The sequence below is a fragment of the Syngnathus floridae genome, chromosome 1, assembly GCF_059516105.1.
Source record: "Syngnathus floridae isolate MCC-2025c chromosome 1, RoL_Sflo_1.0, whole genome shotgun sequence".
Taxonomy (NCBI): domain Eukaryota; kingdom Metazoa; phylum Chordata; class Actinopteri; order Syngnathiformes; family Syngnathidae; genus Syngnathus; species Syngnathus floridae.
Window position 1 is genome coordinate 23547982 of NC_142413.1, and position 67048 is coordinate 23615029.

The 67048-nt window shown below is 40.8% G+C and overlaps 8 protein-coding genes and 1 long non-coding RNA gene across 17 annotated transcripts; 5 read left to right on the forward strand and 4 right to left on the reverse strand.

Annotated features, from left to right (window-relative positions):
• The first annotated feature begins 1405 nt into the window (after positions 1-1405).
• Positions 1406-12163, forward strand: plp1a (proteolipid protein 1a). 2 transcript variants are annotated; one of them, XM_088388935.1, is made up of 7 exons: positions 1406-1942; positions 3408-3594; positions 4165-4321; positions 4598-4766; positions 5444-5517; positions 5594-5659; positions 5992-11142. In XM_088388935.1, the coding sequence occupies exons 1-7, from the start codon at positions 1939-1941 to the stop codon at positions 6070-6072; spliced, it is 738 nt and encodes a 245-aa protein (XP_088245061.1). In that variant the 5' UTR covers positions 1406-1938; the 3' UTR covers positions 6073-11142. The 2 variants fall into 2 exon arrangements, with proteins under 2 accessions (XP_088245061.1, XP_088245052.1); XM_088388926.1 differs by lacking the exon at positions 5992-11142 and adding an exon at positions 11272-12163 and having other exon boundaries at positions 1408-1942.
• Positions 12164-12657: 494 nt separating this feature from the next.
• On the reverse strand, positions 12658-17572 carry rab9b (RAB9B, member RAS oncogene family). Of its 3 annotated transcripts, none has more exons than XM_088388948.1 (2): positions 17414-17572; positions 12658-15832 (listed from the first exon to the last, which is right to left on the reverse strand). In XM_088388948.1, exon 2 carries the CDS (start codon positions 15783-15785, stop codon positions 15174-15176), a length of 612 nt encoding a protein of 203 aa, XP_088245074.1. In that variant the 5' UTR covers positions 15786-15832; positions 17414-17572; the 3' UTR covers positions 12658-15173. The 3 variants fall into 3 exon arrangements, with proteins under 3 accessions (XP_088245074.1, XP_088245091.1, XP_088245082.1); XM_088388965.1 differs by lacking the exon at positions 17414-17572 and adding an exon at positions 16971-17402; XM_088388956.1 differs by lacking the exon at positions 17414-17572 and adding an exon at positions 16874-17402.
• On the forward strand, positions 17031-21777 carry pofut4 (protein O-fucosyltransferase 4). 2 transcript variants are annotated; one of them, XM_088388897.1, is made up of 5 exons: positions 17031-17166; positions 18355-18690; positions 18822-19202; positions 19562-20184; positions 20352-21777. In XM_088388897.1, exons 1-5 carry the CDS (start codon positions 17137-17139, stop codon positions 20500-20502), a joined length of 1521 nt encoding a protein of 506 aa, XP_088245023.1. In that variant the 5' UTR covers positions 17031-17136; the 3' UTR covers positions 20503-21777. The 2 variants fall into 2 exon arrangements, with proteins under 2 accessions (XP_088245023.1, XP_088245030.1); XM_088388904.1 differs by lacking the exon at positions 17031-17166 and adding an exon at positions 17975-18172.
• Positions 21192-41414, reverse strand: znf185 (zinc finger protein 185 with LIM domain). Of its 3 annotated transcripts, none has more exons than XM_088388874.1 (32): positions 41249-41414; positions 40484-40537; positions 39295-39415; positions 38874-38969; positions 38756-38782; positions 38593-38649; positions 35576-35617; positions 35420-35491; positions 35243-35323; positions 35097-35153; positions 34461-34544; positions 34101-34382; positions 33136-33201; positions 32828-32908; positions 32517-32591; positions 32109-32183; positions 31229-31303; positions 30971-31024; positions 30528-30578; positions 30388-30432; positions 29649-29690; positions 28395-28460; positions 28184-28255; positions 27997-28059; positions 27682-27774; positions 27457-27504; positions 26873-26911; positions 23489-23542; positions 23338-23412; positions 23222-23242; positions 22839-22941; positions 21192-22016 (listed from the first exon to the last, which is right to left on the reverse strand). In XM_088388874.1, the coding sequence occupies exons 2-32, from the start codon at positions 40491-40493 to the stop codon at positions 21915-21917; spliced, it is 2229 nt and encodes a 742-aa protein (XP_088245000.1). In that variant the 5' UTR covers positions 40494-40537; positions 41249-41414; the 3' UTR covers positions 21192-21914. The 3 variants fall into 3 exon arrangements, with proteins under 3 accessions (XP_088245000.1, XP_088244991.1, XP_088245009.1); XM_088388865.1 differs by having other exon boundaries at positions 22839-22944; XM_088388883.1 differs by lacking the exon at positions 29649-29690 and having other exon boundaries at positions 22839-22944.
• LOC148404674 (uncharacterized) lies at positions 36866-39582 on the forward strand. 3 transcript variants are annotated; one of them, XR_015861202.1, is made up of 3 exons: positions 36866-37178; positions 38443-38560; positions 38887-39582. It is a non-coding gene; the product is annotated as an uncharacterized LOC148404674 (long non-coding RNA). The 3 variants fall into 3 exon arrangements; XR_015861203.1 differs by lacking the exon at positions 36866-37178 and adding an exon at positions 37213-37717; XR_015861198.1 differs by lacking the exon at positions 36866-37178 and having other exon boundaries at positions 37726-38560.
• A 1382-nt stretch (positions 41415-42796) lies between the features above and the next one.
• On the reverse strand, positions 42797-47573 carry nsdhl (NAD(P) dependent 3-beta-hydroxysteroid dehydrogenase NSDHL). The gene is made up of 7 exons (XM_088388913.1): positions 47414-47573; positions 47163-47324; positions 46789-46935; positions 46574-46702; positions 45818-45960; positions 44558-44660; positions 42797-44032 (listed from the first exon to the last, which is right to left on the reverse strand). The coding sequence occupies exons 1-7, from the start codon at positions 47432-47434 to the stop codon at positions 43700-43702; spliced, it is 1038 nt and encodes a 345-aa protein (XP_088245039.1). The 5' UTR covers positions 47435-47573; the 3' UTR covers positions 42797-43699.
• Positions 47574-48086: 513 nt separating this feature from the next.
• On the forward strand, positions 48087-51408 carry cetn2 (centrin, EF-hand protein, 2). The gene is made up of 5 exons (XM_088389125.1): positions 48087-48376; positions 48454-48615; positions 48927-49055; positions 49407-49544; positions 50005-51408. Exons 1-5 carry the CDS (start codon positions 48374-48376, stop codon positions 50092-50094), a joined length of 522 nt encoding a protein of 173 aa, XP_088245251.1. The 5' UTR covers positions 48087-48373; the 3' UTR covers positions 50095-51408.
• A 255-nt stretch (positions 51409-51663) lies between these two features.
• On the reverse strand, positions 51664-57839 carry gcna (germ cell nuclear acidic peptidase). Its single transcript, XM_088389024.1, has 13 exons — positions 57699-57839; positions 57455-57552; positions 57212-57377; positions 57054-57126; positions 56940-56992; positions 56783-56843; positions 56616-56686; positions 56107-56529; positions 55816-55981; positions 55594-55738; positions 55358-55493; positions 52226-52430; positions 51664-52152 (listed from the first exon to the last, which is right to left on the reverse strand). The coding sequence occupies exons 2-13, from the start codon at positions 57542-57544 to the stop codon at positions 51906-51908; spliced, it is 1836 nt and encodes a 611-aa protein (XP_088245150.1). The 5' UTR covers positions 57545-57552; positions 57699-57839; the 3' UTR covers positions 51664-51905.
• Positions 57840-63544: 5705 nt separating this feature from the next.
• LOC148404678 (serine/threonine-protein phosphatase 2A catalytic subunit beta isoform-like) lies at positions 63545-66363 on the forward strand. Its single transcript, XM_088389102.1, has 7 exons — positions 63545-63752; positions 64365-64574; positions 64666-64839; positions 64925-65014; positions 65172-65333; positions 65420-65538; positions 65644-66363. The coding sequence occupies exons 1-7, from the start codon at positions 63609-63611 to the stop codon at positions 65714-65716; spliced, it is 972 nt and encodes a 323-aa protein (XP_088245228.1). The 5' UTR covers positions 63545-63608; the 3' UTR covers positions 65717-66363.
• The last annotated feature ends 685 nt before the right edge of the window (positions 66364-67048 follow it).

Below are 67048 nucleotides of genomic sequence, written 5' to 3' on the forward strand. Positions count from 1 at the left end.
ACTTTGGGGCTTCATTGCTTCAGCTGAAACTGGGGCACTCGACAAGATGGAGGGAAATGTGGACAGTTCAATCTCATTTGGGGTTAACCAGAACCACTTGAAATTGTGGCAGGTGTGTCCTTCTCATACCTAACATTTCAATACGAGTGTGTAGAAGTTTTATATCCACCGTATGCCACCTATGCATGCAGTTTCATGGTAATCATCAGTAAGGCAGTATTTGCGCAGTTGTGCTAACTAATTTTACTTTCAGGCAGCAGTAATAAATTCTCCCCCATGAGGGGGGAAAAAAGTGGGGGAGAAAATCCCAAATGAGAGGTAGTAAAACATGATGTAACAGAGCCTGGTTAGAGGAGAGCAAGCTTGTATAACATTGCTGTCTCTCTGAGGATTTTGCGGCTGCTAGCTCCAAAATAAATTATCTAATGGGGCTCTACTCTGAGAATAAGTAGATTAATTTGGTGAGGAAATAAAAAACTCCATGACAACATTACATATCCACCATTTGTAATATTATATATTCCATTAAATGTAATCATGTGGGGCATAAATTAAAACATGTTTAGAAACATAAATCTTGCGCTTGCTGATAATAGCTATCATTTTTCTAGACCGGATTATTGGATGTTAAAGAGATTTGGGAGAGGTTGCGGCAGAGGAAAGCTGCCATCTACTGGTTGTGATTCAGATATTTTCTTTTGTGTCTTCTTTTTCTTTTTTTGACCAGAGGGCTGAGCTGAATGAGAGCGAGCACACGTTCCACTCCTCTCCATGAGGCTCACCTGAGATCAATGATGCTGCATGCGCCCCTGATCCCAAAGTGCACACTCAAGAGGAGCACATCCATTCTTATTGAGTAGAACTTCTGATAGTAGCTTGGTTCTTACCTTAAAAACTCACAGGATTATTTCTGGCATAATATTATACAGCAATGAAAACTACCAACATTTTTTTTTTTTAACTGTTTTGTATTCAGAGAACTTTTCCGTGGCAATGCAAATGATTATCTCAAGAGGCATCAGATAGTAATTGCTGTGATATCACTCGAGTATTTGGATTATTTTAAGTGACACATTTTTTATTTTTTGAAAGTTTATGAAAACCTATCGAAGAAACAGCAAGGGAATGTAAGCAAAAAGCGTAGAAGTAGTAAAATAGAAGCTTGTCTTACAAGGAATTTACATGGCATCAACTTTTTTTTGTGGTGAACAATAGCAATTTGTGGTATGTGCAATACGTGAGGCCGTGTGTGTGTGTGCGCGTGTGTGTGTGCGCGCGCGCGCGTGCATGTGTGGGTAGGTGGGGTGGGGGGCGGGGCATTAAAGGCCTTCCTCCTTAAGCCCAGAAACGCCTCTCATGTTTCTTGGACCTGTTATATTTATCAATTTTGCAGTTAATTTTCATTCATTTCTGCCAATATGTATTGTACTGCAAATTCGTTTCCAATTTATAATTCCTGGAAATGGTTAAGATTTCGGCAAGGCTGAACAGAATTGCCTAAAGATTTACTCTTCAGGAAGCCGTTTAATCTGGAGCGTTTGAATAAATCGTCTCCGATTCTAATCCTGTTTCACAGTAAAAAGTGAATTTATGGTGACGGGAAGACTTGAAGATAAATTATATTAAAAGAAACAAAGTTTCCATTTGAGTGGGCTGCAATTAAGTCGCTCCTTTACGCGTAGACTCCGCGTCTTTGCATAAAAACAACGCAGTCTGTCACAAAATTGGCCTCTTCATTATTCCCCCCCCCCCCCCCCCTGCCTGTGGAGCTCATTGAAAGGCGACATTGTTGCTTTAAGATTGTTGTAGCAATCGCCGACGGCTCTGTCCATTGTTGGGGTGAGTTGGGTTTGATAACACGGGCGCATATGATCAGTGGAGCAGCTGCAGAGCACGACACAAGCCTTCACTTCACGTCCTCAACGCATCCTGGCAGACATGGGTGAGACTTCACGGTTTCTCTTAAAAATCAGTACAATTGCACCCTCGTAACTTATTAGTTTGTGTTTCGAGGACGGTATAGTCAACGTCAACTCGGTTGGGATCGGACTATTTTCTGCTTCACTCGATTCGGGTTTGTATCTTGTAACTTTGAAAATAAGTAAATTCACTGCGTCTAATATATAACTGTCTGGGATCAGGGTGCTTTTACTAGTCGTTCGCATGACGTCATTAATTGGTTAATTGCCACAAGGTCCTTAGGTTATCAACAGTGTTTGTACTTCGACAGGCCACAATATTACAAAGTGGCCTCCAATGGATGTGGGTGGGGAACAAGCGAGGTGTTTTTGCTGGGAAAAGGTGTGAAATAACTGTGAACGCTGTCTCTCTCTTTCATTGCCTGGCTGTGATTCGCTTTGCAACTTGTTGGGCTCTCACCCAATATAAGTTGAGATTGGCCCCTGGCCATGTCACATTGACATATAATGGATGGTAGGGTGTTATTTTCTCCCTGCTTCTCTGCAAGCCTAATAAAGAAAATTCAAGTGTGTGTTTTCCCTATAGAGTGTATGATTTGGAAAAGTGGGCCACTTTTGTGCAAAGCACGCACAAATACATACTTGGCCACAACAACAATGTCCTTGTGTAGAATACTCTATAAGCTTGGCACTGCTCTAATGGTACCAACCACAGTCATCCTGTGTACATGCTCGTATGCAGTTTTTCACTGGGATGTATTCACACTTTCTCCTCTGAAGGAAGTCAATGAATGTGTGTGTACGAGTCGCAAGCACAGAGGTGCCTCTGGCTTTTGTTTGTGGGACATTGGCACCCCTTGTGCCCCCACCGCGGCGTGGGACAAAGACTGTTGTCTTTGCAGTCACAAAAGCAGCATGTATCTTGGTCAACCTCCCCCTTTTTCTCACAGTCACCATGCTGCCTCATGAATTGAGTCAGGGTGTGAACTGGGGTCACATAAGATGCATGCCCTTGACCACTGCGTTCATTCACACATGACTATAGGAATGTTTGGCTTTTCCAAATGCAGGGAAGTTTGTGTGCGTGGCAGCAGATGGCTCTTAAGAGGGACCTTGGCATTTCAATGTCACATTCCAGTTGTTCCATGATACTACAAAGTAAAGTGTTACTTTACTGAAACTGGCTGCATCTTTCATAACTGGAATGTCCATTGCTACCTGCTGTGTAGTTGTATAGACTTCACTACTAATCAATCAAAACAACAGAATTGTCTTTTTCAGGCAGAATGTGCATTACAACTATTGACCGAAGTACACTTGCATCTCACAAAGCACCTTAAGTTGAAAAAGAATGTCATTCGTAGGTATTCTAATGGACTAAAATGTTGACAATGTCTTTAGGGACCGTTTGTATATTCTGTTCTGGTTACGTATTTTGTTTTGTGTTGCATGTGTGACTAATGTGTCTCAATTTGGCTGTGGTTGCAGGTTGCTATGAGTGCTGTATGCGTTGCCTGGGTGGGATACCATACTGCTCTCTGGTCGCCACACTGCTCTGCTTCTCCGGCATCGCCCTCTTCTGTGGATGTGGACACCAGGCGCTCACAGAGACCGAAAGGCTCATCGAGACCTACTTTGCTCGTAACCTGCAGGATTACATCACACTTGCTTACGTGTATGTGGTATATTTAATAATGCTAGGATGGACGTTGTATTATGTATTTGATAAGTGAAGAACACTTTGTTGGTATATAATTGGTATAGGATTTGAATAATCCTTTAAAGAACATTCTGAACGCCTCTTTGTCAGTGTTGCTGTCAAGGCGCTCAGGATTTTCTGAACTTTTGTTGGGGACCAAAATGAATCTGATTGTCGGACATAAATGATAATTTATGACTTATAGATGCCGAATTAGGGTGTTGATATTGAGCCAATACAGGCTTTATTGTAAGGTTTCTGGTACTCTTTGATTCTGTTGATACCAGCCGTCGATACTTGAAAAGAAAAATGATGGACATTATGCCCTCCTTGGTGAATAATTTTTCGTCATTGTGAAAAAATAAATTTCTGATAGGTTTCTCGGGCTGAAGTTTTGGGGATAGCTGATGTCATTTTATTTTTCTTTAGTCAAACATTTGTCAAGAATGAATTAGTCTGAACAAAAAAACAAAAGCCATATCCCAAATTCAATGTCTGCATTTTGAAAGGCTACATCTTACCCGTGGTTCTCCTCCTCCCTCATAGCATTCAGTATTTCCAGTACTTCATCTACGGTTTGGCCTCGTTTTTCTTCCTCTACTGCATCATGCTGCTGGCAGAAGGCTTCTACACCACCAGCGTCGCCAAGCAAACCTTCGGGGAGTTCCGAAGCACCAAGTGTGGCCGCTGCCTCAGCTCCACGGTGAGAGTAATGGGGATCGGCAAGATTGGATGTGGCTTAATGCACATCGGTCCCGCTGGGTGCCTGAGCTGAAAGTCTCGCGCCCTGTTAAAAGCCCTTTGGGAAAGATGAGGCTACAAAATGCACGGTTGAGTGATTGTGTCCAAGGAGGGGAGGGAGACATAAAGACATATTAAGTGATAATCGGAAAAGAGGTCGATGTGGTGACTAAATGAGGCGCGTGAAAACTCACTTGGAGTTGCTCACAGGCAAATGACATTCAGCTTTCTCATGTAGTTTATAGTGATGACGTACGTGCTGTCTCTACTGTGGCTATTGGTGTTCGCCTTGTCCACTCTGCCCGTCTACTTCTTCTACAACATGGGGGCCACCTGCGACACCATCGACGTCCTGACCGAGACCCCAGCGAGCATCAACCAGCTGTGTGTGGATGCGAGGCAATACGGTAATGTTGATTCGGAATATTTGTTCATTGTGTCTGCTGATATTTTTAAACCAATCGCGTAATCGGTTATCGGAATTGTATTCCCATATTGGAATCAGCATCTGCCTCAAAATGCCATATCGGCGGTCATGCCCTGGAAATGCAGATTGTATCCGTAGTTACAAATAATCTGTTTTGATTTGGGGTGGGTTCAAATTTAATTTTAATCTGATTCGATTTGTGTAATTGGTAGTTTTTTTGGTAGCTTTTAATACCTCAGCAATCCGGTTCTATTTGAAACAATACCACAATAAGAAAAGAAAATTGTGAAGGGACGTGAAAGTTTTGCTACTATTTGGTTATGATGTTTTTTGTTTCCTTTTACTCATTGATTTAGCTGGTGGGGGAAAAACACTGGGGGGTCTGCGTTCTCTTTGAAAAGTCACTTCTCCAGTACAGTGAAGCGGTTTTGCTAACTCCCCTGCTGGTGTGTAATAAACAGGAAGTAAAAATAGCCATGTTAATTTACTGTAGCTGCTGAAAAGCATTGCTTTTTTATGTAGACGTCAATAAGCTTTGGACCCAGGCCTGTGTTGTTTCTGGGTATTTTGTAGCGTGTGCAGGAATAGCCAGCCTGAAATCATAATGGCGCGTGCGATGAATGCATCCAATTGATTAGCGCAACTTGACGTCAACAGGGCTCCTGCCGTGGAACGCCGTACCCGGAAAAGCTTGTGGAATAACTCTGTCCACCGTTTGCAAGACAAGAGAGGTATCCGAGGCCAAAGATTGCCTTTGAAGCGCACGTGTTAGATCGACAGACACTCATGCAAATCTTCTCCTATCAGTACCGAATAACCTATGACCTCTACATTGCCGCCTTCGTTGGCGCGGGCATCACCCTCATGGCTCTGGTGAGTAATTATCCGTCCGTTGGGGGCATTTGGCCTTTGACGGTATTTACGACTCATGTGATGTGGCAAGCGGGGGCGACGAGGCATCCCGGGCTCGCATGACTGATGACTTTGAGGACTATCGCTCTCTGTTTCCCATTCTCAGCTGACATAAACATCGTCATAGTGCCGTAATGTCTACTGCTTTCCCAGCCAGGCGCATTATACTCCCATGCCCCATTACATAGCCTATTACACGGGTGGGATCAAATTAATGTCATTAGCACTTAATCATGTCTCTGTTTTTCCTCTCTTCTAATGACCCCCCCGTGTCTGCTGTTCTCTTCTTCCAGCTGACCTATACGGTGTCAACCACCTATAACTTTGCGGTGCTGAGCTATCTGGGGAGGAAAGGCATAGGTGCACGTTGTTAGGCTTGCCAGCAAGCTTCCTGTCTGACCACATTTTGAGGAACTGCAGCCATTTTTTTCCCTTTTCATCACTTGTGCCTGTGTGCACAACTTTTGGGTGTTTTCACGGTAACGGACTTTCAAAACCTTTTTTTCTTTTTTCCTATCTGACACTTTGTTTTACTTTTCTATGAAGGATGCTTCAGTTTTATTCCAATGCCACTTCACTAATCTATTTTTATGTTGATTTTAGAGGTTTTTCTTCTTTTTTTTTTAGTTCCTAGTGGTAACCTTCTAAAAACAATTGGGTAAAAAATAACCCAATAGGGATCAAAAAGGGGTAGACAGTTTTTGGGTTACTGCGGATCAGTGTATAATTGATGCGCAATGTTTTTCCTTTTTTTTTTTCTTAACCCCAAAATTTTTCAAAAATACTGATAAACTTTCAGTATGCCTTTTTCATGAAAAAATGGGTTGGGCGAGGGGGCAGAAAAAAATGTATGTATAAAATTATCCTCATTCTTTTAAAATGCTGACCTAAATTATATCTTGACAAAAATATTATTATTTTTTTTTTTTTTTTGCCTTAAAATCTTTCCAGGATGCTGGACAAAAAAAATCATTTTAAGAGGATAAGAATGCAGAATGTATTCATTTACAGTAACCCCAAAAGTTGGGTTAAAATGAATAACTTACAAAAAAAGCAATTTACAATATTTACCAAACCCAATTTACAAAAAATCCCCAAAATAATCCCCAAAATTGGGTCAAATGAATAACCCAAATAGTATGTTCGGCCCTTTCTTGACCCATATTGGGTTATTTCCAACCCAACTGTTTTTACTGCGCAATGTCGATTTTGCTTCCTACGATTCTCTAAACGATAAAAAAAAAAGCGTTAATAAATTAACATGTACTAAATAGCCAATTTGTAACATGTGCAGCAGACAATGGGGATTATGGGTAACCTACCATTCCCCACATCTGGTTGCCATGGTGGCAGGCAAACGCGTATTTGTCTATCTTGGGACTTTTCTCATGAGCAGCCCCAACAATGGGTTCGGTTCGTTTTGCAAATATGGCCAATGAGAAGTGGGTTCAGTGGCCAGCTGTCTCTACCGGGGGTCATGTGTCAAGGAGAAAGGGTGGCGTTTCTAAAGAGCCAATGGGAATTCTCTGAGACAGCAATCATGACCTCTCCACCTCCTGTTGAACAATGGAAATGATGGATAGAGTGTGAGCTGGCTAAAGGAATTTTAGATGATTTTGTTGTTCGCTTCTCACAACAAAAGACAGTCTTTTTAAGTTTGATCGAGTACGGTCTGAAATTGTTTCTCATACTTGTGAGATGGCAAAAGTGCTTACTTAGCAAATAACCTCACTGGACTAAAATCACTTTGGGGATGACTCAGTTTTAAAGCCGTCGTGCAAAACATACATTTCTTATCATTTATATAAACACAACCATTTAACAAACACAAGTAATGAATGAATTCGTATGACAATAGTATCAGATTTATTATTCATAAAGTTTTTGGTCTTATGGGTTAAGTTTATACTAAAATAAAGTAAAATAGAACAAATTATGAAAGTTTAGCTGACTTTGACTTTGACTTTTGACTTTGACTTCAATCAACTACTTTTAGACATTCACTAAGACAACTTCACAAAATTTTACCAAATCAGTATAAAATTGACTCGCATCAATACATCGTAAATCAGATCACAGCAATAATGCAAACAAATCTTCTCTTTAAATAATCAAGTCTCATAAAACAATTATGTAAACATGGACCGAGCGTACCTAGACATAAAATACCGTATTTTCCGGACTATAAGTCGCTCCGGAGTATAAGTCGCACCAGCCATAAAATGCCCCAAAAAGTGAAAAAAAAGATGTATAAGTCGCATTTTGGGGGCAATTTATTCGACAAAATCCCACACCAAAAACAGTCATGAACGAGCAACAACAGGCTAAACGATAGCAACAACAGGCTAAACGATAGGTATGCTAACGTGACAAACACAAACAAAGAGCTGAGAACGGGCCTGACGTAACATATAGAGTGATTAAGGACAACTATTACATAAATAACATGTTTATAAAACCATCAGTGTCACTCCAATTCATTAAATAGCAACAACAGGCTAAACGATAGGTATGCTAACGTGACAAACTCAAACAAAGAGCTGAGAACGGGCCTGACGTAACATATAGAGTGATTAAGGACAACTATTACATGAATAACATGTTTATAAAACCATCGGTGTCACTCCAATTCATTAAATAGCAACAACAGGCTAAACGATAGGTATGCTAACGTGACAAACTCAAACAAAGAGCTGAGAACGGGCCTGACGTAACATATAGAGTGATTAAGGACAACTATTACATGAATAACATGTTTATAAAACCATCGGTGTCACTCCAATTCATTAAATAGCAACAACAGGCTAAACGATAGGTGTGCTAACGTGACAAACACAAACAAAGAGCTGAGAACCGGCCTGACGTAACATATAGAGTGATTAAGGACAACTATTACATGAATAACATGTTTATAAAACCATCGGTGTCACTTCAATTCATTAAATCCATCGATCGTTCTTTGTCAACAATGGGTGCGCACGGCTGAGGACGCTTGCATTTCAAAATATTCCACATATTCCACAGGCTCATATAACGATAGATAAACTATATTTCAAATAACTATAATACAAGCCAATAATATTATCAAACCATCCGTGCATTTTAATTCCATTAAATCCATCGATCAAATTCCTCGTCCTTTGTCAACATCGCCGCGCGTGCGCCCTGACGTCAGCCTCGTCTTTATTCCACAGATCTACTATATAACTAACTATATTGTAGCGTTAACAAAGTACAAGGATAGACGTGGGTTTGGTAAACGGCTCTTTATTAAACAAAACAAACTTCCAAGCGTGTGGCGGCGTGGACTTCCAGACAGACCGGGCGTGCGTAATGGCCATGTCCGAGCCCCGCGCACCGTTCGCGGACAACCACTCGGCCGAGCGCCGGCCCCCGACTCAGAGTCGGACCGGGCGTGCGTAAAAGCCATAATAGTTTTTCAAACCTTCTATGTCACTCCAAATCCTTAATTTCTTCAAACTCTTTGTCCTCCGTGTCACTTAGAAATGATCACCGCTAATGATGTCCTTGTGTGGGCACGTTTGTATGTAAACAACCGCCGCGCCGCGCTACTGACGTCACTTGAAATAGTAATCCATTGGTACATCACGGTTCTCCAAACTTTCTTTCTGCTGCTCGATTACTGTTTTCAGCTGCATATTTTACAACTTGAAGTTTGGAACGTGCAAAATATGAGTTTCTTTTTGGTGCCATTTTTCTTAAGCCCACCCAGTTGATGAGTCACGGCCAACGGTGAAATTTAGAGCGCCCTCATCCAGTTTCGTCTGAAAATATAATTTTTTTTGGTTGTTTTATCAAAGTCAAAGTCTGCTTTATCGTTGATTTTTTATTTTTTTTTTATATACTAAGACACGCAAAGAGATTGAAATTACGTTTCCACTATCCCTTGGTGAGATAGTACACATGTGCATACAAGCAACACAAAAAAAACAAGAAGGCACAAACAATGAATAAATAAGAGTGTTGAATAAATGATAAATAAACAAATAATAATAAATAATAATAATAAATATAATAGGAGCAAAAATGGAGCAAGTGTACATACAGCAGACAGTGGACTTGGATATGGTGCTTTAAAGTGTTAATTGCTTTATTTGATGTTTTCTCTATTTTTTATGTTTTGAATATGTTCAAGATAAAGATATAAAAGCATGTGAAGTGATCAACTATACTAAAAATAACATGGGAAGTGGTCAACTATACTTGTAAGTGATGTCTTAATGATCAAGTAAAAATTTGTGAAAAAAAACATACCGTATTTGCCGGTGTATTGGTCGACCTTTTTCGATCCAAAATCGACCGAAAAAAATCGACCTCGACTTATACACCGAGTCATAAAATTTAACTTCGTATTCATCGCTTCAAATGTGATGGTAACCAAGGCCGTTTCTCATGCATCTCATTGTGCGTTACACTTAGAAAATTTGAACCGGGCGGCGTGCGCGAGTGCGCGGCCCGCTGGAAGTCGAATGAGGCGCCGCGACCACCTCCGCGGTGCTTATAAACAGCCGATCCGCTCGGCGGGGGCTATTTTCGGCCACTTGGCTCGTGCGCACGGCCTCCCGGATGTGCCGGGCGGGTGCGCGAGCTCGCCGGCCGCTGGAAGTCTAATGAGGCGCCGCGATCTCCTCCGCGGTGCTTATAAAGTGCCGATCCGCTCGGCTTGGAGCTATTTCCGGCCTCCCGTTGGTGCCGGGCGGCGTGCGCGAGCTCGCCGGCCGCGATCTCCTCCGCGGTGCTTATAAACAGCCGCATGCGCACGGCCTCCCGGAATTTGAACACATTTCGTCAATAAATTTCGCATATTGAATTTTGAAGTTTAATATAATGCAACAATTGAGCTCCACTTATACAAAGGATATATCATAAAATCGTAAATTTCCGTCGAATTTTAGGGGGTCGACTTATACACCGAGTCGACCTGTACACCGGCAAATACGGTATATAAGTCGCTCCTGAGTATAAGTCGCCCCCCCCACCCAAACTATGAAAAAAACGCGACTTATAGTCCGGAAATTACGGTAAATGAATATACATATACTGTTCATCAGGTTTTTTTCTTAATTTCCTAATTTCATCCTTCACAATTTGAAAGTTGAATTCTACTACATTGCAATGTTAATTTGAATTTGAAAAACAAATTATATTTTCTGCTTGTCTCCTATCAAGATATGAATGAGTCATTTTATTCTATGGGGTCTTTTCAATTTGCAGTCTCTCTCATTCTCAAGGAATTTTGTTGTAGTCATTGTATAACACATTCTTTTACTTATTGAGGTAGTATTAACTTTTAGACTGTTTTGTAAACAACATAGTTTTATTTTGGTAGTTGTTGAGCATTTCTCGAGTGGCTGATGGCTGTTTAATTCACTTTTTCTGTTGGTGATATTTGATAATAAAAGGAAGATTCCAGTTTTTGTGCAGAGTGCCTGAAAGATTTATTTACCTTACATAAACACTCCATCCTTGGCTTCCTGACATGTTGCGTGATGCCCATGTAGAGTTTGTGTTGGGCGTTTTGTATTTTGTATTCCTTCCTCTTTTGTCCTCAGGTGCACTCCTCCATTCAGTTGGCCATGAACCAGGACAATGCGAGGAGGATGCGGTGCAGAGCCAAGAAGGAAGGCCATGACCTGTATGGCCAGCTGCGCTCCCCCTACCCTGCAAATCTATCTGACGCATCCTGACAGCTTTTTCAATGTAATTAATTATAATCGCGACCTCGGATTCCCTTCAGTATCTTATGTTTTCATGGGAAATTGGCTATTTTGTGTTTGCATACCAAGCTTTGTGACCCTGATCGCTTGGTAAGTTTTGTTTGAACTGAGCTGTTACAGGTCAGTATCGTGCCAATTTACTGTTGTGTTCCCTAAACGTGCCTCAATTCCATTTTTTCACAGTATGACCTGTGTGGAATTTCAATGTGTGTGGAGAATCTGTGATGTGCTTTTTAGTGAAGGGAGGATAAAACTGCAATTATGCATTGCAAGGACACAATAATTGGGGCACCTAGTCATTCCTGTACAGGAAGGGGCAAAATATAGCCATCACCATATCTTTTGTTGACGCAGACAAAATTGCTTTTTTTCAACAGTAATATTGATGAGGAATGAAACGTTTTAATCTGAGTTTGTGTTGACAATGAATGCTTGGTAATAATTTTGGCAATTTTGTGGACCTAACCGTTGGTATCAATGGAGGCAAACAGAGATGCTCTTTCGTCTAGTTTGAAATGTAGATTTACACAAAAACAGATGCAACCATTATTTGACAATCATTATCAAATCATCAATAAAGATTTTGACAATGGATTGTTTAGAGATCTTGTTTAATTTAAAATTGACATCTGAATCAACCTCTGAACAGGCAACATTCACTTTCAGCAGTATTGAATGAAAGCAGACTTATTTTTGTGTTGGATCCAAATAAAACATTGCCAATCAATTGCTTTTACTTTGAAAAAAGACAGTGGGCATTTTGGCCTTTTTTCTGACATGTTATGACAAAACCAGTAAGATTTCTAGATTTATTTTTTTGCACTGATTCTGCCCTTGTTTTTTTTTCTTTAGCACATTACGTTTTCCTGATATAATTTGTAATATAGTAAAATATTTTGTAACATTCATGAATTAAGGGCCAGATTCAGCAATAGATGGAAAATCTTTTGAAGCGCCATGCCTATAAATTACTAGGCATGTTAAAATCTATTGTGCAAGCTCATTGTTGGCTAAACTTAAAGTAGCAAAGGTATTTCTAAGTTGTAGCAGAGGATGTAGAAAGCTGTCAGTCTATTTTGCTATGTTTCACTTATTACTCATATTGTCATAATGCATCATTCTGACAATGTGAGTAGTTGCTGTAAGTGCAAAGCTTTACAGGGAAATAAAGCACAAGGCAGAACAGAGGCATGCATTCGTGCACACACAAAGGACACAAAATGGGGTGATACATTTGGTTTTATTTCGTACGCAAGCAATGATAACCGGTCTTATCAAATGTAGTGCAAAAAATCTAGCAAGGGAAGAAATGTGATTGTTAAATAAAAGTTGGGCATTCCAACTTTCACACAGTTTATACCAAAAATCACTAGTTGGTCTGAACAAAACATGTTCAAGTGTCATTTGGGCAGTTTTGGTGAAGTACGTGCCCCTTTATCATGTGGTTTAGCCATTATTAGGGACAGCTCAAATTAGGGGTTACATTCATGAATATTATAGCAACATGTAAACACTGACATGAACCCACAATAAGTACTGTAGGTAATGTGATCTGCTTATGAATAACTGAATCTTTGGCTATGATAGTTTCCAGGTAAACATTGTTAGGCTACATCCCTAGAAGGTCAAGGAACAATAAACATTGAAATTATACCGGAAGGGCAAAAAGATTCTGTTTAAGTCAAAGAACAAAAAAAAAAGAAACTTACAATTCCCGGGTCAGTTCACAACACAAGTAAAAGGTATACTACCCACTAAATGTGGAAAACTTGATCATAGTCGTGTAGAAAAGCTATCAAACATCTGCTTGAAACTAAAACAGAACATCGGGGGCAGCACATGAACAACTTGGCTTTAGTTTCACAGTGATGTTAATCTACTTGCACAGGAAAAGTTAAGTCAACAATAATATGTTCTATGTGCCCCCACTAGTCTAAACACTGCATTCCGATTAATATTGCGTATAAGGAGCACAAATTAAACATGGAAATGTTTTACTCATCTCAGGGAGTGGCCATTTGGAAAACAGCTGAGCCATGATTGGTCTTTAGCTGAGCCCTTAGGCACTATGATATCATTTTCAGTCAGCAGCAAGTGGCAGTGCAAGGCAAAATGGCAGCCCTCTGAAATGGAGAAAACGAGACTTTTTTTTTTCTTTCACAAAGGCAATCTTAATCAGAAGACTGTGTTTAGACGAGTGGGGGTGTATTCAACACATTAGTGTAAAAAAACAACAACCTTGAAATCCCTTTTGAACAGTGAGGTCCAGAACGATTTGGACAATGACAGTGATGATTTTTAGATGCTCTTGAATTGAAACAGAAAGTCGACACTTGAATCATGTTCCAGTTTTAGATCCATTGTGGCGTATGAATGCAAAAATCATAAAAACCTCTGACCGGACTTCTCCAACTAAATGCTCGAACCCTTATACACTTTTGCTTTATGAAAATGAAATTTTAAGCAGTCGACACACAAGGCTGGAAGCATGAAAACATGGTGCTATAACCACACAGAAATAAATTAACTTATTAAAACAACTTGTGCAATACAATAATTTAAGCAGCAATCAATACTTTCCCAAAATTAAAAAAAACAACAACTCATTTTCTAAATGTATCTAAGATCAACACCAAGCTGGCAGGTGTTTATAATAAATTTAAAAAAACAACAACACATACCACATGTGAATCTGAAAAGACATTGCAATGAAATCTCGGTACCACTTAGCAGAAATTAAGTAAATGTAATACAGTTCTATTAATACTTGGATAACTGTTTCCTGTATGAATGGAGTTGAAAGGCTTTATCTTTACCGTCACATTCAACTGAGGTCTACATGTGTTATCACTTGGGAGGGAGCATAGCTTAAAAAAGGACTGGTTTGTTAAAGCTTGCCACATACTCAAGAAGGTAGCATTAAAAGAATGTCCTGATTAGGAAAATTGTTCAGTGCAATAATCATAACCTCCTTTCCACATCCGGGAAACAAACCCACCCGTCTCTGATCCAATATTAGACAGCGTATGTTGAACAAACAAAAAAGAAAACAGCACACAACAGAATGGAGGGGTGCCTCACGGAGAAATAAACAGCAGTTTGGGAACACAAGAAAAGGAAGAGCAAGTCATAAACACTGGTGCAAATGCAGCATGGAAAATGAAAGAACACCTGTAGCTTCGGTTTAGGGTGCACAATTCCCTTTATACTGATGAAAATAAAGACAATATTACATTTTAGAGCAGCTGCGATCACCGCTCGTACCGGAAATGATGTTTATGCCTGATTGCATTCCAGATGCTTTTTTTTTTCTTTTTGGTGAGTCAGCAATACGCTTTTGTACTCCTATGATAGTTGGAATTTTTGAAATGTTACGAGGTAAAATTTCCTCAACAACTCAGAAGTCAACTGGCATCGCAGAATGAATTGTGTTTGACTAATTGTTTTGGAAACATCACGAAAATAAATTTGCAAGTGCCAACTATGAGGTCAAGTGTGCAACATGACTGGAAGCAGACACAGTACAGGGTGAGCGTTTAAGCACGCCTGTACCTTGCCTGGGGCAATCATTCAGCCCTTTGGATAGTGGCTGTACCCTTGACACCGCTCTCCTCAGATTACATCTTATCAGCATCAATAAAGAACACGGCCTTCACTGTATCTTATCCAAAGAATCAGAGAGCAACCGGTACCTGCCCTACTTGTACCATAAACAACAACTCATGGGCTTTGACCCGTCAGCAGCAGGACCTACGAGATATTTTGCGGTTGCCGTGAAGATCTATCGTCCCGCTCAGTACCGAGTGGTCGATGTGATCCTCGGCGGCCAGCACCTCCCTGACAGCCACCTCGAACGCAGCCGTGACGTTCATGTCGTCCTTTGCGCTGGTCTCAAAGTAAGGGCAGCAGCCGTTCTCCTCGCACCAGGCCCGCGCTTCATCCTCCCCTACTTCTCGCTGCTCCATGTCCACCTTGTTGCCCAGAACCACAAACGGGAACCGCTCAGGATCTTTCACATCAGAATAATACATGAATTCCTTCTTCCAGCCGCCGAGGTTCTGGAAGCTCTGCAAGTCATTCACGGCGAATGTGAGCAGGCAGCAGTCGGCGCCTCGGTAGAAAGGCGTACGCAAGGACTTGAAGCGCTCCTGGCCGGCCGTGTCCCAGATTTGGAGGGTGACGAGGCGTCCATCCACTTCCAGGTCTCTGTTGAGGAACTCAACACCAATGGTGTGGAACGACTGCGAGTCAAAGCGGTCGGTGACGTAGCGGTTCATCAAGGAGGACTTTCCAACTCCTCCATCCCCGAGCAGGATCACCTTCAGCAGGAGGCTCTTCCCGCTCATCATGCTCAGCCCTCCTCGCTGGGTGGTGCACAAGACGAGCTCAATTCATCCTTAAAAACAGTTCAAAACTGTCATTTAATATGGTGAGCCCAGTTGTAAAATTGAAAACAGCAGTCCTGTAGCTGGTGGTGGTCCTGCCCATTACAAAGTGGTTGACAGCTGCCAAGCAACTGAACATCTGTTTGTATGATGGGCCTTTCCACAATGACAGTTATCCCCGATATGTCAGATTTAGCCATGGAGGTGTAAAGGTCTGAAAAAGTTGCAAAAACCTTCTAGCAAATTTCAGCTTTTGGAAATATCCCAAATTAAAAACTTTCCACGGGAGAGTAATTTAATTTCATATATGATATCACTCAATCATAAATGTTATACGTGTTTTGTAATATTACACTACCTTAGCACTCAAAGCAAAAAAAAAAACACGCTATTGTACTAAAAGACTAAAATTATATTTTTTAAAACCCGATTTTTTTCCCCATCAAGAGCCAAGCTTCAGTTTTGTAAGTTTGTGATTTTTGCTCACTTATTACTACCACATGTTTTTGGCATTAAATTATATTTTTCTAAAGACTTATAAATGCTCTGCTTTTCAAAGTCAAAAAGTCAAAGTCAGCTTTATTGTCAATTTTTTCACATGCCAAAGACACACAAAGAAACCGAAATTTCGTTCCCCGCTATCCCACGGTGACAAGACATGGCACACAATAGACAATTAAGTAAACAACAGCGTGCTGAATACATAATGAATAAATAACACAACAAATAAATAAGAGGAGCAAAAAGGAGCAAGTGAGCGTACAGCAGACATTCCAGAAAAATGGCGCTAAAGTGCAGCACGCTACGCAGAAGGGGGTAGTGAGTTCAGGGTCCTAACAACCTGGAGAATGAAGCGGTTGCTAGGCTGTTTAAATTACCTTCCTGTGACACCGATGTAATCTGAGTTTGTGCGTAAATCGGAAAACTAGTCACTGTGGATGTTTCGGGAAAGTTGTAAGTAATATTAATTTCAGCAACTATTCGTGGGAAGACTTCTAGGCAATAAAAAATAAAACAAGTAAAAACCAAGCAAACAAAGACACATTCCTTACTTTCATTTGTCGTGGTTGTTTTAAAAACCCCAAATACTACTTGACATTTTCTAATGCCGCTGTGCTAAATAGTTCGTTATAGGGATTTCGTAATCACCTTGCAAATGCGCTCGCTGTATTTTGACCATTCGCCCCAAAGTAAACAAGTGACTTTGGAGAACAGGACTGCACATGCGCAGATATGTACCAGCGTGTCAAACTGAGCTTGCGGCTAATTGCTATTTACTGTCTTATCTAGTCTATCTCACAAATAAGTGCTTTGCATGATCGCACGAAACAAAAGGGACGGAAGTGTGAGTATCACGTGTACTGTAAAACACGCAGTAAAATATCAGCAGACGTTTTCGGAAAACTGAAGTCTTTTCGAACTTAGTAAGCAAGCTAGCCGGGCTGCTGTGATCGGCTGGTGGACATTTCAGTTGATTAGCAACGGAACATGAACCCATCAAATCGTTTGAACACACTTAAAAAGATGAAGGCGAACATGTGGGTTGTACAGCTCTGCAGCTCGACCCGAAAGTGTTTAACACAGGTACTTACGCCGTCCTTGGTTGTTATTACTTGGCTGTTGCCCAGTCCCCGAATCGGGCTGAGCCTGAGGTTGATTGTAGTGACGTGTCAAGTTTGTGCGTCCCTATTGGGTAGCCGTAGGAAACTTGGAACGCAAAAACTGTAATCCCAGGGTCTCAAAGCTAGTTCAGTTATTTTCAGGGCAAAACCACCTACATTTTAATTTTTTTCCCCATGAGGCCAAAAATATGAATTTTATAAAATTCGTCTGCTTTTATTCGTTCGAAAGCAAACTATGCTTCATTTTTATCTCATTCTGTTTTCCTACCAACTCTTCCTGAACAACGAGGAGAAAGAAGCTGGACTTGCCCACTGCATTTGTTAATTGATTTACAGAAAATGATTAAACGTATCAGTAAAAAAATATATATATACATGTACATTTAACTGCAAATAACCAAATAGAAAAAGTTCTAGTAGAATAATAATTTCAACGCATACATTTAACCTGTAATTGTTAATTTTTAACGATTAGATTTTTTTACCGCCTTCCAACTGTAGATAGCGCTGTGCTGCTCTACTGCTTCCGAGGCGCCCGATGAAAAGACCCGACACACGCGTAGAAGAAGAATCCAGCGGAGTTTTTTTTTTCCTTCAGCTGCATCGTTCGATGTCACCAAGCAGCATCCCGTTACTGCGTCCCTACAATAACTTTAACCTAATATATTAAATCTCACATTTGGAGTATTAAGAGTACGGAATTTCTATGCGTTTCAAACGGTAACAAAGGTAAGAAGTGCATACTTGTTTTCCCAGGCCTGTAGCAGTGTGTGTTCTGTACTTATTTAGTTTTAGCGGTGGATATCAAAACCTCACATTTGTATAACCACATTCAGGAAGCCATGTGGCTCGAGAGTGCAGTATAAATAATGTTTGTCTCTCATTCGTATGTTGCTGTTTTGTTCTTTCAGATGGCAAGAAGAGGCAGGCTGGTGTCCTGTATATGTTTTGGTCTGTTTGGCGTCCTGTGCTGGGTGTGGGTGTCCTTCGCGTCCTTCCCAGATGAACATGTTATGGTGCCCTATGATGCAGTGGAGCAGGCACATTTTAAGGCCCAGAGTGCTCTTGCAGACATGGAGTTTGCCCAGGGGAGTTCGTACCGTGGACCTGGCAACCAAGACCATCGCAGCAACAAGGAGTTGCCCATTATCCTGTGGTGGAGTGGAGTCTTATTCCCACATTTTCCCGGAGATACTGAACGAATTGACTGTGCCACATCTTCCTGTCTGGCCACAAGTAACCACAAGGTATCAGTGATTCTCAAATGATGCCTATTAGTCATTATGCTTTCATCTATGTTTTACTTATGTATTCTTTAAAGTAATTTGTGTGTTCAACATTGTGTAAGCACTAAGCTTTTGAATTTTTCGACTGTAAGGTCAAGCTGTACAAAAGGACATCGTCCATCATTTTCTACGGGACGGACTTCAGGGCCTATGAAGCACCGCTCCCCCGCCTTCGCCACCAAACGTGGGCTCTGTTCCATGAGGAGTCCCCCATGAATAACTACCTCCTCTCGCATGGGCCGGGCATCAGAATGTTTAACTACACCGCCACGTTCCGCCGGGAGTCCGACTACCCTTTGACCCTGCAGTGGCTGCCGTCTCTGAGCTACCTGCTGGAGCCGACGTTGGTGTCCCTGAAGGAGAAGAACCAGCTGAGGCTGAAAGGCTTGGCCCCCGTACTCTATATGCAGTCTCACTGTGACGTACCCTCTGACAGAGACAGATATGTGCGAGAACTTATGAAGTACATTGAGGTAAGACACACAAGAGTACAAAATGACTGAATGATTTTAAAAATAACCCAATTTCCTTTCACCCTCGATATTGCAATTCCCACTATGTGATTATTTTTTTTCCAGGTCTTCTGTGTATTTTTTAACAAACAAGCCCTGAATTATCCTGTATCCTGTCTGAATGAAGCTCCTCAACTCACTTTAACATTTTTCCTTGGTACCCAAATGCCACAAGGTGGCGGCAAAGTAATGCAAATAACTGAATTTTCCGCAAATAACATAAAATGGGTTCCACAAAAGATCGAAGTGAACAAGTGTGGAAACTCTCGAAGGACAAAGTACTAGTCAAGGGTTCACTGTTTTCTGTTTTCCCTCCTCAGGTGGATTCCTATGGCAAATGTCTGAACAACAAAGCTCTGCCCGCACATCTCGAAGACACGTCTACAGCCACCAGTGAGGAGGCTTCCTTCATGAGATTTGTGGGCCGTTACAAGTTCCACTTGGCATTAGAGAATGGCCGCTGCACAGACTACATGACTGAGAAGCTATGGCGGCCCCTCCACCAAGGCTGCGTTCCCGTGTACCGGGGCTCTACCGCTGTGGCAGACTGGATGCCCAACAACCACTCGGTCATCGTCATCGATGACTTCCCCTCACCGAAAGCTCTCGCCAACTTCCTCAAGTTTCTAGATGAGAATGATGACGAATATGGCAAATATTTGGAGTTCAAAAACATCCAGAGCGTCACTAATGCTCGTTTGCTGAGGGCTTTGGAGACCCGCGAATGGGGGGTGAATGACATGACCAAACCCAACTACTTGAATGGATTTGAGTGCTACGTGTGTGACCAGGAAAACGCACGGCTGGCTGCAGAGCGAGCCCATAGAAAAGCCCCAAGGACAAACCCGTCTCCAAAACCAAAGATGGCTACCAACGCTCACATGGGATGCCCTTTGCCCAGCCCAGGCTACGGAGAAGTACAAGACCTGCCTGCAGATGATGGGTGAGTCACTTCAATTGATTTAATTGTTTTCCTAATTCAATACATATCAATATATTATCAATTTACTTTGCTACTAATTTATTGATCACCTAATGTCTTAATTTATTATGCCTGCATCTAATTTAAACATCATCTGCAAAGGTTCTAATTTAGACAAATCTGTGCAGATGGTTGCAAATGTGGCCTCAGGACTACTGGCAGAGTCTGGACCAAGCGGAGGGCCTAGAGTCTCTCATTAGAGCCAACGAATCGGATCCTGCGTTGTTGTGGAAGCACATCCAAAGAATCGCAGTGAGCCGAGCTAGAGGCAAACACTGACGTCGTCCTTAAACAGGCCAAGGAGGATGGAGGATATCCAGGAGTCCAGATGTGCTCCACAGACTTTTTTTTTTATAATGCGGGAACAAAGCATGGCCCGTATTTGCACCTGCACCCTAAACTGCTTTTTTTATATATTATTTGATTTTGGTATCTCATAAGCCAAATATTTTTAGTTCAATCATGCCACAGTGCTGAGTATTAACTTTAAACTGTGTGGCAAAATATGCTCTGTAGGGGTGTTATAATTCTCAGGGGCGGACATGTTTGCATTGGAGTGAAGCCAAGCTCAAATTCTGTGTGCCAAGTGTGTGTGTGTGTGTGTGTGTGTGTGTGTGTGTGTGTGTGTGTGTGTGTGTGTGTGTGTGTGTGTGTGTGTGTGTGTGTGTGTGTGTGTGTGTGTGTGTGTGTGTGTGTGTGTGTGTGTGTGTGTGTGTGTGTGTGTGTGTGTGTGTGTGTGTGTGTCTGAGGACAATCAGGATGGAAGCCACTGGACTTAATTAGCTTTTAGTCCTCTTTCTTAGTAGCCCGATGGTTTGCTATGCCAATGTTTTACGTGACAATGCAAAGAAAATGTGTTACTTGGCTGATATTTTACCAATTTGCTACCAATTGTATGACGTGGTGCAATATGTGCAATTGGTTTTAGCAGATTTTTTTTTTTCAGCACGCTAATGAGCACACTAAACTTGTTACATTTTTATACCAGGATAAATGTTTTATTTTGTATAGAAGCATCGGAAATATGAAACGTTTGGTTTTAAATCAGTGTGTTTAGAATGGTATTTTGTAAGAAGTCATATTTAAGCAAAGTAAATATAAATATATTGTACCCCATAGTGGCAGTGTTATTGAATTCAATTTGAGGTTAACCCCAAAATGATCCACACTGACCAAGTTTTAGACCATAAAATGTAATTAAATTTTTTTTCAACTTCAAGCACAATCCTAGAACAGTTTTATGAGCTATTATTTAAACATATCCTGTGCATCTACTGAAAAAGGATTTGAATTGGAATTGGACAAACAGTAATGGAAATGAGGAAATGGCAATTGCATTTTCTCTTAAGAGTTTTTTGCCAGTTGTGTTATTTCCAACTAAAAAGATACCCATTCAACAAATGGAAATTTTAGCACAAAAATTGGCCACGTACAAATAGATTTGGGCTCAATTGTGTTTGCTGTGGATACAAATCCTTAAGTTACACATTCACCAGTAGGAAGAAGTTCACAAACCTGTTTTGCCAATAAAAATCTTGCCTTGCGTGAAAAGAATCTAAAGTAATTATTTTTATTGCTCGTTACAGTCTCTTGGCTCACCCTAAACCTCCATCCTTCTTGTATTGAAGCCGTCCAAACTTGTTGGAAGAAGGCTGCTTCTCACTTTAAATGCAAATGAAGAGCCGCTGCGATCAATCGAAGGTTGCGGCGTAGCAGCTTTCACAGTGGACTTTGCCTCCATGCAGGAACATATTGTCGATGAGGTCTCCCATCGGCTTCCAGCATGAGGCACACTGAGAAATAGCCAGGGTGTCATTACAAAACGTCTTTGTAAAAATATTTTAATCACTAATTTCTTCGCCTCAAAACACTCCTGACGACATGAATAATAATAAGCAGGGATAGATCAAGGTGCAATTAGTCACACTCACATGCACGCCTATGGAAAATGTAGTCCCCTCAATTAACCTGAGGAACCTTATGTTAATTAATCTTACTAAACTGAACATGAACTGAACCACAAAACCAAGGTCCATACCGAACAACACATTTTTAAACTATCTTAAAATTTTTCCAATCATTTCAAATTCTCCTCAACCTAACTATGATTTTTGATGTATCATTACACCCCTACCAATGATAGTTTTGTATATCATTATAACCGGCCCCCCGAGGGGAACCATGACTCGTATGTGGCCCGCAATTTAAGTCCCTGCTAGGCAAGGGATGATTACCGTTTTTGTCGGTTTACAGTGATTTTGAAAAGTCAAGGTTTCAATATGAGCAGAGGTAATGAGCAGATGAGACGACTGAGTACAATATGATCGGCTGCTGGCAGAGTGGAGTAACTGAATTGTATCTTTGACGTTAAAAGGGGCCAGTTGTTCTATTTTTCCCAATGTCCTCCAAGTGGTTCAACGGAGTTTTATATTTGTATACCTCTGCATGTGCCACTTACTAGGAACCGGAATCTTACTGTGGTCGTAAGGTTGCCAAGCAACCAGCTGGGTTGCTAAGAAGTCACTATGATACGTCTTTTCCACCAAACATGTTTTTGAAATTAGGAAAGGCACATTCTTACAGTGTAAGACATCAAATAAATGATGCAAAAGTACCTTGAAACAATGCGGGTGGCAGTCAATGTTTAGGTGCTCGATGGTGATCTTGGCATCGTTGCCCACCAGTTGTCCACAGTACGTGCAGGGGGAGGAGACAGAGCTGCTGGGACACACACACGCACACAAAAAATTTGTTCTGTGACCATGCAGCAGAAAAAATGTAATAGTCATAGGAAGGATGGATAATAATTGGTTTTTTGTTGTTGTTGTTTTTTGTCCATTGACATTTTGTTGCTTCTTCTAGTGCATGTCTTGGCCACCGGGAGACAGTATACAACAAACACGGATAACAAGTTGAAGGCTCAGTACGTTACACTAATATTAGCTTGCAGAAAATACTGTGGGTCTGTGAGTAATATATTATTATTATCCTACATTACCTAGAGTAGGAAGAGGACCACCTGGAAGAGACATAGACAGAAGACATCAGGATGCAGGACAAAGTCATTCACCAACAGTATTTTTGATCAATAGCATAAGAGATACTGTACAGTACCTATTGAGTGAGCCCGTGGCATTATGGGAGGACATCTCGGTGGTATCGACATATTCCTTCACGTACACAAAGGGCCTTAAACATACGCGGGATAAAGATGAACTCAGACAACATGGATATTAAATATCACTTTGATTGAAAGCATTCTCACTTTTTGGTGTCGGGTTCTGGCGAGGGGGTTCGCGGGGCCTCCACTAGCACGGTCCTGGTGTCAAAGAGGGCATCGTCAGTCTCATCGCTCACCCAATGAGTGACAGCGATTATGCGCACATGCCACATGCAAACACTGCATTTGCTCAGTGCAGCTCGGGAAGATAATTATTTTCTGTCAATGCGTGTTAATGTCGTGCTGCTTGATGGTGAGATGTTTGACAAAGCGACACCTTTAATTTGCATCAGTAATCTGACATCTGCGGAATTGTAATTGTGTGGGAGAAACGAGAAAGAAATGCACTATAGTAGGGAGGCTGACGAAAATTGAACGAAATTTGATTACCGTATTTTCCGGACTATAAGTCGCTCCGGAGTATAAGTCGCACCAGCCATAAAATGCCCCAAAAAGTGAAAAAAAAGATATATAAGTCGCTCCGGAGTATAAGTCGCATTTTGGGGGCAATTTATTCGACAAAATCCCACACCAAAAACAGTCATGAACGAGCAACAACAGGCTAAACGATAGCAACAACAGGCTAAACGATAGGTATGCTAACGTGACAAACACAAACAAAGAGCTGAGAACGGGCCTGACGTAACATATAGAGTGATTAAGGACAACTATTACATAAATAACATGTTTATAAAAACATCAGCGTCACTCCAATTCATTAAATAGCAACAACAGGCTAAACGATAGGTATGCTAACGTGACAAACTCAAACAAAGAGCTGAGAACGGGCCTGACGAAACATATAGAGTGATTAAGGACAACTATTACATGAATAACATGTTTATAAAACCATCGGTGTCACTCCAATTCATTAAATAGCAACAACAGGCTAAACGATAGTTATGCTAACGTGACAAACTCAAACAAAGAGCTGAGAACGGGCCTGACGTAACATATAGAGTGATTAAGGACAACTATTACATGAATAACATGTTTATAAAACCATCGGTGTCACTCCAATTCATTAAATAGCAACAACAGGCTAAACGATAGGTGTGCTAACGTGACAAACACAAACAAAGAGCTGAGAACGGGCCTGACGTAACATATAGAGTGATTAAGGACAACTATTACATGAATAACATGTTTATAAAACCATCGGTGTCACTTCAATTCATTAAATCCATCGATCGTTCTTTGTCAACAATGGGTGCGCACGGCTGAGGACGCTTGCATTTCAAAATATTCCACATATTCCACAGGCTCATATAACGATAGATAAACTATATTTCAAATAACTATAATACAAGCCAATAATATTATCAAACCATCCGTGCATTTTAATTCCATTAAATCCATCGATCAAATTCCTCGTCCTTTGTCAACATCGCCGCGCGTGCGCCCTGACGTCAGCCTCGTCTTTATTCCACAGATCTACTATATAACTATATTGTAGCGTTAACAAAGAACAAGGATAGACGTGGGTTTGGTAAACGGCTCTTTATTAAACAAAACAAACTTCCAAGCGTGTGGCGGCGTGGACTTCCAGACAGACCGGGCGTGCGTAATGGCCATGTCCGAGCCCCGCGCACCGTTCGCGGACAACCACTCGGCCGAGCGCCGGCCCCCGACTCAGTAGAGTCGGACCGGGCGTGCGTAAAAGCCATAATAGTTTTTCAAACCTTCTATGTCACTCCAAATCCTTAATTCCTTCAAACTCTTTGTCCTCCGTGTCACTTAGAAATGATCACCGCTAATGATGTCCTTGTGTGGGCACGTTTGTATGTAAACAACCGCCGCGCCGCGCTACTGACGTCACTTGAAATAGTAATCCATTGGTACATCACGGTTCTCCAAACTTTCTTTCTGCTGCTCGATTACTGTTTTCAGCTGCATATTTTACAACTTGAAATTTGGAACGTGCAAAATATGAGTTTCTTTGTGGTGCCATTTTTCTTAAGCCCACCCAGTTGATGAGTCACGGCCAACGGTGAAATTTAGAGCGCCCTCATCCAGTTTCGTCTGAAAATATAATTTTTTTTGGTTGTTTTATCAAAGTCAAAGTCTGCTTTATCGTTGATTTTTTTTTTTTTTATATACTAAGACACGCAAAGAGATTGAAATTACGTTTCCACTATCCCTTGGTGAGATAGTACACATGTGCATACAAGCAACACAAAAAAAACAAGAAGGCACAAACAATGAATAAATAAGAGTGTTGAATAAATGATAAATAAACAAATAATAATAAATAATAATAATAAATATAATAGGAGCAAAAATGGAGCAAGTGTACATACAGCAGACAGTGGACTTGGATATGGTGCTTTAAAGTGTTAATTGCTTTATTTGATGTTTTCTCTATTTTTTATGTTTTGAATATGTTCAAGATAAAGATATAAAAGCATGTGAAGTGATCAACTATACTAAAAATAACATGGGAAGTGGTCAACTATACTTGTAAGTGATGTCTTAATGATCAAGTAAAAATTTGTGAAAAAAAACATATATAAGTCGCTCCTGAGTATAAGTCGCCCCCCCACCCAAACTACGAAAAAAACCGCGACTTATAGTCCGGAAATTACGGTAAATACTTGGTTTTTTTTGCACATAGAATATTAATAAATTTGACAATTTTGCAAATAGGCTACCTGTCACTTTTTTATATATACAATGATCCCTCGCTACGTTGCGCTTCACTTATCGCGGGTTTATAAGTGACGGGAAAACAGCGTTTAAATACACGCTGTTAGCACTGGGTGTTTCGCGTCACTGCGGACGTAACTGAGGAGGCGTAGAAGGTCAGCAGCCGGCCACACGTGAGGGAAGAAGTGTCAAGGAGTCAAGGTAAACCATACTTCTAATTAACTTACACCTATGCCCTCTAGCGGCCAACATGAACCACTACGTGTCAGAAATTTCAATACAATAGTGTTTAAATTTCTCAATAATACATATACCGTTTCTACGTTGCGGATTTTCGGAACGAATCTCCTGGGATAAACGAGGGGTGCCTGTTTTTTGTTTATATTTTGGGTAATGAAAAAGATCCATTTAAAAGCCTACCCCAGCTTTCTTAGGGCATATTCAGGGCTGGTTCGCAGCCAATCACAGGGCATTACAAATAATGATTTAAAAAGTTGTCCCAGCCCTGAAGTTTAGTGGGATTCCTTCACTTTATCCATTTGCAATGACCCAATACGTTTGTTCATTTTGTTTAGGAGAATTTGCTGATAGGAGAATTCTCAAAGTAAATTTGACTCTCATGTGCAAAAGTAAACGTGAAATGATCCTTAAGAGCAAACATTGTCATCCTACACAACACTGTTGTTCAGCCTCAGCAGACTGATAAAAGAGCTTTGACGGCAAGCGCGTTCCAGACGACCAGCAGAGCAAACAGACCAAACTTTCACAAGATCATGAACTCACCGATCCATCATTGACCCCTCCTGTTCACCGTAGGTCTCCCTGGAATATGAAAGCCAGCCGGATTAGACTTTTACTGTCGGCCGGAGCCGTCAATATGCTGGACACGTTCCAGTAAACAGGGACTTTGTTTTTGTTTTTCTAAGTCTTCTCTGCAGAGGCCAGGGATTTATTGACCATGTGGGTCATTTTCACAATTCTGTCACTTGATCATGAACTGAGAGTTTGTCTTGACCCAAAGATGGATTTTGTTTTTTTTCTGAAACGTAGCGATAAATTATAACATGGTAAAATCCGGATTGTGCAAACAAAATGATGGAACTATCTCAAAAACCTGATGTGCTACAAAAACAATAAAAACATTTTTGAAAGCAGCATCAAAAATATGTTTCAAGACACGTGAATGGTTAAATGATTCAAATTTGCTTTTGACCAGCGCAATCCCAAGGTTGAAAATCAAACCCAGCTGACACATGCAGGGTGTATTTGTTTGATTTTTGATTTCAGTGTATTTCCCTTCCCTGCCCACTGATTCCCATTAATTCCCCTGGAGAGTATCCAAGTTTGAAGACTCTTCTATTTCCTACCTGATGGTGGTGATGGTTGTGACTGTGTGCATCTGCGAGTCCTCTGAGCTACAAAACACATCAGCATTATGTAAGTTAAGTTTCCACTTAGGTTTAGCTTGTTTTCAATTAAATGCTTGACAGCCTCTTAATTTCCACACACTTATAAATCCTGCGAGAACGGCAAAAAGTGAAAAAATGGATTTAATTTGCAGCTAATGAGCTCCGCCAAGGGGAAATGACTACCTCTCCTCCTCCTCTTCTTCCTCCATAGAGCTAGTGATGGTATACATGGACGGGGACGTCCACTTGTCCCATGGCGAGTCATTTTCTTGGGACCTAAAGACACATGACGACAGGGATTCACATTTTATACTCCGGAGGAGGAAAAAGCCACATGTTGACCACGCTTGTGAGAAATACATAGCTGATATCCAACCTATTTTTATCAGCACGGCTGCACAATGTATTCTGGCTCAATGAGCAAAGGGGTCATGCCAAAAAAGCCTCAGTCAGTGGAAGAGTAAGATAGCCCCCAACCCTCCTTCAAAGGTGACTTACTTTCTCTCAAACATAACCAGAGTATGTTGTTCCTCCTGTTGGCCAACCCCCGGAGCCTCTTGTCTGAGTGACAACACATACATACATTGAAAGGCTTTTAGTGCACAATTGGCCAGGGGAGAACTGAACGGAACACGCCAGAGTACATGGAGTGGAGGAGTGAGAGTAAATCGAAGTGTGTCATCACCTCTCTTGTGTGGTGGTCTGCAGAGGCGTTGTGGTTTCCCACGTGCGCGCCCACGACCGGTGAGTGCTTAGGCTGAAGAGGAGGCGAGCCGTGGTGGAGGAGTCGCGGCACATGGAGCGGAAAGACAAAATAAGTGCATTGTTTAAGAAATGGATTTGCGCGAGTCCCAGCACTCACTCACGTATCCGTTACACATTCAGCGGGCGAATACCTTGTGGCGGTGGTGTCGATGGGGATGACTTCCTCCGCCAACGATTCCAGGATCCGGTTGGTCATACTTGTTAGCGAGCACACACACAAAAATACAGTTAATGGATAAAACGAGACGTGTTGACGGGGGTAGGAAGCATGTCATCGGCGGGTCTGTCTCACTGTCATATGTTCTGGGTTTGAATTTCACTTCAGACCTCAGGGATTTGCAACTGGTGGGTCGAAACTCAACATGTGAGCCGAGGAGCCATTTGGGTGGAATGGTAAAGGTTATATTTTTCTCAAAAGGGACTGATCAATATGGGTTTTTGAGGCTGATGTCAATTCCGATATTTAGCAGAATACAATTCAATACTGGATTAGTCAGACAATAAACTATAAATAAATGTAACGCTTCGGTGAAGAATGGATTGGTCATCCATTTAAAGTGCTTAGTCAGCTTATTGTCTTACTGCATCACTCACAGTGTGACTATGGAAAAACAGTTTAGGCAGATGATGTCACCCGTTCTTTGCTTTTGTGAAGGGGCATGACTGGCATTGGTGACATAATGACAGTGCCATAAATTCCCAACATTTTTAGCTAATGAAACATGCTTTTGGATTGTATGAAAGAAGTCCTAGATTGTGTGTTTGTTTTCCCATGACCTCAAAACTAGTTCTCCATACATTTATAATACTGGTAAAATTGACAACAATTACAAGAAAGGGCAATTATCAAATGTATTTATGTAACCATTAACTATGGTGGGTAACACAGCAAGCTAGCAGTGATTAATGTGTCTGTCTCACAGTTCTGCGGTTTGAGGTTAGAATCTCGTGGGTGTGAATCGTTGTTAGTCATGTGGCTTGTGACTGTCCGATGGGTGCCATATCGCTACAGAAAATAGATGGACAGATGGAATATAGAGAGGAGATCTTTATTTGTGTTATATCCTAGCCCTTATTTACTTCAATAACATCTTCAAATCACCTTAGAGGACAACAATTTAACTTGGCTTCTAGCACTGGTACACTAGGATGATTAATTATTTTAGCCATCAAAAAATATTGAATCAACTCTAACGGCCTGAAGTTATTTTGGTCATTAATCATTTCAAATTAATTTACTAATTTATGTCACCACATTGTAAAAAGATGTGATAGTTCAAAGAAATATGCATTTAATAATGAAAGTTATTGGATTAATTATAATAAATGAAGGCATACTTTAAGAGCTTGCTGGGTGTTGGCTCACTGTAGATTTAAAAACTTACATGATCTCTGGCTCTTTCCTCTCCATGACAGTGTGTGATGAACTGAAGGCGATAACATTTGAAATGAAATTATAAGCACGATTGATTAAATTCTTACCCGGCAGAGTAAATATAAGTCTCACGAGAATTAATTGGATTTTCTACAATACGATTTTATACACGGATTTGTTAGCCGAAAACTGTTCATGAGCTAGTTTTGAAAATCGAAATAAAATATACTGTGAAACCTCAAAAGTTTAACACTCCAAAAGTTTGTAGATCTCATTAAACTACATTTTCTTCTATGCAACACGTTTTAAAAAATAATGAACAAAACTTTGTTTTGTTGTATTTTTATGATGTCACCACAGAAAGTACTAGGGATGGTAAAGTAAAATTACGAGCAGTAAAATTATGCAGAAATGATACGATTTTTAAAACCTCAACAATAACACAGTGGTTAGCTTGTGATAAATAATGTTTGTCCAGCTAATAAAGGTTTTATGTGACATTGGAAATAATTGATTCATTTTACATTATTATGAGTGAACCAACATCACTGAATGCTTTGTGTTAAACTTTGAGGGTTTTCTCTGTAAATATAGTCAATTTAATTGTAATTATTTGATTAATTCCGATTACAATCCAATCGACAATGAAACCGCTGTATCGCAATCATGACATGTTTGTCTGCTCACAATAGCAGCACAAACAGCAATCCCAATAGAGAACGGCGGAATTTGTGTGATCCTTTCTGTACCTGTCAATGGAAATATCTGCGAGGGGCTGTAGCAGGTCAGAAGAGCTGCAGGAGAGAAAGGGGACTCGTAATCACATTGCGCTGCATAATGCATGACGAGAGCTGCAAAACTGTCACAGCTCCCAAAGCAATATGATTACCTGTTTGGGGATGTGCTCCCTATCGGGTACGGATCAAATGGATCAGTCGAGCTGAAACACAATTTCACACTGATTTCACTCTCAATTGTTAGCACGATGCGTCTAGTGTCACACTGACTCTTAATGGAAAGATGTAATGCGGTATGAATTGTAAACAGAAACAGAAATGAACTAAGGGGTAGGGCTTGCCCGATAATGACTTGGATTGATTTTGAAATCACGATTAAAAAACACGATTACTCTGTGATTTCATAACTTTGTTTGACATATACTATTTTTAGCTCGAATTAAGATGATCCAACTGCCGTTGATTCCAAATGCGACCAAAATCCTCAATATTACATTTCATCTTCGCCACCGTACTATAAATAAACACAAAGAAAGATCACAGAGCTTTTCACCATATCAAATCAAACAAGCCCAGTAAAGGCAAGTCAAGCTACCTGAACTCCGTTACTGTGGTAGTCACATGTGAGGTCAAGATGTCCCGCTCCTCACTGCACGGTGATGGCAAGATGGAGAGGAAAGGAGCGAGGAAGTGCATCCATGACGTGATGAGCGGAGAAAAGAGGGCAGGCAAAGGTTACTGTGGTTCTTCTCATGCACTATTTACATTGAAAGCACTGACAGACTTGCAAGCATTTGACTAGCCTGCAAACCAGGGCAGAAAAGATTTTGTGTATGTGTGTATTTGCCAATACCTCTTCTCAGGAACGGTTACAGTCTGGGTGGTTACAGTGACAGACTCTGTGGTTATAGTGACAGACTCTGTGTTGCTGATGGGCAGAGAGACACATCTGAGTCAGTAGTCGTTATTGCACAAGTCATCAGATCAAAACACATTTCCTACCAGGTAGCCCTGTGATTACATCTAACTGGATTGTTTTCAGTCTAACTCATGGGTACATCTGAGGCCAACGGAGGCAAACAAAGCAGCGATACTCCATCAGAACAGAACACTCGCTTCTATTTTCAGTGGCGCAGGTAAAATGTTTTCTTTTTGTAAGTGTCGGCTTCAAGAAACTTTAATTTCTGAATTTATATTTCATGCTCAGAGATGGCATGAAATACAAGACCAATGGGCTTCAACAAAATTTAATGGCTGTAATGCATTTTCAACAAGTATAATTTCATTTTCACTTTTCTACCTGTATAGTTCCACCATGTTGCTATTCACCATCACATCAACATAGCCTCTCTTTAACCTATTCCTTATTGCTTGCAGTCCATGCAGAAGGAGGAAGGTTAGTTGTTTGAGCACTGTAATTTACTTCATGACACAAAACGTAATGACCTTTTTTAAGAATTGCACTCCAACTATAGTGAAAAATCCAACGCTATTGTAACCCTGATGCAGACACAGATGGAGACCAAAGGCTTTTGCAACAATTTCTCTCACTCCATGTTTCTTTTGAGATTGCATTCATTTGAGCTACCACTGGTTTTTGCCGGATGTGAAATACAGAGCAGTGCAAAGCTTTGCATTCGACTTGCACAATATGGAAATACACTGCCACTGACAAAGAGGGCACTGATTTGGAACATAGTAAAAATTGATTTTCTTTTTTTTTTCTTTTGAACCTTTCAAATTTCGAGTGTAGATCCTGACTCCAATGTACAGGGCTGGGGGGAACAAGCTCTTCGAGGTCTTCTTGACTGTGGAGGCGGAAAGATAACAGTAAAAATAACAGCAAAAATAAATAGAAATCACTATGGTATGGAGTGTGTGTTTGTGTGTTTTTGTACTGATCCCGGCAAGTGAGATTGAATAAGACAAGTTACCATACATACCAGAATGTGGAGGAGTAATGTTATGTAATGTTGTGTTGTGCAGCATTAATGCAGTAAGTAAACAGATCATAGATTTCAGAGCAGAGTGACGGAACGCAATAGTAGAAGTATAAGAAGCTCAACAGTGCCACCTTGTGATTCATCTTCTAAAACAACCTTGATGCCTTTCATTTTACTGACAGTGTGTTTTTAACAAACCCAGAACTGAGATTCAAGAGATCCTCTGTCCTTGCTTCATGGCTGCGGAGTTCTGGAATTGGATCCTGTTCTTTTCTATTGACATTAAGGAAAATGATTAGTGAACCTACTTTGACACACGCACGCATGCATATTTATATCTCTTGAGTCATGACTCGTGTCTAATTTGGAACTGACTCTTGACAGGTATTTTTAGTTAGCTGTAAAAGAGATTTGACTCCTTTGAAGTGAACACAGTGGCCAAGTGCCAACAGGTGTCTTCTTGCCAACGCGGCTATGAAATGAATAAGAAAGTAGCTTTAGTTGTGTACCCTTCCTCTGAGTGAGTGTCCGCTGAGTCTTCCTCTTCCTCTTCCTCTTCCTCTGCCAGCACTGGCTCATCATCCTTCAGGCTGACGGGGAAACGAAGAAAAGAGATCTCATCAGATGGCATGTGAAGCTTGAACATAACATGTTAGAGGCAAAGGAAAGTTTTTATTTTTTGTTTGTTGCTTCCAACTATAAACAGGTGACAAGTTTAGAAGAAGCAACATTATTATTTTTTTCTTTGAAGCCACTCAAACAAAGACTGCAAAAATATTTGCACATTACGTATTGAGGAAAGTATTGCCGCCCATACCTGGTTGAATTGAAGTCGGCTGGAATAAGGTTTTCATACATGGCAGTAAGTGTTTCAACTTTGGAGCTGTGAAGATAAGATAAGGCATGGAATTCCACGTGAAAGTCTCCTTGACATGTTTGTTGAGGTGGAATGCAAGCATGCCACTGAAATGCCATTGAAATACTGCACAGAAATTCCAATTTTACCCAATAAAGCCTTTGCAGCACAATACAAGAAAGTATACTGTCTAGTTTCTCACTCTGAGCCCTGACACTTGGCAGCACAGTTCTGATTAGCATAACTACCACTTTATTTCAATTTAAACTGATCTGTGCTCCAATTCTTTCAATAATATTGAATAAATTATTTTAAAATTGGGGTGTTGAAGAACATCACAAGTAGCAAGGCCTTCTAAAATAACTGAAAAATACAATGCAATAATAATGCTCTGCATTATTACGCTATTCACAATAAGTGAGGCATATTCAGCTTTTGGGTGAATTTTCAAGATGAACCTAAATTGCACCTTGACCTTTAACCATTCAGTGCTATTGACGGCTATAGACGTCAAAGATGAATATTTACTACTATTGACATATAGGGTATGTCAATCGAAAGTCAATTTTAACTGGGCTAATAGTGAATGAGTAGTTACACAGCAAACTGAATTAGAGCTCCTCTTAAGTTTTGAAGGCACATGTCTAGCTGCTAACATCTTGCTGCAAATACAATATAACATTGTATCTTATGACTATGTAACTACTTCTGATGTGCATAATATTGGAAACTGCTTTCAAGGCATTTTGACACCTATACAAAAATTACAACTACAGTAATAAAAACATTGTGAAATTAATCCTCAAGGGTTCTTATACTTATTTGCTTGTGAAGGTGAGACTACGAATGTAACATTTGAAGGCTACTTCAAAGATGTTTTTACAAGTGACCTGTAGCTAGAATCTTAACTAATTTAGATTTCTGACCTTGAGTCATCCAAAAGTTCTGGCTCTTCAGTGATTGTGACGAGATGAGTGTCGGTAACCCCCGAATCATCGTGTTCTGAACAGGCGGAAACGTGAAGATAATCGGCGATGAGTTCAGGGAGGGGAGCGGCCACATTATCCATTTTCATGTCTTCAGACAGGTTCTTGTTCACAGCCAAAACCGGAGGGGGGTCTTGTTTGATGGGTTCAGGGGGGGCCAACTCCACCTTTGGAGGTTCATTAACAGTGACGACGGCTGTCTTTTCACTCGAAGTGGTGATGCTGTTAAAAAGACAGTAAATCAGACAACTTGACAGCAAGGGAAGACCGCTTAATCTAGACGCTTGGCCGAGTATTTACATGTTTTGTGTCTTGGGTGGTTCTGGCATAGACGTGACAGATGTGATGGGAGGGACAGGGGGGTACACATCTGCAAACTCCACCCTGAATATGTGAACCACACACATGGATATACATATAAGCATTTGAGGCAGTGATTGCATCTCTGTAATGTGATTTCTGTGAGACATATTCATACTTCATACTCATGCTATTACTTTTTTTAAACTTGGGACCTCCAAAGTTGAAAAGCATAATGATAGTATATCATTCTGGGGTGAAACATTTTTTGTTTGGAACCTTTATGAAAAATACATTTGCTGTTTTTATGCTCAGGCTAAGGCATCACTTTGGTTCCATTTTTGTGACAAGGGACTATGTGAGTTGAACAGTTTAATTTTGACAAAAGTAGTGCTTTGCTGCTATCTTGTGGCACCTAGGCAATTTCAAACTTGGCGGCTAAACATTTTCTCAAACGTCAATCAAAACTTGGTGTTCAAACGGTTGTCATCAGGCGTGACATGACATTAATATAATATCGCTCTGAACAAAGTAACAAAGTTCACTTTGCATTATGGGGAAATGTACGTGGACAATTCTTCTGAAGAAAAAATCTTAAATGGATCGCATTGTACTTTTTAAATAGTTGCTATTTACCTTTTTGCCACATATGGTGGTGATTCTTTAGTCACTGAATTTTCAGCTGCTTGAGACCTGTGTGTTATGGGGTGAATACATAGAGACTTATGAGAGCAGAACATGCAAGCACTCCTTTCTCTAAGCTGCAGAAAGTCGGGACGTACTCAAATTTCTTAGCGGCAGAGAGCACATAAGACCTTTCTCTGGCTGCGGATTTGTTCAGAACTTTGCTGGCTGCTGCCGTGCTGAAAAAAAAGGAGCCAATGTGGCGTTAATGCAATCTCTCAGCAGGTAAGGTTTAAATTGAACAGCGTGTGCATGTGTGCGCGTGCATGTCCTACCGTTTCAACTGCTCCTCGCTGCTAATCTTGCTGTCCACGTTCTGGGTTGAGGGCTTCACCGTGTGGAGAGTGCTACGGACCACACACACACACACGCATCTCACGATAACATATTCATACTTGTTTACAGTCAATACAACATCTTAGTGAGCTTACTTGTTGCCTTCGTAATGTCTATTGGTGACTTTCGATATCCCACTGCCAAAACACAACACACCAACGAAAAGCTATCATCACAAGATCCTTTACTGAGTACGTAGGAGTAGCAGTGGAGCTGTAAACAATTTTGCTGGCAAAAAGGAAGGTGCTTTTTTTTTTTTTCAGTACACTTGAAAATGTATTAATAATTTTATGACCTTCCAGGTGGATTGTGGCCCCTCTAGTATGTACAGACTCTCAAGCTGGTCCGAAATGTTGGAATTAATTTCCCCTACGCCGCGTTTACTATACACAACGGATTTGGAGAGGATGGGTACCTTTTACATTGTTGAATCAAAATGTTGACCCAATGTAGTGGGTCAAATCCTCAACCCAATGCGCTTGTTTTGGTTCAATCTCTTTGGAATCAGCACTGGGTTAGCTAATTCAGAGGATTTGCTGACTCTATGACGGAATATCCATATCAGGAAATGGAGGGAAAAAGTGCCCAGCTTCTGTTTTCTAACAACTGAAAATACTGTAAGACTAGCAAACATAAGCCGAGTGATGGAAGGAAGATTGAGAAGTGACTTGGAATTAGCACCATTTGCAGTCAACAGGTAAGTTTATTACCTTTGCTGAGTTTTAATTGATTTTACATCCTAAAAAAAGGACGTACCTTGTCAAGTGCTGTGATTTGTCGTATTTTACCGTAATTTCCGGACTATAAGTCGCGGTTTTTTTCATAGTTTGGGTGGGGGGGCGACTTATACTCAGGAGCGACTTATATATGTTTTTTTTTTCACAAATTTTTACTTGATCATTAAGACATCACTTACAAGTATAGTTGACCACTTCCCATGTTATTTTTAGTATAGTTGATCACTTCACATGCTTTTATATCTTTATCTTGAACATATTCAAAACATAAAAAATAGAGAAAACATCAAATAAATCAATTAACACTTTAAAGCACCATATCCAAGTCCACTGTCTGCTGTATGTACACTTGCTCCATTTTTGCTCCTATTATATTTATTATTATTATTTATTATTATTTGTGTATTTATCATTTATTCAACACTCTTATTTATTCATTGTTTGTGCCTTCTTGGGTTTTTTTTGTGTTGCTTGTATGCATATGTGTACTATCTCACCAAGGGATAGTGGAAACGTAATTTCAATCTCTTTGCGTGTCTTAGTATATAAAAAAAAATCAACGATAAAGCAGACTTTGACTTTGATAAAACAACCAAAAAAATATATATTTTCAGACGAAACTGGATGAGGGCGCTCTAAATTTCACCGTTGTCCGTGACTCATCAACTGGGTGGGCTTAAGAAAAATGGCACCAAAAAGAAACTCATATTTTGGAGGTTACAAACTTCAAGTTGTAAAATATGCAGCTGAAAACAGTAATCGAGCAGCAGAAAGAAAGTTTGGAGAACCGTGATGTACCAATGGATTACTATTTCAAGTGACGTCAGTAGCGCGGCGCGGCGGTTGTTTACATACAAACGTGCCCACACAAGGACGATCGGCATCATTAGCGGTGATCATTTCTAAGTGACACGGAGGACAAAGAGTTTGAAGGAATTAAGGATTTGGAGTGACATAGAAGGTTTGAAAAACTATTATGGCTTTTACGCACGCCCGGTCCTACTCTACTGAGTCGGGGGCCGGCGCTCGGCCGAGTGGTTGTCCGCGAACGGTGCGCGGGGCTCGGACATGGCCATTACGCACGCCCGGTCTGTCTGGAAGTCCACGCCGCCACACGCTTGGAAGTTTGTTTTGTTTAATAAAGAGCCGTTTACCAAACCCACGTCTATCCTTGTACTTTATTAACGCTACAATATAGTTATATAGTAGATCTGTGGAATAAAGACGGGGCTGACATCAGGGCGCACGCGCGGCGATGTTGACAAAGGACGAGGAATTTGATCGTTGGATTTAATGGAATTAAAGTGCACGGATGGTTTGATAATATTATTGGCTTGTATTATAGTTATTTGAAATATAGTTTATCTATCGTTATATGAGCCTGTGGAATATTTCGAAGTGCAAGCGCCCTCAGCCGTGCGCACCCATTGTTGACAAAGAACGATCGATGGATTTAATGAATTGAAGTGACACCGATGGTTTTATAAACATGTTATTCATGTAATAGTTGTCCTTAATCACTCTATATGTTACGTCAGGCCCGTTCTCAGCTCTTTGTTTGTGTTTGTCACGTTAGCATACCTATCGTTTAGCCTGTTGCTATCGTATTGAACGATTGATGGATTTAATGAATTGGAGTGACACCGATGGTTTTATAAACATGTTATTCATGTAATAGTTGTCCTTAATCACTCTATATGTTACGTCAGGCCCGTTCTCAGCTCTTTGTTTGTGTTTGTCACGTTAGCATACCTATCGTTTAGCCTGTTGCTATCGTATTGAACGATTGATGGATTTAATGAATTGGAGTGACACCGATGGTTTTATAAACATGTTATTCATGTAATAGTTGTCCTTAATCACTCTATATGTTACGTCAGGCCCGTTCTCAGCTCTTTGTTTGAGTTTGTCACGTTAGCATACCTATCGTTTAGCCTGTTGTTGCTATTTAATGAATTGGAGTGACACTGATGGTTTTATAAACATGTTATTCATGTAATAGTTGTCCTTAATCACTCTATATGTTACGTCAGGCCCGTTCTCAGCTCTTTGTTTGTGTTTGTCACGTTAGCATACCTATCGTTTAGCCTGTTGTTGCTATCGTTTAGCCTGTTGTTGCTCGTTCATGACTGTTTTTGGTGTGGGATTTTGGCGAATAAATTGCCCCCAAAATGCGACTTATACTCCGGAGCGACTTATATGTTTTTTTTCACTTTTTGGGGCAGTTTATGGCTGGTGCGACTTATACTCCGGAGCGACTTATAGTCCAGAAAATACGGTACATCTCTTGAGTATTGACTGCTATCAGATTGTGCCTGCATGATGGACCCAATGCTGTGACCAGTAAGTGTCTTCATCAGATCTGCAAGCCTTACCTAATGCCATTGGAAGTAGTACTTGTTGAAGTCTTATAAGTCTTGTTGAAAACACCTCTGTAGCAACAACAAAAATTGTGAGTCAATCAAATTTTCACAAATCGACCATCTAATTGTATGTTTTTCATTAGTTCCGCCATATTTGCAGCTGTCTTTGACTTACTTGATCATGAATCCCGAGGATGGTGATCTAAGTACAAAACAGAGACTTGATATCAGTATCATGTTGTGTTTTCCAAGTAATGAAATGCATTATGGTAATTTACAATTTGTTTTTTTACTTTTGACTGTCAGACTTCGGTGGTGCAGTGGAAGTGGGTGAAGACACTGGACTGGTTGCCGCTCCATTTTGACGCCGGGCCCTTAATTCTGCCATCCTGCATGAACACACAATGACTTGTTAAGTTCATAGATGAAGTGTTGTATCGACTATATTTTATTTTGCGTTGATTTAGAATCTGCCTTTGTTTTTTCTTTAGCAAATCAGATTTTCAGAATAACAATAACATAATCATTCATATAGTAATAAGTTTCACAACATTTATAAATTATTGGCTAGGTTCAGCAACCGGTACATTTTTTTTCTAAAATGCCATAGCTAAAAATTACAATGCATGATAAAATCTGTATTATGTGATTTTAATTTCATTTTCATTTAAATAAATAAATAAATATGTGTATAATTAGAGGCTTATAACTTACCATGGTTTCTCTTCTGCAGGTTGAACCTCCTCAAGTTCACTGTTGCGGTTCATCCAGCTGAGGTCATCCTTCAGCTTCGTCCTGACTTTGGTGGTACGGAAAACAGTTGCTTTTTCCCCCTCTGAATATAAAACAAGAGACTTACTGTTATGTATTTATTATTACACTTCCCCACAGCATGATGCAATTTGAGTGTTTTGCACCTAACAACACCCACTATCATAAACATTAACCTTGTTAAAGGAATGTCTCTCCAACTGTATAAATAAATGAAATACAAATGGTCAATTTGTTTGTCAAAAATAATATTCTTCAATTGAAGATGGCGTGCATAGAGACTAACAACAATTTATCTCACGTTCACCCCAATGGAAAATTTTGTGTTCAATGAACTCATCATGCATGTTTTGTTTTGAAGCCAAAGTACCAGGCGATACAAAACATGCAGGCCAGAATTAATAATTGAATCAGTGAGTTTATAAAACAGACATGCTAACCAGAAGGCTACTTACAAGCTGCGCTTGCCTGTAATTCTTAACTGCTATATTTTTGTAAAACACTATGACCATCAGCCACTCTTGAAAATTAGTTGTCAAATCCTGCACACTGCGCCAGAAGGGCTTCAGATTACGAGGGGAGTCATTTTAACCAGAAGCGGTGTGGCAAAATTTGTATTTACAAGTATTTACGTAAGGAAGGAAAGCCCAACTAACTTTAGAGAGTGTTAATGTGCTTTTCAAAAGGAAGTGAACCTTCGAGCCAGATTCCCAGTTATTTGACGAAAGTGAGAAATTAAACAGACAGAATATTGCTGGAGGTCTCGATTTGTGTGAGGTTTTCTGTTGAAAATTATGCATTTTGAATGTTAGTAAAATTTGTCTGTACACATGGCAGTGTGACGCAAGGAGGTAGACATACAAATGGTTAAGGTTACCAACAACATGGATTATAATTGCTCATGTTAAAAGGTGTTGGACCAAGTACAGAATCCTGTTGGACACCTTCGGCAAGTGGTAACACAAAAATCAACATAATTCATAACTAACAGTATTTTACTTGTGAGGCTGGATATTAGCCAAGGAATGCATGTTCCATTTGCATACAATTCAAACAATGAGACAATACCATTGTCTGAGCGACACGCCCTGTGATGACCCATTATTGGGCAAGACACTTTTTTCCTACTCACCGGTTGCCATGGTTGGATTTTCTCTCGCGTCTTCACTGGTTCTTATCAGGCCACCTGAAAGATGCACACGACATTTTCAGATAAGGGAGGGCAGAAACGAGAAATTGTACAGACTAACCAACAAATGGCTGTTTTGATAGCAATCAGCCTTCCCACGCTTTGTTCCCTTCCCTTCCTCCGAAAAGAACACACTCGGAAAGGAATTCCTTACTCATCCTTTAGACATGAGGACGAGCCTGTCTTTCCACTTCCCCCCAAAAAAAAAAAAAAAAAAGCAGAAAAAATGCTATTGACTGAATATCAAAGAATATTCTGCGGAAAAAACATGACGATGATTTGTGTTAAACGTCTTCTGAAGCGGCCAACCCTTTAACCTCATTTCCAGCCAAAATACAAGAAAATTTTCAAAAATGACTTGTGAAAGTCTCCTTACTGAGAAAATTCGGTAAAATTCCTTAAGCAAATATAACATGAAAACTTTACTCCGTCAGAATCTTATGTTTCCTGCCACACTAATTAGTGCAAGTAAATACACAGGGGCCTCAAAAGACATATTTGTCCAAGATTTAAGAGACCTGCCCATACAAAATCATCAATGATTAATGAAGTGTGCTTAAGCGGCGCAAAGGAACAGGACAGGCAACTTCATAAACAAGCATTCGTGACAAGGAACAGCTAGAAAATTATGATGGCAAACAGACTAAAAAATGGTACAGATTGACAGATGACTTCAATCAGGAAGTGATAAAAAATGACAGTACCGACCTGGTCTCACTTATTTATCCGGATAGGCTCGTAGCAGTGTAGTGTCCCGCTCAATGTGCCAGCTGGAAAGTGTGTGTGTGTGTGCCTATGTTTGTGCGTTCTTGTTTCTGACAGGTGTCTAGAGCTACAGGTACGGGTGTGAGCTCTAACAAGCTGAGCCAGTCAAGGAGTGTAAAATGTGTGGGGTGGAGCACTGTGTTTGTACCGCTCTGACTAATCCAAGTTGCTTGGTATTCACTTTGTTCTTTGGGAGTGAGCAGGCAAATCGCTGCCTTGCATGTGGCCAACTATCTAAAGAGGGAAATGCTGATCTGACAACAAGGGCCGATGCATTGGTGACACGGAGCAACATCTCCAGTGGGAATGAGAAATAGCTTTCGTGCTCATTAAAGAGGAAGCAAGCGATGTAAGGTCAGCAGCAAACAATCACTTGAGACAAACACTGATAAAAGATAGCAAGGTGCCTTGGGTATTACTGTACTTAGGGAAGTAACTAAATACAAATACTTTGTTACTGTATTCTAGTAGAATTTCCAGATCCTTTAATTAGGTATTTCAGTTTCTGAGAATTTCAAAAAATATACGTATATCTATACTTCCTATTCCTTACTAAAATTATTATAGTTGATAAATATAGTGAAAATGTCCTTTGATTTTGTGTGCACATCAGCGGTAATACAAAATGGACAACTGTTTCTACCAACACCCAAAACACAATCATGCTTTTTATTTACAGCAAAGAAGGTGTGAATTGATTGCACAACAAGTCTGCACTCGGGTGACAAGTGTTAATGCTCGCGTCTATTGTCATAGTTGGCTCTGTCTCTCTTTTTACCCTCAAGCGACAAACCAGTTTGACAGCCTTTGCTAGTGACTGCAACTCTAGCACTCAATCATGATGATGTATGGTTGCTTGAGGAAAAAAAAAAAAAAAAACACTGCTGTATCTGGCCGGACGTGACGTTCCCAACGCAACATGGCCAGATGTTTGATTTATTGGATCTGGTGATCATTTCTGTTCCTAACTAGTCATCATAAAAACAGACAATTATGCAATATTACAGAGTGATTATTAGTGTTGCCCAGGTGGCACATTAGGAAAGAGACAAAGTGTAACTGCCTTGGACACTTACCATACGCCTAGTCTGGCTAGCAGATGTCATTGTTTGAGCGGAATGTCAAACTCAACTCACAAATGTGAATATCACATAGCACAGCAAAACTAAAGACTGCATTAGATTAGATAATCTGCATTAGTGCCACAAAGAAGAAAAAAAGCTAAACAACAATAACAGCATCACTTAACCATTCCACCAACAATTACACATTTGTGGTTTCACGATCGCACAAACAACATTATGACCCAAGACTTTTTGATTCACATTATTTGTAATAAATTCTGTTGTATTTTCTAACATTTTTTTATGTGTTTGTTGCTTTTACGGCAGTACGGTCGATTTTAGTATTTTTGGGTCCCTGGTACTCTTGAGCTGTATTTTTATTCAAAGAAAACTTTTTTTTTTTTTTAGACCGTCCAAGTGCAATTACTGAATTACAAAACGTTTTATTTAGCAACATAACAAAACAAAAAAATCACATTTATTTCATTGTATTGAAGTACAGTACACTTTTGCAACAGCTTTCTCTCCTCGGGGAAGAAACTAAAATGATATTTGAAGCAGAGGTGCAGGGATTTTTAGCATTAGTGAAAATGGTCAATTAAAGATGAGAAAACTCTGCATTGTAATTCATTACAAAAAGTATCAGATGAAATTGAAGGCAGCATTAAAGGGCCACTTCAGTTCCTTGATGCAAAAACTACAAACATGCGTTTCTCCATGGACTTTTGCTTTGTGCAACACGCGCACTGCAATGCCAAATAGGAAATGGAATTTGGGTGCACATTTGTCATAACTCATGACATTGTTGACTGATGGCTTGCATCTGATAAGAAAATCCATGAACAATATTAAAGTGTTTTTTTTCTCTCCATTGGATGACTGTGTGCATATGAAACAAGCGCTACCACTGCCTCCACACTCCCAAAATCTAATAAGATCCAACACATCAATAACTCAAATGACAATGCTCAGTTTTGACTGAAAACACGCATCATGCTTTTTGTTTGGAGAGGTGTCGCGTTGCTCTTGTATCCTATAATATATTTTGGCTTGTTTTGCTATAGTAAATTGATTCCTAGTCTGTACACTTTGTGGAATTAAGTGCATTTTATTTATGCTATTGAAATAGAAGTACTTTGCAAATGCTTTTGAATAATTCCCTACGTGTGGATGGGGAGATGCTGACATCTGCTGGAGCAAATATTACAGTGCAGTTGAAAAGGCACAAGAAGGCTTGCCACCAGTAACTGTTGCCTAGTTTGGAATGATGTCAATTTGGATTCGTCCATTCAGTGTATGTGCCTCAACTGTTATCATCATAACTCTCCTTTTATGCATTCTGTCTGAGATGAGGATAGCTTTGGACTGTGCGTTCGATCCCCTCCTTTAGGCTAACCGGAGGCTTATAGCCCATGTCCTGTTTGGCTCGCTCACAGCTGTAGTAGTGATGGGTTCCAGCCAGAGCCACTCTCATTGGCGTGAACGTAGGTTTGAAGGAGATCAGGGGGCGTAGCACCAGAGACAGAAGCCAAAGCAGAAGAGCCAGGCCGTAAACGAGAGTGTAGGGCAAATGATAGCGTGGCGCGGGGTAACCCAGGCCGACCAACACATCTGACATGAAGTCCCAAAATCGAACCGGTTCATCATTGGTGATATGATATGGCTAGTGAAAACAAAGCAAAAGATTAATTTTCATTTCAGCAGCCTGACGCACACATGGTAAACAGCAGTGTCTCCCAAACGCTATTTAGTCAAGACATATTTTACATTAGAAAGAGCTCATGACAGATGACCAAACAAGAATAGCACAAATTTTAAGTATATTGAAATAATAACAAAATGGTGTCAGTTTCCTCTCTAATTTACTCATGTTCAATATGGGCCTATTTAATTGAACACAAATACACCCATCAATAATTATGCCAATATGTATATTAGAATAAACCTAAAGTTGTTGATTTTTGTAAGCATAAAGAGCAGTATAACAGGGAAATGAATTTTAAATTGAATTGTTTTTAGCAAAAAAAATTGACAGAACTGAACATACTCCTTGCTATGTGAAGACCAAACACACATGATTTGATGGAAATATTTTTGTGGCTATTAAATGATAATGTTCTAAGGCATATAAGATGATCTATCACAACATAGTTGTAGTGGGAAACGTTTAAAATTGAATCCCACAGACCTTTCCACATATGGGCGAGTTGGGCCTCAGGTGTTCAGCGGCAAGGATATGTCCGTGTACGACGTTCTCCACAAAGGTGAAATCCACCAGGTTGGTGCCATCCCTGGAAAACACATGAAATAAAATGTCAAATCCGCAATCGATATATTTTTTGTCATTTTATTTTTAGAAAGCTAAAAGGTTTGCAGTGATCTTTAGCTGTTGCGCAGTTAAAGTCTCTTGCTTGACACGTTGGGTTGGCTCAACAGCTAAAACTCTACCTAAACATCATACACTAGAAAATACTACTTCAAATGCACGGTGTGCCTTGACAATAAAATAAGGGTGTGTACCTTTGCAACAGAAAGTCACCCAAAAATTCTTACCCTGTTGCTGTCCCCTTTGCTGCAGTATTATGTATACTCCATAGTCTCCACTTTGCTGCAGCGGTCCATTTACTTGCTGCCCTCAGTCTCTCTTGAATGAAAAGTGTTTCTTCACAGTGGCCAACAGCCAAAACCCAGGAAATAAAAACAGTACGCCCTTGTTCGCCGTCATTGATGTTAGCTACCAGTTATTGTTAGTTATTGATGCCTTCAATGAGACGTGGAATTCATAGTATCTCACGTTAAGTGGAAAATCACTGTGGGCGATTTGTGTTTGGTCATGTGACTATGTGGCACATGCACACAATATAGTGTTTGAAATGGTGCCTCAACCAGCTCTTGTAAACATAGGTGCTGGCTTCTGTTTTTAACAACAATATTTTAGCCTTTGCTCCCACAATTGAAAGTCGCTCAAGTCAGAATGCCAGGGCTCTGCCCGTGGTTGTCATAGTAACAAAAGCCAGATTCTTCAGCAAGTGATCTAATTCTTGAACCTTGACAAAAGCGTGTCAGACAGGTGATTCGGGCATTTAGGAACTATATTAAAATGTGAAAAAATATGACTCCTTTAAATAATATCTTGTATAGGAGAACAAGCAGTAGCTCAGCTACATTGTGCTTATACTAAATCATGCACGTTTTTAGAATATTCAAGAAATTATTTTTTTTTCAGAAGCCTTGCAACAAGGGGTTGCAGTTCTAAAGCATTGCAGACAACCATGCCGCTAACACAGCTATAAACACGACAGCAAAAGAACAAGAAACATTCTACGTGGTGCCATAACGCTACAGTCACACACCGCAACATTTCACAGATCTACAAATAAATTAATTCAGATCCATATCAAGTATGAATGTTGCCTTAGATGAGAAGTCTGCCTTGACTCAGACTCACCCAATGATGAACTTCATCTTGCCCCTGCGAGCTGTATCAACCAGGATGGGGATCAGCTGCGGGTCCCGAGGTCCAAAGATGCCATGGGGACGGATGGCAACGGTGAGGAAACCCTTCTTCTTGTCACATGCCTCCAGTACCAACTTGGACGCAAACATGCGACGAATTATGCATTTGTGTGACAGTGTGAAGGCTGAAGGCAAGTGCTTTTTTTACTACAATGTTGTCAGGTGTTTTCTATTGAGGTTGGATGAAATGGGGCAGCAATACATGTGACTAAGAATTAGGGGTTAGGGTGTCCGGGGTTAAGTTTCATAGTAGGGTGTCAAACTAAAGTCAGCTAGGGTCTAGGGTTACGAACTAGGGTCAGGGTTTCCAAGTAGAGTTTTAAACTAGAGTTAGGGTTTCATAGTAGGGTTTAAAACTAGGATTAAGGTTTCAAATTAGAGTTAGGGTTTCAAAATAGGTTTTCAAATTAAAGTTAGGGTTTCACACTAGGGCTGGTGTTAGGGTTAGGTTTCATAGTACAGTTTCAAATTGAAGTCATCTTTTCAAACTAGGGTTTTTAGGTAGGGATTCAAACTAAGGTTTGAGTTTCATAGTCGTGTTTAAAACTAGGGTTGAGTTTCAAAGTAGGGGTTAGGTTATGGTTTAGGTGTTAAGGTTTGCGTTATTGAGTTGGGGTGTCATGGTAGTGTTTCAACCTCAATTCAGCTCTTCAAACAGCAAGCTAAATTAAACAGGTCACTCTCCTACCTTTTCTTGCTTGATTTTTGTCTCTGTGTAGTAGTCAATAGGCTTCTTGGCATAGGGTAAATCTTCTCTCCCATTCTTTATGTCAGAGCCCTCAAATACCACACTGGCACTACTCGTCAGCACCAATTTCTGACAACAGAAAAAGATGAAACCTTTCATCTGCCATCACGTCTGAGACGTACTATACAAATGACCTCTTATCCCGTCTGTCTCACCTGTACTCCGACTTCAATGCAAGACTGAATGACAGTCCTGGTGCCCTGAATGTTGACCCTCTCAAACAGTCCCCTGTCATCACTAGCTGGTGATGGAGAGGCACAATGAAACACCAGAGACACACTCTTCAGTGCTGGCAGCAGAGCCTGTGAGAAAATAAAGAATTTTGGGGTCGATGTCAGTTATTTATATAAGATACTGTAATATTAAATATGAAATAAATATAGCTATCTGGCTACCTATCTTCATATTGGAGAATAATTTTATCAGCTACAAAAAAAGTTGATTAAGTGATAGTGATTGAGAGTGCCGGTTTGAAGTGTTCTCCTTAAGGCCCCTTGCAATCTGCAGTACAGGAAGATGAAGCCCTCACCTGCAAATCGCAGAGGTCCCCCTGGTGGAAGGCGACGCCGGGTATCTCGAAATTCTGGCGAATGTCAAACACCGACACGGTGTAGCCACGCTCCAGCAATTTCTCCACCAGGTGCCTGCCCAGGAAACCTGAGCCCCCGATGACCGCACAGCGCTTACTACTCTGAAAGACACATGGCGTAGTTTCGTCATCGCTTATGTTTCTACAGCAATGGCACAAAAACTTTTCGAAGATTGTGGGATAGAACTCACCGGTCGAACACGTGTGGCCATCGTCAGCTCAAAAATTTCAAATGGTAGTGGTGTAATTTTAAAGGTTACAACCACGAGTGAGCGTGTGACGTTTTGTTCGTTTTGAACAGGTATCGTGAGTGCTGTTACCTGATTGACTGAATCAGCTGAGTGAGGTCTTATCATTGATTGGGCAGCAATGGGAAGATGCAGTACATTAGCCAATCAGATACCGCTAACGTAAAAGACCACCACAAATTCGTCCAATCAGATACGTCTCCTGTCTCTGCAGCTGAACCGGCCGCCGACAATTGGATGCTTTTCATTGTTCATTTGAATGGAAAATAGTTTTCATTATTAGTCACAACTGAGAACTTCATAAGAACAATAAACGTCAACAAGAGCGGAACACTTGTTTCGTTACTGTATTATATTTCCTAAATGTCTGAGTGTGAGTGAATTGGAAAAAACGACGGAATAAGTGCAAAGGAAAATCATTATAAGTTTTATATATACACATATATCATACAAGAAAACGATGTGATTCAAAAATTTTGACTGGTCCGAGGTTCGCTCTTTCCGTCCAATCGTGTCACCTCTTCCCATCCCGTGACTATCAACAACCAATCAACTTTTTCTACGACTGGCGTGTTTGATTATAACACCACAAAAGCCCGATTTCCATGACTAAATCTATTTGGGTCTAGTGTACAGTATCCGGACACATACGGTAACCAAAACAAGCGTCTGAATGACAAACAGCTGCTACACAAATGACTGAGGAATAAAAACATAGCGGTCCATTTATTTACTTTTTTTCCAGTCCTCACGTGACGTTGTATATTCGATATTTGTTTGTGTCTTGTTGGTATTTGCAGCGAATTTGATGTACAACAAATATATCATTTTATATAATAAAATATATAGGGCTTCTGCGTAGGGATAATAGCGGATTTGCTCAACCTGGTAAATACATAATTGATGGTGAGTAAAACTGACTAACACTATAAATGCATATGTCAATATACAACCTAATAGCATCTTGTTTGCGTCTCCACTAGGCGTGTGCTAAGAGACCATCCTTGCAGGGACCGGTGCCTCCCCCTCGCAAGAAGACGACCCCCAAACCTGAGTTGACTGAGGAGCAAAAGCAGGAGATTCGGGAGGCCTTTGAGCTATTCGACACCGATGGCGCTGGATACATCGAGGTTAAGGAACTCAAGGTATAGAGAACAGCTGCCGAGGGGGTATTGGAAGAGAAAAGTCGAAATATGTTCAAGTTAGGCAGGAAAGTAAAATCCATTCTTTATTTTCTGTAACTTAATTTCAAATCATAACTCTCCAATTTTACTTGACATATTGTACTGTAAGAGCAACTGTTTATTATTTAAAAAAAAACATTTGTGCAAATAGGGCCCCCTGTCATCCACATCTGCAGTTGAATAATTAAAGACACCCAGACACTATTTGCAAAATTAATCTGATGGTATTTATTTACTGAAGTTGTATTTTTCCCGTCTGTTCCCTGTGCAAGGTTGCCATGAGAGCTCTGGGTTTTGAACCAAAGAAAGAGGAGATCAAAAAGATGATTGGTGAAGTGGACAAGGAGGGCACAGGGAAGATCTCCTTTAGTGATTTCCTCAGTGTCATGACACAGAAGATGGTAAGTACATAAACCTGTTGCTGGTTGGTCGGATGCAAAATTCTTAAAATTTTGTGTCTGCTTTGTGACCCTTTGGAATTTACAAGAACCAAAATTGAAGATCATGATTTTTTTTCATCTATAACAGGGGACTTTGTATACTTTAGTAGAAATACATTATAGCAGTTATGGGTAATATGAATTGTTCCAATAGTATGTTTTGGCTTACTTCCACAGAATAACGCAGACATAATTTATATCAAAAGTGTTTATACATTGGTCAGCATTCCCAAGGCATAAGCTAATTCCATAGAGAATGTCTCACATTGACATGACAGGCTTTAGTGACAACTGCTCTTCATTTTACTCGAGGCCGAGAAGGATTCCAAAGAGGAGATACTGAAAGCTTTCCGCTTGTTTGACGATGACGAGACCGGTAAGATCTCCTTCAAGAATCTCAAGAGAGTCGCAAAGGAGCTCGGAGAAAACCTCACAGATGAAGAGCTGCAGGTAAGGCAAGGGCTGCAGATAGGGTGGAAACGTTTCTAGTAAACCCCCATGAGAGGTTAATCTGGGAGATTTTGGAGCACAAATAAACATTTTGTTTTGAAGATCCATGTAAAATAACACAATTAAAAAGAATGCCATCGCAACCGTTTTATTTGCAATTCTTCAATGAAGAACATGAATTATTGCTGACCCATTCAAAAATTAACAAAATTCTACTCCCACCCAATAAATTACAAAGGACCAACAAGTAAAGTTGGTTAACCCTTCTTGAAATGATTCCACTTTAGAATCGTAATTGCACTTTTTTTATGAAGAGGGGGATCATGTGGCATCGTACTGACAAGAAGTTATTTGCAAAACGGGTCTCAACCAGGCAATTGTTCGGTTGATACTTGCAGAGGTTACCAATCGATTATCTTAGTGCTCAACTGATACATGTTCCCATTCTCTTATATAAAAGGAAATGATTGAGGAGGCAGACAGAGATGGTGATGGAGAAGTGAACCAGCAAGAGTTCCTGCGAATTATGAAGAAAACTTGCTTGTACTGATGCTAATATTTGGTTTTACATGGAAAGCTGCCTATAGATTTTATCCTTTCTTAATTGTCTCTTTTAGTATCGTATAGTGTCATATGATTAAAGGTGAATTGTGTTAGATCTTCCTAAGACAGCCACGTCCAAAGTCCAGCCCGCAGGCCAAATCCGGCCCCCGGTCAGATTTCATACGGCCCGCAGCTTCGGTCTTATAATCTGTTATTTATGGGCCGCCTGCACTGTCAAACTGAATTTTAAAAAAAATCACGAAACTTGAAACTGTAATTCCTCCTATTACCAAAAGGTGGCAGCTCCACCCCTCTCCGCTCATTTCTGCCATGGTGACTGCAAAGAAAATGAGGAAAGTTGACATTGCTTTCAAGAGAAATGGGAATTATAATACTTCTTCACTGAAAATCAAGATAATTGTGTTTGTCTAATTTCTAAAGAGACGGTTGCCTTGTTTAAGGATTTCAACCTGAAGAGACACTATCAGATTAAACATGCTAACACATACGACAAGCTAAAAGGGAGTGACCGTGCTGATAAAGTAAAGCAGCTCCAAGCTGAACTGGCATCACAACAGTGATTCTCCACGTGGGGCTGTGAGTCAAAAGTAAATCAAAAGTAAATATTACTTAATATTAAATATTACAAAGTGGCCATGTTAATACTGATGCTATGAACCTGTAGATGTGACACAAAGTATTACTTTCTGAAAGATATTGTAAATGACAAGAGCAAAATTCACTTGTTTTAAGTTTTAATAATAACAGACAACTTTGCATTACTTGTAACTCCTGTTTAAAATGTTCATGAGGCAAAAATAATTTGAAACTCATAAATTTAAGGAATTTCATACAGTTTCTTCAATGTTATGACTCTTCTGAGATGAATGAAAGCATTTGCATGAAATTTTTGTAGTTAAAAAATGTCCGAAAAAACGATTGGCCCCTGAGCCCCTTCACTTAATCAAATCTGGCCCTCGCAAAAAGTTTGTACACCCCTGTCCTAAGAGGTCCATTAATGTACAAGATGCTCTTGTTCAGGATGCTGCATACTTTTGTGAAGATTACATAGATGACAAACTCAGTGCTTGCTCTAATACTTTTGCTTTAATAGTTAATTCACAGTTTACACTTCATGTTCAAATTCCATGGAAATGCTTACTTGACCACCATTATAGTTACATGTTGTGAATGCCTTGCTTTGTTGTGTTTATCTGTGCTCTGTATTTTTCAATGTTTATATATTGTATAGTACATTTAAAAAAAAAAAACAAGAATAATACTATTTATGGTACAGATGTAATAAATACCTTTAAGCATTGCTGTTGTTTTATTTTTGGTGAACAAATAATTAGCACACACACAGTTCTGAGGATCTTTGTGTGGGTTTTGGTTCAACCACATTACAAAAACATGTTGGGTCAAACCACTAACTACATTTCCCAGAGGTATCAATGAGAAAATTGATGATAGGCTCCTGTTCATCTACAACATGGAAAACAAGCTCTATGGAAAATTTTTGGATGATAATGACCCGTTACCTTAACCATTCCAGTCGAAGCACGATGCCATTGGATTTCAAAACAAACAATTCAAACTTTATTTGGAGTTAAAATGCAACAACATATCTATAAATAGAATTAGGTGACATCTGTGTATAAAACATCACAACCTCTTCGATACAAAGCTAAACCAAACAACCAGAGCAGAACACACACATACACTGTAAAATGTATTATTGACAACCAATGTCTTGTAAAGTCATTGCAGATATTCAGCAGATATTTATTGTCGTTCCATTGCAGTGTTCCACTTACCTCAGTGGTCTGAATCATGAATGTCACTCAGTGTATTCTTAGAGGCAAAGTCCATGCTGAGTTTGCGCATTACTTCCCGATGGCTTTGGTCCGCCAGCTCCTGGCGTACACTCTTGTAATTCTCCTTCACAAAGTTGGCGAAAGGTGTAGGAGGATGAGGCTTGAACGGCGTGAGCAGGATGAGTTTGCCCATGCAAAGTGCACACACAAATTTGTGAGTGTCCAGGGACTTGGAATGACGACCGATCCTACAGACGAGCAAGTTTAGTGATGCACATAAAAAGCTCATTCCATCTAAAAAAGAGGAAGTACTCCACGTACGTATTCTGACATTTGGTGCACTGGTACTTGAATTTGAACTTGATGTCGTAGCTGTGGCAGCGAGTCACTATCGGCAGCTCGGGGTGTACCAAGGTGGACTTGCGAGCGTACGCCTTCCATAAGCTTCCGTGGCCATCCCTCACGCCGTTGATCAGCCAGGTGGCAGCGTGGCACATTTCGTGGATCAGTGTGTCTCGGAGGCGATCTAGGCAGGAGAGATGTTTTAATCAAAATACTCTTCTACGCGTGACTACGTAACTGAAGAACTTCAGAGACTGTCACACAAGGTGATTGCGCAAGTGTCATCAGTGATCTCGAGAGGCTTGATGATGAATGTTACTGGGTTCATGTCTACAGAGAGACTGAAAAAAAACATAGGTGGCAATCACAGCATTTTAGTGCTCAACGGTGAGGAGCAATTCTATGTTCCCAGTCGGCCTTAAAAACAAGCTTTTAGAGTTTTTAGAAAGAAAAAGATCACCTCAAGATGGGACCGGTTTGTTGAAAAGAACAATTGCAAGGATATGCTCTTTTATTAAAAAGGTATACGTGACTTATTTAGTTTAGCCAATTTCAGCAATTGAAAAGAAAAAAAAAATTCTTTAATTAGGTACGGGCAAGTACCGAGGCCAGGCTTAATTCCATATATCAGTACTCGCATTGGCAATACCAAGATCAGCCACTCCTCTTGTGGTTATTTTACAGCCGAGAACTAGAAATTAGATTAGGAAACTGACAATAATTTCCTATATATATTAATTTTTGATTCCAAAATAGCAATTTACTTTTAAATTCTAAAATTTAGATCTTTATTTAAAATGATTCATCATAATTTTCTGGGGCAAATTTGATGTTTTAAAAAAAACTAATGGTATCAGCGCTTGGTATCTGTATCCCTGCTTACTCCGGAATTGAGTAGCCTACTCGTAATGGTATCAGTCTGGCAAAAAAGTGGTATTCAAAAAAAAAAATAAATAAATAAATAAATAAATAAATAAATAAACCCCGTAATTTCCGGACTATAAGCCGTGACTTTTTTCCAAAATGTTGGACCCTGCGGTTTATAGTCAGGTTATAATAAGATTTTTTTCTGGATTTTTGTGATGACTTGATCACTTTTACTCTTATTATTATTACTATTATATACAGTAAAAGCTACAAAACAAACTCTTAATGCTTTAAAGCAGGGGTGTCAAACTAATTTTTTTCGCGGGCCACATTGTCGTCATAGCTTCTTTCGGACGGCCGTTATGACTGTCAACCCAAATAAATGTCTGAGCACCTCATATTATATACAGTAAAAGCTACAAAACAAACTGACAAATAACTCGTTTTCAAATCAGACGAGTAAAAACTGGTCAAATATTTAAAAAAAAAAAAAGATATTATTAAAACTGAAGACAATTTGCAATTCTAGTAATGACACACGAATTTGATGCACAATTTGTCTTCGCGGGCCACATAGAATGATGTGGCGGGCCGTATCTGGCCCCCGGGCCTTGAGTTAGACACCTGTGCTCTAAACCCTTTCTCTTACTCTGCCATATCACTCAGAGATTACACAAGGCAGTGGCGCCGTTTGGACCATCTGCAGTGTATTAAAACCCAATCAATCAGCATTTAAATTCAATTCTTCTGACATTTTGCTCACCAAAAACAAGTTGTAATGAATGTGAACTTTTAATGCATTTTATTCAGAAGGTTACTTTGAACCTTAAACGGCGGCGCGGCGTACTTATGGATTTTTACGGCCTCCGGCCTCCAGGGGGCGCTCTAGCAGGAAGCAAGAGTGAGACAGGCGAAGAAGAGAATGCGCCGAAGAAGACGCGCTAGTTTGTGTTTACATTTCGTGCATCATGCAGAACGCGATCAAGACGGACATTACTGAAAGGAAGCCTTTATACACAAACCGTCATCATGGGGGACAAAAGAAATGCATATGATGCCGCTTTTAAGCCAAAGGCAGTCGATGTTGATGACATTATCTTGTATCTACTCTGGAGCGTACTTATGGATTTTTACGGCCTCCGGTCTCCAGGGGGTGCTCTAGCAGGAAGCAAGAGCGAGACAGACGAAGAAGAGATAATGCGCCGAAGAAGACGTGATTGTCTCGCGCATCACACACACACTCGCATTCACACAAAGACAGGAAGCTTTTATACACAAACCGTCATTATGGGGGATAAAAGAAATGCATATGATGCCGCTTTTAAGCTATACGTGTCGCTCGCTAGTTTAATGTAATTTAGCGCTTCGTGTATGAATAAGATTAGCATGAACAGACCCTCTTCACACTCGAAGAAATGCATAAAACCGACGACGAAAGAGACTGAGAAAGTGTGAGGCGAAGGATATCTAACGCTATTCTAATCGGACACTAAGGAGGAAGACTTTGATGGTTTCAGTGCACAGGAGGAAGATGAAGACGGCTCTTTTTTTACTTTTACTGGTATGTTTTTTTTAACCAGCCCTGTTAGTGCTGTGCTACCGTGTTGCTGCTGTGTTGTTGCTGTGTTACCGCCGCGTCTCAGTGACTTTGCTGTGTTACTTCCGTGTTGCTGCGGTATTACTGCCGCGTCACAGGCAGTGTTTGGAAAGAAATGTTAAGGTATGTTATTAAAGCTTTAAAAAAACTTTCTGTGTCCAGTCTTTCTTTGCTAATAACTCGCGTGCACACTTCCGCGTTGCTGCGGTACTACTGCTGCGTCACAGGCAATGTTTAGAAAGGCATGTTCAAGTATGTTATTAAAACGTTAAAAAGGCTTTCTATGTACTGTCTTTCTTTGAAAAAAAACTCGTGTGCACGTGCGGCTTATAGTCCGGTGCGGCTTATTTAAGAAAAAAAATGAAATATCCCTGAATTTTAGCTGGTGCGGTTTATAATCCGGTGCAGTTTATAGTCCAGCAATTACGGTACTTTTTTTTCCATGCACATAGTCTTTACACAGTGGCTAAAAACAAAAAATAATAATTTGTCCTGACTGTCTGACTATACATCTGTTACATTTTTCAAAGAAGAAATTCTCAGAAAATGGGCAAATATGGCCCTGACTGAGTTCTCTGCCGTAAGCAATGTTTGACTGATTTGTAGATTACATACTGCAAATAGCACCACCTTCATAAAAGAATTACCTGCAGAATCGCAGACTTTCTCGGATAGTTCGATGCGAGCGTAACGGCTCCCTCCACCTCGCTCTTGACCAGTAATACAGTAGCCTGCTGTTTTGCGCATCTTTTTGTTCCAGGTCACGGACATATCGATGGGGAGCTATAAATGTCAGCCAAGAAAACAGCAGTCATTCAATAAGCTAAGCATCATACACATATATACATAAGTATGCCCATAAAGAGATGACACAACTAAGTACCTTCCTGTCAAAGACACTGCAGTTGTACAACTGATACAGTTTGCTCGACAGTTCTTCCTTCTTTTGCCTAAAATTGCGGCAGTAGCTGGAGGTAGGATTTGATAGGGACTCCAAGAAGCAACCTGGGGTTTTGCACAAAACTAGTCTGAAGGAAAGATAAACGTGTTAAGAAAGCAACTGCTATATGGCGAAGGTCGAGAAAACACTCAATAGAAGATGCACCTGCTTACGGGGCCATGTCGGGGTTCCGTCTGACTCACTTTCGGCTTCAGGGTGCTGCTTTTCCCAGGGGTCTTTACATCTGGATCTTTTTCACCTAATGAGGTGGCCCTGGGTTTCGCTGGCCCCTTTACGACTGGAAGTGACACAGGAGGGCCCCAACTGGATTCTGAATTTGAGAACAAACGGGAGACAGGTTTTAAATCAAAATGAATACGTCAAATCTAGTAATAGATGCAAGTGAAACATCTTATGTAATGAGAGAAGGGCCATTTTTTTTTTTTTCTGTTGCACCAGTGTTGGTCTTGGAGGTAGAGTCAGTGACTATGTTCTTCTTTTTAAGCCTCTCCAGTAAGGACGTGAACTCGTCTTCAGATCCGGAAGAGTCGTCCATCTTGAGAGGAGTTGAAAGCGTACACTTAGGAGAAAGCCAAGATGTCGCAGTACGGTGGAATGGCCGAGGACCGGTGAATGGGGAGGTGGGGGGCAAAAGCGGTGATGGTGGGCAGTTCTTTTGGTCACAAATCACTGGGTTGTTTTCATTAGGTTTTGGCAGGGATTTGGGCTTTGTGTGGCGAGTCTTCCAAGTGCTCTTGATGACAATGTTCTTATTCTCATCCCCACTATCACTAATGAACAAAGGAGAGGCAAACTGAGACGGTTGCAGTGGTCTCCTGAATGATTTGTGTGCGGCTGGAGTATTGGTCTTCTTACACCCTGGATGAAAAAATGAAGAGGGGGACATACTAGTCACAAAGCTGTTGTTTTAAAATTAAAGTCAATGCTGATTTGAGCTATAATACCTTTAGAGGATGATTTGGCCTGAATGAAGTCATCATCTGATAAGTCATCATCCACAATAAATTTTTTAAGGCTTTTGGATAAAAACAGATTAAAAAAACTTTTTAAAACACACTTTCAGCAACAGGAATACAGTAATGCAAATTTGGATGACAATTAAAATAGTCACCTGTCCTCACTATCTGATAATTTCCTGGGCTTGGTAGCAGGAGTTTTCACACGGTGCAGGACTTAAGGATGACACAGAAAGATTGTCATTATGGTAGCATAATTGCCTTTACAATTACAGGGCTCATTTCATACTCAACAACTATTTTAAAACTCACATTTTTCAAAATCGCCACTATCATCATCCGAGCTCACTGCACGAACACTAGAACTGTAAACGAATAACATTAGAAATTGTTTACAAGGTGAACTGACGAAATACGATATCCTACCTTTCTATCTTCGCAACACTGCATGGTTTCTTTGGCTTAGTTTTAGTTCTTGGAGTGCTCCAGCTCACACGAACTAAGGAATGAATAGAGTAATATCCATGGAACCAGTGCAACGTTGATCTGGCTCAAATTCAATTCCAAGGTTACGTCTCACTCACAATGGTCAAATTCGTCGTCACCGGAGTCAATCGAAATTGCGTTTTTGTATGCGTTGGCCTTGAAATGCTGGTTTTCTTTATCTTCGTCCTCAGGCGACACTGATCGGTCAGCAAAATTACCCCCAGTTGTGGCACCATGACGTTGCTTCTCAATTGCATTAATCAGCTACAAAAGGAAGGATAAATGAAAACATATTGGGAGACATCCATGAAGGCAATATAATTTGAAAACAAACCGCAAACCTTCGTTTGTGCTATGTCTAGTCCATCGACCCCGGTCCAGCCCATCTTTTTGGAAACTCGTTCAAATAACTTGCGAGTATCATCGTTCATACTTTCCTCTATAAAACAGCAAGAAACAAATCGGTTGCTTCTCTTGTTAGCATTCAAGATATTTTGCTGTATTTTGGCAAAGTAGCGCTACTGAATTGCCTATTTTTCTAAGACTCTTTTGAGCATTATCAGAACGTAAACTTTGAAAAATTACCTTTTTGATGGCAATCAAATGTTTTTCAACGGGTTTAAAAGGAACAACGAGAAAGTGTAGATCGGCGACTGGAAATTCGAATCTGGTGGATCGTTGCGTCATACTTTATGGACCAATGAGAGCAAGCTCGTTGTGGCGTAAAGACCCAATCACAAAAAAGTAGGCAATGGTTACGTCACAATGCGGGGTCCGATTGTTGTAGATAAGCATAGTAACTACTATCACCATCGCCCTACGCCAGGGGTGTCCAAACCTTTTGCAAGGAGGGCCAGATTTGATAAAGTGAAGGGGCCCGGGGGCCAATACTTTTTTCAGACATTTTTTAACTACAGAAATTTCAACCAAATACATACTGTTATGAAACAAATTTCATTGTCCCAATTGTCTTTATTTTTTAAATGACAAAATAACCAAATATAAGCCACTCAGGCAGATGTGAACAACTTTGAAAACACAAATTCTGCCTTTCATTCATATCTGAACAGTCAGATAACATTGAACAAACTGTATGAAATAATTTAATTTACAAGGGTTTAAAAGTATTTTTGCCTCATGAACATTTTAAACAGGAGTTATAAGTAATGCAAAGTTGTTTGTTATTATTAAAACTTAAAACAAGTGAATTTTGCTCTTGTCATTTACAATATTTTCCAGAAAGTAATAGTTTGTGTCACGTCTACAAGTTCATAACTTAAACAGTATTAACATGGCCACTTCGTAATATTTATATATATGATGATTTATGTCATGATGGCGCCGCGGATGGCCGCCACGGTGAGCAGCTCTCTGTTTCTTTGTCTTATTTTGTGTGTTTTCTGTGTCCTCTGCTGTCCATCCCGGATCACTTTTACTAGAGAAGCACTGTTAAACATCGGTCAGTCTTCTTCTGGAATTTTCTCTCCTGTTGTCTCTGATTCAGACTGTTTGTCGGAGATTTTAGCCGGAGCGGCGGTGCTATACAAGCTAGCGCGACGGCGGCGACGCAGAAAACGAGTCGGAGCCCTCGTTAAGCTGAGGCAGAGAGGTTCCGTTCTGCCCTACCGTCAATTCATCTGGCGAATGTCCGCTCCCTGGCGAACAAGATGGACGAACTGCTGCTCCTCACTTCAAGGAACACGGACTTCAGCAGATCCGCCGCGCTGTTTTGTTGAAACGTGGCTTAGCGAACGAACCCCCCACCAAGCCGTGGAGTTAGCTGGGTTTCGGTAACGCGTGCAGATCGCAGCGCGGAGCTCTCCGGAAAATCAAAGGGAGGTGGTCTCTGTTTCTACATTAATGAACGTTGGTGTACTGATGTCACGGTGTTGAAAGAGTTTTGCAGCCCTCTCCTAGAAACACTTTTCATAAACTGCCGGCCGTTCTATTCACCACGGGAGTTCTCCTCGATCGTCATGGCGGCTGTTTACATTCCACCACACGCACGTGCGAGTGAAGCCACGCAAATGCTGGCTGACCAGGTGACAGACATGGAGAAACTTCTACCAAATTCACTAATCATTGTTCTGGGTGATTTTAACAGGGCGAACCTCGCACACGAACTTCCCAGATACAGACAGCACATAACGTGTCCCACCAGAGGGGCACAGACACTGGACCACTGCTACACCGTAATTAAGGATGCATACCACTCTGTGGCTCGTACAGCTTTAGGACTCTTGGACCACTGTCTAGTTCATCTGATCCCGGCCTACAGACAAACTAAAAACTTCTAAGCCTGTGGTGAGGACTGTGAGGAAGTGGACAGTGGAGTCAAGGCAGGACCTCCAAGCCTGCTTTGACTGCACCAATTGGAGAGTTTTTGAAGCTGCAACTTCAGACCTGCATAAACTCACTGACACTGTCACATCGTACATCAGTTTTTGTGAGGATCTGTGTGTGCAGACTAAGAACTTCTGCACGTACAACAACGACAGACCTTGGTTTACACCGAACCTCAGGAGGCTGCGCAAAGTCAAGGAGGAGGCCTACAGGAGCGGGACCTGTTCAAGCAGACCAGAAACACACTGAACCGAGAGGTCAGGAAAGCCAGGAGGTGTTACGGGGAGAGCCTGGAGAGACACCTCTCTGCCAATCCTGATCCCTCAACAGTGTGGAAAGGACTGCAGAGCATCACGGGTTTCAAGAAATGAACCCCCCGTCCTGTGGCGAGCCTGTTAGGTTACGGATTTTAGTTATTGATCTGACTCCAAATTGCGATCAACACTTAACACATGAGTTGCTATGTCCCAATCCACACACTGGCGCACCTAACAATTTTGCGAGTTCGTTCTGTCAAAGAGAAGACCAGTAGATCAATCAGACCAAATTTAACAATTGTTTATTCCTGACAAAGCGCACGAATACAGGCCTGGGTCCTGGGTCCCTCAAACTAAAACTCGTGCATTTTTGTGACCACCAAAAGACGACACAATTCTTCCGGGTTGCCCAGTTTTGAAGAAACACAATATGAATATTAAAGCATGCAAAATATTGTGTGATGATTGGTCGATGGCCATCTTCTCCCCATCTCGGTGTTATTGCTGAGGTCAGGCGGTTGGGTTTTCCCGCGAAGCCCGACCACCTGGACGTGATGTTGTTCTCGTTTCTCACCGACCTTGAGGTGTTCTCGTCCGGTACTCCCTGTCTGGGCCTATTCCACAACACTTCAAAGAAAACAAGTTCATGCAGTTTGCCTCCACATTCTTCGCCACCCACCAATCCACACGAGCACTCCAATACGAGATATTATATTAATATGATTATAAGTTTAACACAACCTTAAAAAATATGTTTGCAAACTGCCGAAAGCACATTTCCCTTTAAGCCCAAGGCTTGCTAACCAGCTAAACAGGTTCTACTGCAGGTTTGATCGGTCCTCCCACACAACGGGACCTCCTGCAGCACAATCTACAGACTCACCTCCCCCCACAACTGCTCTGTCCACACCTCCATCACCGTGGTCACCGACTCTCTCTCTTGCAGAGGCTGTGCCCGCACTCCAGATCCGCGTGGAGGAACTGTGCCAGATGTTCCGGAGACAAAAGATCAGGAAGGCACCAGACGGCGTGTCACCTTCCTGCTTGAAAGTCTGCGCTGAGCAGCTGGCGCCCACCTTAGCACGGATCTTCAATCGTTCCCTGGAGCTGTGTGAGGTGCCCTCGTGCTTCAAGAGCTCCACCATCGTTCCAGTGGCCAAGAAGCCCGCCATCACAGGTTTGAATGACTATAGACCTGTCGCACTGATATCTGTGCTCATGAAATCTTTCGAGAGGTGAGTGCTGAACCACCTGAAGGATTTCACGGGCCCCCTGCTTGACCCCCTCCAGTTTGCCTACCTGGCAAACAGGTCGATGGATGATGCGGTCAACATGGGACTGCACTACATCCTGCAACACCTGGACACCCCAGGAACATACACCAGGATCCTGTTTGTGGACTTCAGCTCGGTGTTCAACACCATCGCTCCTGACATCCTCCAACAGAAGCTCATCCAGCTCGCGGTGCCTGCCTCCACCTGTCAGTGGATCACCAGCTTCCTGACCAACAGGAGACAACGTGTGAGGCTGGAGAGCATCACATCTGACACCCTGACCACCAATACTGGAGCCCCTCAGGGGTGCGTCCTCTCCCCACTGCTCTTCTCTCTCTACACCAACGATTTCTCCGCAGGTGACTCTCCTGTGAAGCTCCTGAAGTATGCGGACGACACCACTCTCATCGGACTGATCCAGAACGGTGATGAGACTGCGTATAGACAGGAGGTGGAGCGGCTGGTCCACTGGTGCAGCCAAAACCACCTGGAGCTGAACCCGCTCAAGACCGTGGAGATGACAGTGGACTTCAGGCGAGGCCCTTCACAACTTTCACCCCTCACTATCCGCAGTAATACTATTCTCTCCACAGACACCTTCAAGTTCCTGGGAACCACAATCTCTTGGGACCTGAAATGGACTGGCCACATAGACTCTGTCGGGAAGAAGGCCCAGCAGAGGCTGTACTTCCTGAGACAGCTCAAGAAGTTCAACCTGCCGTGGGAGCTGCTGAAGACCTTCTACACTGCCATCATCCAGTCTGTCCTCTGCACCTCCATCACTGTCTGGTTTGGATTGGCCTCCAAACAAGACAAGCACAGACTGCAATGGACAATAAGGACTGCAGAAAAGATAATTGGAATAAACCTCCCATCTATCCAAGACTTGTACCTGTCCAGGACCAGGAAACGTGCAAGTAACATCTCTACAGACCCTAATCACCCAGGTTGCAGTCTGTTTGAACTACTCCCCTCCGGACGGCGTTATAGAGCTCTGTACACTAAAACACAGAGACAGCTTCTTCCCCCAGGCTGTTGCTCTGATGAACTCACACCACTCTTAGAGTCTCAGAGTCATTACTGTGCAATAACATCCTGCTCTCCACACCTTTTTTGAATTGTCTACACTGTTTGTACTATGTGTCCTCTCTGCATCCATTGCAGCCTGGTCATCCTAGAAGAGGGACCCTCCCATCTGTGGTCTCTTCTCAAGGTTTCTCATATCCCCTAGCTGGAATTTTGAGTTTTTCCTTGCCCTCTTGGGAGTTTAAGATCAGGGGATGTTTGAGAATATCTGCCTATTTTCATATGTCCTGAGTGTTGTTGTTAGTCACTTAAATGTTGAACAGAGCCTGTGATTTACCGAAGTCAAATTCCTTGTTTGGCACGCTCAAACATGGGGAATAAAAACTCTTGAATCTTAATATTAAGTAATTTTTACTTTTGATTTACTTTTGACTCACAGCCCCACGTGATGAATCGCTGTTGTGATGCCAGTTCAGCCTGGAGCTGCTTCACTTTATCACTCCCTGTCATGCTTGTCGTATGCGTTAGCATGTTTAGTCTGATGGTGTCTCTTTAGGTTTAGACAAACACAATTGCCATTTCTTGAAAGCGGCGGCGCTCAATGTCAACTTTCCTCGTTTTCTTTGCAGTCGCCGTGGCAGAAATGAGCGGAGAGGGCTGGTGCTGCCACCTTTTGGTAATATGAGGAATTACAGTTTCAAGTTTCATGATTTTTTTTTTTTTTTTTTTAAATTCAGTTTGACAGTGTAGGCGGGCCATGAATAATACATTATAAGACCGAAGCTGTGGGCCGTATGAAATATGACCGGGGGCCGGATTTGGCCCGCGGGCCGGACTTTGGATATGGATGCCCTACGCTAAGATGTGAAAACTCATTGGAATGGGTCCGACAAATGTGTTTTCCATCGCACATCTTGATCAGCAGTGACGTCGTCCCGTCGCGCGAATACTTCGACCGCTCAAGCGAAGTATCGCGACTATCGGACATACATTATTGAGAAGGGGAAAAGAATAAGTAAAAAGAATACATGTAAAAGTATTGATGAAGAGGCAGGACCAAAACTCTCAAGGAAGTGAATGAAAAGCGCAAAACATGATGCTGCTGGTGTGATTAAATTCCTTTTAATTATAATTAATCAAATTCCTAGTACGGTGGATTGATTGATCGATTGAGTAATTCACTGTTTTTCAATTTCGTATTTTTATCGTCAGCCTAATATTGGATTTGGGGCGGTGGATTTCAAATAAATTTAAAGGAGTGACTTTTTATGTTTAAATTGATTATTCAAAATGGAAATATTGATAAATACACTAATTATTCAGCATTGTGGAAAGAATTCAATTTTCTCGTTTATCAGCGTCAGGTCATCACTGTTTCATCTTGTCCAGTAGAGGGTAGCCGAAACAACAAAATTTCGGCATTGCAAAATTCATACCCGAAATAAAGTCCACGTTAAGATGACGTCAATTCTATGATGTAAAAATACAAGGAAAAGCGTTAATTTCCCTTGAAGTGATGACGCAGGCTAAACATTCCTCAAATGAACTCTCATTTAGTCTGTTAGGACGTAGTTTGGCCTGCTAATGTTGTCCTCATGATTTTGCTTTTTGATTTGAAAGGAGGCAGCAACTCGGACATGGATGACAAGTCAGTGAGCAAAGAGTTGGACTTGTGGATTGAACAGCTCATTGAGTGCAGGCAGCTCAAAGAAAATCAAGTTCGAGCACTGTGTGAAAGGGTAGGACGTGCTACAGTGTGTGTGGGGGGCATCTGCAACATTACTTTACACCAGTTGCCATTTTCAGCCCACGAATCATACTGTCTTTTTAAATAATATTAATATGAGTTACAATGTTCCTTCAAAATTCTATATACCTTACCTGTAACCCTAATGATGAGAATCACTAGAAAATGAATTGATAAATTCAATGCTGGATCCAGCCTGAATGGGACAGAATGAAATTGTTAGTTTCGCAGGCGCACACAGAAACGGCGTTTGCATTTTTGTTGACGTGAACAAAGCCAGCTTGCTTCCTGGCCAATGGACGCAAATCCTCTCATTCACTTCAATCAGTGCAGGAGAGGTGTATAGCGGGAACATAAATTGACTTGCTGGTCTATGCGCAAAATTGATTTTTTTGAATTTGAATTCAAAATTTTTACGGAACAGTAAGAACCTCTTCACTTGCAGAGGATATAAAGTTGGCCAGGGCGATCACTGATCATCGTTGTAAAGTGGGCACATGGAGACCGCCTTCCTATCACAATGTTAATCTATAATCAAATGTTCATGACCAGGAAGACGGGCAGTGAATGAATTTTAATGTACTTTCTTTGCCCCTGTGTCAAGGCCAAAGAGATCCTGCAAAAGGAGTCCAACGTTCAGGAGGTGAGATGTCCAGTGACGGTTTGTGGCGATGTTCACGGTCAGTTCTATGACCTCATGGAGCTTTTTAAGATAGGCGGGAAGCCCCCTGACACCAACTATCTCTTCATGGGAGACTATGTGGATAGAGGCTACTATTCTGTTGAGACAGTGACCCTCCTTGTTTGTCTGAAGGTATAAAAACGATGATAGCTTTTGCACAATAGGAAGAGAGACCTCCTGCCTGCCTGGTTGGTTGGTTGAGTGGTTCAAATTTGGCTTCCAGGTCAGATTTCGTGAAAGAATCACCATTCTGAGAGGAAACCACGAGACGAGACAGCTCACACATGTCTATGGCTTCTACGATGAATGCCTGATGAAATATGGAAATGCCAATGTTTGGAAGCAGTTTACCGATCTATTTGATTATTTACCTCTAACTGCACTGGTTGATAACCAGGTGAGAATCTGTACATGAAAAAAATCCAGGCTAATCACATCCAGGTTGATGTGAGTAAATTCAAACTTTTTTTTTTTTGGTTAAGATTTTGTGCCTACATGGAGGATTGTCTCCTTCAATAGTAACACTGGAAACCATCAGAGCATTGGATCGCTTCCAGGAGGTTCCTCACGAGGTACAAATGAAATGAAATGAGAATTCTTGATCATGTGAATGCTCTGTGTTCAAATTATTCTTTTAAATACTGGGTGACATGTGTTCTTAATGGTCCTTAATCTTGGTCACTGGAATCTGAGCTTGCATAAAGAACGTTTCTTTTTCTCCACTTTTAGGGTCCAATGTGTGACTTGTTGTGGTCTGACCCAGATGAGCACTATGGTTGGGATATTTCGCTCCGTGGTGCCGGTTACACCTTCGGCCAGGACATCTCAGAGACTTTTAATCATGCAAACGGCCTCACTTTGGTTGCGCGAGCCCATCAGCTGGAGATGGAGGTACCACAAAAGAGAGCTGCCATCTGCATAAATATTGTTTTGTCCAATAAAGGCTGATAACGTAACGCTCAAACTTCCCCATTCAGGGCTTTAATTGGTACCATGACAAAAATGTCGTGACAATCTTCAGTGCACCAAACTATTGTTATCGTTGTGGAAACAAGGCAGCAATCATGGAACTTGAAGACACACTGAAATGCTCCTTGTAAGTCATTTTCTAATACTCACTCCATTCTATGGCATATTTGATAGTGATTATCAAATTCCATAATTGAGATTTACACTGACAAAAGATATCTCCACTTGCCAGCCAACAGTTTGACCCGGCCCCCCGCAAAGAAGAGCCCCAATCATCGTGGCGATTTCCAGACTACTTCCTCTAAAGATCTCCACATGGTCATCTAATATGTGCCACCGTATTTATAAATAACCAGAAGCAGTAGCTCTACCATCTTCCTCTGCATGTCAAAATGAGTTTCAGTGCAAAACAATTGTCTAGTAGGACATTTGCATGATAGCACTTAGGGCAGTGATGTATAATTATCAGAGAGCTGAACTGAGAGTTTAACTTCCTGTCACACAGCAATGGCGGCAGACTTTGCGCAATCTACAAAAGTACAAATTGTATCAACGCAGAAAATGACTTCATATTTTGCAGGCAATAATGAAGCACAGACGTCTAGAAATACATCGTCGATGTAGGGATGCCCAAGAATTTTTTTAAGACTCATACATTGCTGGATATCACAAACCACCAGATACCATGCATAGTGCTCATAGACTCTATGCGTTTGTCCTTTGGTGGGGCAGATGAGTACCAAATACTGTATACAATATGAAACACCCCAAAGCTTGGACTTTAACTGGGGTTTTTGATTTAAAAGAAATATGACTCAAAAGTTAACTGCAAGATGTTATTGCTTTTATACATTTAGTTTTCATTTTATAACAATGATAAACTAATTGAGTTACTGTTAACCGATATAATACAAAACAATAAATAAAAGACTGAAGGGGTTTGTTGTGAATAACTTTTACAACATGCACACAAAGTTACCACAGAACCAGAAGTGAGACTGAGCATGATGAAGAAAAGCTGCCCGGTAAACGGACACGAGGGGCATTAAAAACACAAATACGAATACAGCAGTTTCCATTGAAGTAATGGGGTCAAAATACAAAAAGTCCTGCCTAGCTACAAAAACAGATATGCTCAAACCTCTTTGAATAAAGTACATAAGCAGACAAGTATATTCACATATTAAATCAATAAAAGAAACATTTTAAGCATATAATTATACCTACACACCAAATCAATAAAGAAGACATAACTAGACATTTTTGATAAGTGATAATGAGAAAGGTTTTTATAACTTTATGATCTGATATATATTTCTGAGCACTTTGAAATAACAAATGTTTTTTGATATTTTGCCTGAATAGCTTAATGAGCCTTAAGGAACTGTTTAATGCATGCCTGATAACAAACTTTGCATAGTCAGGGAACATTAATGAATTGATGATGTCACAGGCAAAAGCTCACATAATTCCGTACAAAATGACAAAATTGAAAGAATGATGAAGGGATGAGGTGCGACAGTATGTGCAAGAATGGACGAGAATGTTTACAGGAAGGTCACTTGGAGATAAAACCAGCAGGTGCCCGAGGGAGACAGCCAAGCCAAAGATGATCGTCAAGGCTGAAAGACGGAAAG

What these genes read in the sequence shown, in the direction of transcription:
- plp1a (XM_088388926.1), top strand. An exon ending in GCCGCTGCCTCAGCTCCACG is followed by an intron (nt 4,322 to 4,597) that starts GTGAGAGTAATG and finishes TTTCTCATGTAG; the next exon opens with TTTATAGTGATGACGTACGT. An exon ending in GCATCACCCTCATGGCTCTG is followed by an intron (nt 5,660 to 11,271) that starts GTGAGTAATTAT and finishes TTTTGTCCTCAG; the next exon opens with GTGCACTCCTCCATTCAGTT.
- rab9b (XM_088388948.1), bottom strand. Translation starts at nt 15,785, where the DNA reads ATGATGAGCGGGAAGAGCCTCCTGCTGAAGGTGATCCTGCTCGGGGAT.
- pofut4 (XM_088388897.1), top strand. Translation starts at nt 17,137, where the DNA reads ATGATCGCACGAAACAAAAGGGACGGAAGT. An exon ending in TGGCCACAAGTAACCACAAG is followed by an intron (nt 18,691 to 18,821) that starts GTATCAGTGATT and finishes TTCGACTGTAAG; the next exon opens with GTCAAGCTGTACAAAAGGAC. An exon ending in GACCTGCCTGCAGATGATGG is followed by an intron (nt 20,185 to 20,351) that starts GTGAGTCACTTC and finishes AAATCTGTGCAG; the next exon opens with ATGGTTGCAAATGTGGCCTC.
- znf185 (XM_088388865.1), bottom strand. An exon ending in CCTGCAGAAGAGAAACCATG is followed by an intron (nt 38,970 to 39,294) that starts GTAAGTTATAAG and finishes GTGTTCATGCAG; the next exon opens with GATGGCAGAATTAAGGGCCC. An exon ending in ACTACTTCCAATGGCATTAG is followed by an intron (nt 35,618 to 38,592) that starts GTAAGGCTTGCA and finishes GTGTTTTGGCAG; the next exon opens with TGGGATATCGAAAGTCACCA.
- nsdhl (XM_088388913.1), bottom strand. Translation starts at nt 47,434, where the DNA reads ATGGCCACACGTGTTCGACCG. An exon ending in TGGCCACACGTGTTCGACCG is followed by an intron (nt 47,325 to 47,413) that starts GTGAGTTCTATC and finishes TGTGTCTTTCAG; the next exon opens with AGTAGTAAGCGCTGTGCGGT. An exon ending in CAAAAATCAAGCAAGAAAAG is followed by an intron (nt 45,961 to 46,573) that starts GTAGGAGAGTGA and finishes TTTGCGTCCAAG; the next exon opens with TTGGTACTGGAGGCATGTGA.
- cetn2 (XM_088389125.1), top strand. An exon ending in TCGAGGTTAAGGAACTCAAG is followed by an intron (nt 48,616 to 48,926) that starts GTATAGAGAACA and finishes TCCCTGTGCAAG; the next exon opens with GTTGCCATGAGAGCTCTGGG. An exon ending in TCACAGATGAAGAGCTGCAG is followed by an intron (nt 49,545 to 50,004) that starts GTAAGGCAAGGG and finishes CTTATATAAAAG; the next exon opens with GAAATGATTGAGGAGGCAGA.
- gcna (XM_088389024.1), bottom strand. Translation starts at nt 57,544, where the DNA reads ATGAACGATGATACTCGCAAGTTATTTGAACGAGTTTCCAAAAAGATG. An exon ending in TTATCAGATAGTGAGGACAG is followed by an intron (nt 56,687 to 56,782) that starts GTGACTATTTTA and finishes TTTATCCAAAAG; the next exon opens with CCTTAAAAAATTTATTGTGG. An exon ending in GCAGTGTCTTTGACAGGAAG is followed by an intron (nt 55,494 to 55,593) that starts GTACTTAGTTGT and finishes TGACATTTATAG; the next exon opens with CTCCCCATCGATATGTCCGT.
- LOC148404678 (XM_088389102.1), top strand. Translation starts at nt 63,609, where the DNA reads ATGATTTTGCTTTTTGATTTGAAAGGAGGCAGCAACTCGGACATGGAT. An exon ending in CTGCACTGGTTGATAACCAG is followed by an intron (nt 64,840 to 64,924) that starts GTGAGAATCTGT and finishes TTTTTGGTTAAG; the next exon opens with ATTTTGTGCCTACATGGAGG. An exon ending in GACACACTGAAATGCTCCTT is followed by an intron (nt 65,539 to 65,643) that starts GTAAGTCATTTT and finishes TCCACTTGCCAG; the next exon opens with CCAACAGTTTGACCCGGCCC.